The sequence below is a fragment of the Scyliorhinus canicula genome, chromosome 4 (assembly GCF_902713615.1).
Source record: "Scyliorhinus canicula chromosome 4, sScyCan1.1, whole genome shotgun sequence".
Lineage (NCBI taxonomy): Eukaryota > Metazoa > Chordata > Chondrichthyes > Carcharhiniformes > Scyliorhinidae > Scyliorhinus > Scyliorhinus canicula.
Window position 1 is genome coordinate 147773658 of NC_052149.1, and position 72089 is coordinate 147845746.

General features: G+C 45.9%; 1 protein-coding gene across 5 annotated transcripts; it reads right to left on the reverse strand.

Moving 5' to 3' along the window:
* Positions 1-973: 973 nt before the first annotated feature.
* Positions 974-45716, reverse strand: syce3 (synaptonemal complex central element protein 3). Of its 5 annotated transcripts, XR_005460424.1 has the most exons (4): positions 45463-45716; positions 13668-13961; positions 10261-10369; positions 974-1181 (listed from the first exon to the last, which is right to left on the reverse strand). XR_005460424.1 is itself a non-coding variant. In XM_038795326.1 (3 exons), the coding sequence occupies exons 1-3, from the start codon at positions 45499-45501 to the stop codon at positions 1054-1056; spliced, it is 276 nt and encodes a 91-aa protein (XP_038651254.1). In that variant the 5' UTR covers positions 45502-45695; the 3' UTR covers positions 974-1053. The 5 variants fall into 5 exon arrangements, 4 of the variants coding, with proteins under 4 accessions (XP_038651254.1, XP_038651255.1, XP_038651256.1 ...); XM_038795326.1 differs by lacking the exon at positions 13668-13961 and having other exon boundaries at positions 45463-45695; XM_038795327.1 differs by lacking the exons at positions 13668-13961; positions 45463-45716 and adding an exon at positions 26791-26867.
* Positions 45717-72089: the final 26373 nt, after the last annotated feature.

Sequence of the window (72089 nt, forward strand, 5' to 3'; positions counted from 1 at the left end):
TGAGTTTGGTAGGACAGACAGGCTGCAGGCTGTGGTTGCCCCTGCTATGAGTCGCCACATTATTTAAAGATGGCTTGATCTCACAGACACCAGTCCTCTCACACCCCCAGCCTGGGGCGACCGCCGACCTGGAATGCTCCAACTCCCCTCAAAAAACCAACTCCTCCTGAAGGGACCCCCTCACCCCCAAGCACTGGGGCAGCAGCTTTGGTGCTCCTGAGCTGCAAATGGAAAAATGGAAAGGGTTACTGACCTCCTCACTTCCCCTCGGTAGGCATTGCGGCAGCTTCATGTTTTTGTAAAGGAGTACTAACCAAGTACCGCTGGGGAGTCAGGTAAATCCCGGGAGGCCGCTGCATTTGACTTCAATCTCGTTAATGAGATTGAAATTAATGCAAATTAGGGTTGATGAATTTCTCGTCATTTTTGGGCGAGATCTGGAACTCACTATTGAGAGTGGGCCAGCTGAATCACAAAGTGGTTTGTGCCAGCCCGAATCTCGATTTTGTTCTCTCCCACTATTCACCCGGTCCGCCCAGAGCTGCGGGGGGCACAACGCAGTCTCTGAATCGCGTACGGCAGCTGAAACCTTAACCCATCTGTTATTTATGTTGACACTGCCTGAATTGTTCATACATTGTTTCAAAAATATTCGTTTTGGTTTAAAAGCAAAATAATGCAGATGCTGGAAATCTTAAATAAAAAAGTAAAATGCTGGAAATACTCAGTTTGCCTGACAGCATACATGGAGAGAGAAAGAGAGTTAACATTTCAATTTGATATGGCTTCCTCAGCACTTTGTGTTTTGTTTTAATCTTAGTGTCTTTTTTTTTAAAGGGAATTAGCATGTGAACACAGGACAATAATAAAAACAGTTAAAGGAAGATATGTTTCTTTTTTATTCTTGAATACCACCTGAATTGACAGCATTACGGTAGAAAGAACAAACAAAATACATTTTCACAAGGTTCCGAACACCATGAAAAGCAAAAATTGTTTAATGTTGTTTATAGTAAAAATTTAGGATGTGTACGATAACCACTTTTAACTGTTTTAATACTGTTGCTGGTCTGATATTTCTCTATAATGCTTGTAGCTCTCTTCATCATGTTTGGCTGCTTTCATCTTTGCTGGAGAATTGAAGCATATAGTCATGTCGCACAGGAGAAACTGTGTCTGCACTAAAATGCAAAGTGGATATCAAAAAACTAAATACTGGATTGTTACCAGTTTCAATATTCTACCACAAAGATTTGTTTGTTAGTTCTGATTGTGAAAAATATCAATGGTTATTTGCGTTAATAGTTATGATTTTTATAATTACTACTTTTAATACTTTCAGCAGCATTCTAGGAACTCTAAATTACAGTAACAATAAAAATTACAATTGTAATTATTTGTCTGAGAATCTGCTTTAGTTTTGCATTTTAATCAAAAATGTATTTAGGGTAGTGCATATTCAATCGTGACAATTTAGTGTAAACACAAGGTCATCCTTTGTCATCAGTGTCAAAGAAGTATGTACATCGTGTGATGGCACTGAAATAGTGCTGACTAGACTTTGTGACAGCAGGAGAACAATGGGCACTCAGTTAACTCTTTGTTTCACATTGCCCTGAAAATTACACTTACTGACTGTGATCTAATTTAACAGAAATGTTAAGTAATTTATGCTGGACAAGAGAAAAATAAGGCCGGGATTTTCTGGCCTGCCTGTGGCAGATGCAGTGAGTCATAGGCCGCTGGTAGGATCTTCTAGTCCTGCCAAAGTCTATGGGCGTTTGCATGGCTCAGCTGCCCTGTCACCGGGAACCCGGCATAGGGGATTGACTTCTGTGGGACCGGAAGATGCTCCTGGTGGGAAGGGCTGGAAAATCCTGCCCTTAAGCTTTTGTAGACTAATATTTTAAGAACCTGATATCCAGGTGCATGTTGATCTTAAAAGAATGTTACTTCTCTTTTTCATATCTTTCTTGTAAAAGATAATCAGTAAGAACAGCAAAACGTCAATGGACTTTAGGCTGGTCCACCTCAGCCCCCAAGGTGGGGCAGAAAGCTACATTATCAAAGAATTGCCGTTGCTGACCAAAACTACAGCAAAGGAAATACAATTTGGAGGCATTCCTTAACTTTTCAATGTAGTTTGTGCAGCAAGGCACTAAACTTACTTCAAAAGCAGATACAGGCTCATGAACCTTATCAATAAGAACATGGACAATAAATCATGGCAGCATTATCAACTCCAAGTCACATATTAAACAGATTTGCTTCATCAGGTAGAATTTTATCATAGCAGACCTGTATGCAGTAAAAACCTGCTTATTCTGTGAGTAGGCTTTGTCATGGCTCTTTAACTCAAAGCATTAGCATCCCACTTCCAAATTTCCTGACCAGTCTTTTTTTTTAATTTAGAGTACCCAATTCATTTTTTCCAATTAAGGGGCAATAAAGCGTGGCCAATCCACCTAGCCTGCACATCTTTGGGTTGTGGGGGCGAAACCCACACAAACACGGGGAGAATGTGCAAACTCCACATGGAGAGTGACCCAGAGCCGGGATCGAACCTGGGACCTCGGCGCCATGAGGCAGCAACGCTAACCACTGCACCACCGTGCTCCCCTTTTTCCTGACCAATCTGACAGAACAGGCGGATGACACATGGACTCCACCAAAGGAAGAGAACTAGGAATGAAATGAAAAGGTAGGGCCTCAAAGGGAGTATTATCTTGAGTATAAGAATAAGAGGATAGTGCAGGCGAATGCATGGTTGAAGAAATGGTGCAGGAGAGATGGTTTTCGACTATGGGGGCATTGGAACCAGTTTTGGGGCCTTGGAACTTATGCAAGCTGGATGGGGTACACTTTAGCTGGACTTGGACTGGTATCGCTGCAGGGAGGTGGAAACCTGAGCATGAAGTCAGGCAGAGGAAGAGACAAAGCTGGAAATCAAGGGCAGAAAGTTAATTGGTGAGTTTTTAAGATTGTGGAAACAAATGCTAGAAAACAAAAATGTTGTTCAGTAATTGGTACTATATACTTCAATGCAAGAAGTGCGAGTGAATAAGGCCAGGTGAGCTAAGGGCTCAGATATGGCATAGGAAGGGCAGGAAAAGAGTTCAACATTCATGATTATAGGTCTTTCAGAAAGGATACAGAGGGAAATTTAAAGAAAAAGAGTTGGGGGTGGGGTAGGTCGCAATATTTGTTTGAGAAATTATCACCAAGGTGAGTTGCAGGACAGCCTAACCAAGGAATTGTCCAGCAGGATCAGATCAGAGTCAGCCCAGACAGTGATTAGAGAATTGAGCCCTATTATTTATGAGGATAACCTATTAAACATCAATACCGGGTGGAAAACTCTAAAATGATTTCATACAGAGCTCCAAAAGAATGATCTATAAAGGTCCCACAGATAGGCATTGATAAGAGCATTATTGAGCTCCTTAGCCAAATGCAGCCTCCAGTGAAGAATATTATTTGTGCTTCTGTGCTCTTAAGGCATTGTCAAAATAGATGATGGATGGGTGTTTCCCATGTCTGGGGAATCTAGAATTAGAGGATCACAATGTTAATGGGTTTGAGAGAAGGACAAATTTCTCCACACAATGGGTTGTGAATCTTTGAAATTCTCTATCCCAAAGAGCTGTGGGTGGTCAGTAAGACAGAGAGTGGTAAATGTTTTGATTCTGAGGGAATCACGGGATTATGGGGATTGTATAGGAAGGTGAGGTTGAAGTGGAAGATCAGTCAAGATCTTATTAAATGGTGACACAGGCTGTATGACCTACTCATAGAACATAGAACAGTACAGCACAGAACAGGCCCTTCGTCCCTCGATGTTGTGCCGAGCATTGTCCGAAACCAAGATCAATCTATCCCACTCCCTGCCATTCTGGTGTGCTCCATGTGCCTATCCAATAACCGCTTGTAAGTTCCTAAAGTGTCCGACTCCACTATCCCAGCAGGCAGTCCATTCCACACCCGAACCACTCTCTGAGTAAAGAACCTACCTCGGATATCCCTCCTATATCTCCCACCCAGAATCTTATAGTTATGCCCCTTTGTAACAGCTACATCCACCCGAGGAAATAGTTTCTGAACGTCCACTCTATCTACCCCCCTCATCATCTTATAAACCTCTATTAAGTCGCCTCTCATCCTCCTCCGCTCCAAAGAGAAAAGCCCTAGCTCCCTCAACCTTTCCTCATAAGACCTATCCTGCAAACCAGGCAACATCCTGGCAAATCTCCTTTGCACCCTTTCCAATGCTTCCACATCCTTCCTTTGTGAGGTGACTAGAATTGCACACAGTACTCCAAATGTGGTCTCACCAGGGTCATGTATAGTTGCAGCATAACCCCACGGCTCTTAAACTCAAGCCCCCTGTTAATAAACGCTGACACACTATAAGCCTTCTTCACGGCTCTATCCACTTGGAACCCCAAGATCTGTCTGTTCCTCCACATTCCTCAGAACCCTGCCGTTGACCCTGTATTCCGCATTCAAATTTTTTCTACCGAAATGAATCACCTCGCACTTATGAGGGTTAAACTCCATCTGCATTTTTCGGCCCAGCTCTGCATCCTATCAATGTCTCTTTGCAGCCTACAACAGCCCTCCACCTCATCCACTACTCTACCAATCTTGGTGTCATCAGCAAATTTACTGACCCACCCTTGAGCCCCCAAGTCATTGATAAAAATCACAAATAGCAGAGGACCCAGCACTTATCCCTGTGGTACACCGCTGGTGACTGGTCTCCAGTCTGAAAATTTTCCATCCACCACCACCCTCTGTCTTCTATGTGATAGCCAGTTACTTATCCAATTGGCCAAATTTCCCTCTATCCCACACCTCCTTACTTTCTTCATGAGCCGACCATGGGGAACCTTATCAAACGCCTTACTAAAATCCATGTATACGACATCAACTGCTCTACCTTCATCGACACACTTGGTTACCTCCTCAAAGAATTTAATCAAATTTGTCAGGCAAAACATACCCTTCACGAATCCGTGTTGACTATCCCGGATTAAGCTGCATCTTTCCAAATGGTCATAAATCCTGGGCGCAATTCTCCGCACTCACGACGGTGCGGAGAATAGCGGGGTTCGTAAAATTTTACGGCCACACTAGTCTGATGCCCTCCCGCTATTCTCCCCCCCCCCCACGCCCGACTCCCGACACGAATCGCTGCCGCCATTTTTTTACGGCCAGCAGCGATTCTCAGCTGGCTGATGGGCCGAGTTCCAAGCCCTTTACGGCTGTTTTTACGAACGGCAAACACACCTGGTCTGGCCGTTCGTAAAAACGGCCGTAAAGTGCCGATTTTTAAAACCATGGCACCGATTGGCACGGCAGTACCACGGCCGTGCCAAGGGTACCATGGGCCCGCGATCGGTGGGCACCGATCGCGGGCAGCGGGTCCGATACCCGCGCACTCTTTGTCCTTCCGCCGCCCCGCTGTATCACTTCGCAGGGCGGCTGAGGGGCATCCCGGCCTGCGCATGCGCGGGTTTCGCGCAAATGCGCGATGACGTCATCCGCACACGAGTCTTCCAATCCGCGCATGCGCGGCTGACGTCATGTGACGCGTCAGCCGGCGCAAACTCTGGCAAGCGGGCTTAACGAAATTCGTTAAGCCCGAGATGCCGGAGTTTACGGCGGCGGCATGCTAGCCTCGACCGGGGACCAGAATCGGTTCCCGGTCGGGGAGGGGGAGGCTGGCGTCAAACCCGCCCGGATTTGACGCCAGCCTTACGATTTCTCCCTCTCTGGGAGAATCGCGCCCCCTATGCTTCAAGACCTTTTCCATTAACTTACCGACCTCCAAAGTAAGACTAAATGGCCTATAATTACCAGGGTCATTCCTATTCCCTTTCTTGAACAGAGGAAAAACATTCGCCACTCTCCAGTCCTCTGGCACTATCCTTTTTAACAGTGAGGACCCAAAGATCAAAGCCAAAGGCTCTGCAACCTCATCCCTTGCCTCCCAAAGAATCCTTGGATATATCCCATCTGGCCCATGGCCCATGGCCCAGGGGACTTGTCGACCCTCAGGTTTTTCAAAATTGCTAATACATCCTTCCTCAGAACATTTACCTCCTCCAGCCTACCCACCTGTATCACACTCTCATCCTCAAAGACATGGCCCCTCTCCTTGGTGAACACTGAAGAAATCTATTCATTCAACACCTCTCCTATTTCTTCTGACTCCATGCACAAATTCCCACTACTGTCCTTGACCGGCCCTGCACTCACCCTGGTCATTCTTTTATTTCTCACATAAGAGTAAAAAGCCTTGGGGTTTTCCTTGATCCGACCCACCAAGGAATTCTCATGCCCCCTCCTAGCTCTCCTAAGCCCTTTTTTAAGCTCATTCCTTGCTACCTTGTAACCCTCAAGCGACCTAACTGAACCTTGTTTTCTCATTATTACATACTCTTCCTTTTTCCTCTTGACAAGACATTCAACCTCTTTTGTGAACCATGGTCCCTCACACGGCCATTTTCTCCCTGCCTGACAGGGACATACCTATCAAGGACACGCAGTATTTCTTCCTTGAACAAGCTCCACTTTTCATTTGTGCCATTCCCTGACAGTTTCTGTTCCCATCTTATGCTCCCTAATTCTTGCCTAATCGTAATTACCCCTCACCCAATTATAAACCTTGCCCTGCCGTATGGTCCTATCCCTCTCCATTGCAATAGTGAAAGACACCGAATTGTGGTCACTATCTCCAAAGTGCTCTCCCACAAACAAATCTAACACCTGGCCCGGTTCATTACCCAGTACCAAATCCAATGTGGCCCCCCCTCTTGTCGGCCTATTCACGTATAGTGTCAGGAAACCCTCCTGAACACACTGTACAAAAACTGCCCCATCCAAACTGTTCGGCCTATCGAGGTTCCAATCAATATTTGGAAAGTTGAAGTCACCCATGACAACTACCCTGAGACCTCCACACCTATCCACGATCTGTTTAGCAATTTCTTCCTCCACATCTCTATTACTATTTGGGGGCCTAACAATGTGACCGCTCCTTTCCTATTTCTAACTTCGGCCCATATTATCTCAGTAGGCACATCCCCTTCGAACTGCCTTTCTGCAGTCGTTAAACAATCCTTGATTAACAATGCCACTCCTCCATCTCTTTTACCATCTTCCCGACTCTTACTGAAACATCTATACCCCGGAGCTTCCAACAACCATTCCTGTCCCTGTTCTAACCATGTCTCCGTAATGGCCACAACATTGTAGTCCCAAGTACCAATCCACGCTCCAAGTTCATAGATCATTTACAGTGCAGAAGGAAGCCATTTGGCCCATCGAGTCTGCACCGGCTCTTGGAAAGAGCACCCTACCCAAGGTCAACACCTCACCCTATCCCCATAACCCAGTAACCCCACCCAGCAATTTTGGACACTAAGGCCAATTTATCTTGGCCAATCCACCTAACCTGCACATCTTTGGACTGTGGGAGGAAACCGGAGCACCCGGAGGAAACCCACGCACACATGGGGAGGATGTGCAGACTCCGCACAGACAGTGAGCCAAGCCAGAATCGAACCTGGGACCCTGGAGCTGTGAAGCAATTGTGCTATCCACAATGCTACCGTGCTGCCCGTCCCCAAGTTCACCTACCTTATTCCGGATGCTCCTTGCATTGAAGTAGACACACTTCAACCCACCTTTCTGTCTGCCAGTACACGCCTGCGACCGTGATACCCTCCTCAGTACCTCACTACTTTCAACACTGGCTTCTGGACTACAGCTCGTTTTCCCAGCCCCCTGACAAATTAGTTTAAACCCCCCCAAAGAGCCGTAGCAAATTTCCCTCCCAGGATATTGTTGCCCCTCTGGTTCAGGTGCAAACCGTCCTGTCTGTACAGGTCCCATCTTCCCCAGAATGTGCTCCAATTATTCACGTATCTGAAACCTTCCCTCCTACACCATCCCTGCAGCCACTTGTTTATCTGCACTCTCTCCCTGTTCCTCAACTCACTAGCACGTGGCACCGGCAACAAAACAGAGATGACAACATGGTTTGTCCTGGCTCTCAGCTTCCACCGTAGCTCCCTAAATTCCTGTTTTAAATCCCCGTCCCTTCTCTTACCTATGTCGTTGGTACCGATGTGTACCATGACTTGTGACTGTTCCCCCTCCCCCTTAAGGATTCTGAAAACACGGTCCGAGACATCACGGACCCTGGCACCCGGGAGGCAACATACAATCCGTGAGTCTCTTTCGCTGCCACAGATCCGTTTATCTGTCCCTCTAACTATCGAGTCCCCAATAACTATTGCTCTCCTGCTCTCCCCCCTTTCCTTCTGAGGCACAGGGACGGACTCAGTGCTGGAGATCCGTTCACCGTGCCTTACCCCTGGTAGGTCGTCCCCCTCAACAATATCCTAAATGGTATACTTGTTACTGAGGGGAACAACCACAGAGGATCCTTGCACTGACTGCTTCCTCCCAGCCCCTCTCACAGTCACCCATCTACCTTGATTCTTCGGAGTAACTACATCCCTGAAGCTACTATTTATGACCACCTCTGCCTCCCGAATGATCCGAAGTGCATCCAGCTCCTGTTCCCTGATGTGGTTTCTGAGGAGCTGGAGAAGGGTGCACTTCCCACAGGTGAAATCAGCAGGGACACTGTCGGCGTCCCTCACCTCAAACATTCTGCAGGAGGAACATTGCACTGCCTTCCCTGCCATCCCCTCTAGATAAAAAAAAGAAAAAGAAAGAAAGAGCTTACCTGTTATTCACTCTACCCCTTAGGTTAAAGGAGATGGAAGGGTGGGGGACACTACAAGTGTCGTGTCTAGGGTTTAGGAACTGCCCAACTTAAATACAGGTAAAAATAAAATACTTAACCAGCAACCACTGCGCCCCACACAAGAACAGCAATCAGCTGTTATGGGCCTGCGCAAACAATTTAAATCTTTGCTACTTACCCAGGAGTCACTCTGTCCTCACTCCGACCGGATTCAGCTGGAAACTCCCAACAGTAAGTTTTTAAAAAATTTACTCCCCTTTCTCAGCAAGCACTCACTCAGCAACCACTGCGCCCCGCATGATAACACCTCAGGGAAAATAAAAACTACTTACCAATCACCAGCCAATCACTTACCTGCAGGCTGTGACATCACTGTTCAACTTCTTTCTACTTCTACCTGCCCTCGAGTCTCCCTCTTTATCTTTACTCGGGTGGGATCCTTACAGTGATTGTTTTTTTTGATGTGGAGGTGCCGGCGGTGGACTGGGGTGAGCACAGTAAGAAGTCTTACAACACCAGGTTAAAGTCCAACATGTTTGTTTCAAACACTAGCTTTCGGAGCACTGCTCCTTCCTCAGGTGAATCTGTCACTTGATAACAGCTCCTCCATAAACCACCTTCAAGATACGGTGACTGCAATGCACTGATGCAAATTTTCCCCACGACAGCCAATCAGCAGCTCCGCTCTCCTGCCCTCTGCTGGATGCTTGCCTTCACTTGAATACGGAGGGCGTCTTGCTCAGGTACACGTTCTGGATGCAGTGACTGCAATGCACTGATGCAAAGTTTCCCCGCAACAGCTAATCAGCAGCTCCGCTCTACTGCCCTCTGCTGGATCCCATTTCCTATTTCTTAAGTTCTTAAAAATAGTAATGACTTAAGATAGACAATTAAGACAATTGCTGTCCAGAAATCATATGACTGAAAGCAGTCAACAGCTTGAGGATAGGTGTAAAGAACGGTGGACTTTGAAAGAAAAAGAGAAATAGAAAAATGATTAAAACGAGATTCCGTCATTCCAAGCTGTAACATCTCCCTCAGTAATGTGTGCATAGGGTGGCATGGCAGCACAGTGGTTAGCACTGCTCTCACAGCGCCAGGGGCCTAGGTTTGATTCCGGCCTTCGGTGGCTGTCTGTGTGAAGTTTGCACTTTCTCTCCATGTCTGCATGGGTTTCCTCCGGCTGCTCCGGTTTCTTCTCAGTCTAAAGATGTGCAGGTTAGGTGGATTAACCATGCTAAATTGCCCCTTAGTGGCCAGGGATGTGCAGGTTAGGTTCCAGTGTTGCAGGGATTGGGCGAGGGAGTGGTCTTGGGTAGAGTTCTCTTTTGGAGGGTTGGTGCAGACTAGATGGGCTGAACGGCCTCCTTCCACACTGTAGGGATTTTGGGATTTGAGAATAATGATTCAATATCCAATATAATTTGGTAACTTAAATTCAATTTAAACATTCATTTTTCTGTTAAATATATCATTACCATATAGTTGGTCCACATCGTCTAACATTGTGCCCAAGTAGCTAATCATTTCCTCAAGAATTTTCTGGTGTTCAGCCATGCAAAGGTTATTCATTGGTTCCTTGTGCATCTAATTCAAAAAATAAATAGAAATTATTAACCTAAACATAGGGTTGAATCATTTTGTGGATGATCAAGTTTATAAATTTAGAGAGAAAAGTGAAACTGATTACAATGAACATGACCAAAGGAAGATTTTCAAATTTCCAACTGTACATCTGTGAGCCAGACTGGAGATCATGCACTTCAAGTAACAATAATCTGATTTAGGTGACATGTAACTTTAAGTAGCTTAACTTTGCACCATTAAAGTAATTTGTGTTATTTTGTAATTCAATTTACCATTCAAAATATGTCTGGAGGAAGGGTCTGGTTTTATGATGAAAAGAATCGGTGAGACACCAGCGCTGACGCTCCGATCGGTGATGGGCGATCAGCGTGTCAGATAAAACACAGGGCCTTCCCGATATGAATGCTGGGAGAGTTGCCGGGTCCGTGGCCGCGCATGGTGACGACCTGCAGCGGTCACGCCATACAACATGGCACGGCCGCGCGCAGACCCGACCTGCCAGATAGTGACCCCTGGACACCCCCTCATCACCCCCCACCAGTTCCCCCAGCCCTCACCAAAGCCCCCTGGCCAACAGCACAGCACCCCTCGGATTGTGGTGATGCTGGACACAGTCCACAGCCGCCATGCTGGGTTCACGAAAACTTGAGAGCACGTGTCTTGCTCTGTCGGGAACTCGGCCCATCGGGGGCGGAGCATCGGGGGAAGACCTTCAGGTAATGTACTGAGGCCGTCCAAATGGTGCGGCATATTCCTCGATGATGCAGTTTTGGAGGGGGCGGAACATCCAAAAAGGTGCTGCCCCGATTCGGTCGTAAACAAGGATTCTCCGCCTGATCGCAATTACAATATCGGCATCAGGCAATGGAGAATCTCGCCCAGGATCCTTTTTACAGCGCGTTCAGACTTCATGGGAGAATGTTAACTTACCTGGCCACCAAGAGTTGGGGGAGGTTGGCGGAGGGCAGTCAACACAGGAAATCCAAAAGTTGATGTTCCCCCACTTGTGGTAGAGTTTTCACGGAATGCATGTGGCTTTACCAATGTTCCTTGTCCGAAATGAGCCTGATGGTCAGACTTGGCCGTCAGTCAGTTGGACATCTCTGGAAAAGATCCCAGGACCATACTATGATAGGAATGTATGGGAAAAATTATCCCAGTGTTTTGGGGCCAATCTTCAGTATCTATTCTGCAGGAGCGGTTCTAAGCCTAAATTCTGGGGAGGTAAAAGGAATATAATCCCAGTGTCTTGGAGTACAAATGCCTTGGTGGAGCTGGGAAGAACTCAAAGGCATTTCGTGGTGAGGGAATTTTAAGGCTTTGTGAGAGGTTTCGGGAACTCAGCCAGTCAGAGTCAAATTTTAAATAATGCATGCAATAATAAAATGCATGCAGCCTTTTTGTATTTTTAAAGGCCACCCACTCCTTAAAGATTTGTCATCAACACCTCCATGAAAACTGGAAATGGGAGGTTGGGGTCGCGATTGAAACTTATAAAATTTTGGCACCCCCACCTGACGCAAAACGTTTGGAATTAGAATTTCACCCCCACCACCCACCCAACCTGCCACCCACCAAAGTATTTTGTGTAATAGGAACCTGTAAGTGGTTTGCACCAATCAGAACTTCACTATAAACCAAATGCAAAGGACCAAACTAACACAAAGTGGAACTGAACCACCTCATCTAATGCTTAATTAGGATGTTGTGAATGTCATTCCATGGATATCTATGTCACAGTCATTATAACTGATAACAGATACAGTATCAATTAAATAGGCTAAAGAAAGATTAGAATACTGAAATGTGTGGATGAAAGTGAATTGCCAAATATGCCATATTGCGATGATACAGTAAAGAACTGTAGAACAACCTAGGTAGGTTATCAGAGCTGCCAGAAAGTTATAGGCTTGGATAATGTAAAGAAATGTGAAGATCATTTTGGAAGTGGGTAGGCAAAGAAATAACACTTTAAATGTAAGGATACAGACTGAGTATAGGAGCATTTGGACCTAGTTGTAGAGATGAAGACTTGTATTTATCTGCGGGATGTGGATGTTGCTACTGAGGCCAGATTTATTGCCCCTCTTTAATTGCCCTTGAAGAAGTGGTAGTGAGCCACCACCTTGAACTGCTGTAATGAATTTGCTAAGGGTGCTGTGAGGGTGATAGTTCCAAGATTTTGACCCAGCAACTATGAAAGAATTCAACATATTTCCAAATCAGAGGGTGTGTGACTTGGAAAGGAACTTGGGAGATGAAGATGTTCATGTTGCCCTTGTCCTTTCAGGTGATAGAATTTACGGGTTGAGAGATGCTGCTGAAGAACCCTTGGCTAAATGCTGCTGTGCATCCTGAGAATGGTGCTCAATGCAGCCACAGTCCACTTTTGTGGAGGGAGAATTTATGTATGGCCAATCACAGTAGACCGTTTTGTTCTGGATGGTGTTCAGCTTCTTGAGTATTTGGGAATTCATTCAGGCAAGTTGAGAGTATTTCATCTTGACTTGTGCCTTGTACATAGTGGATGAGCTTTAGGAGTCAAGAGGTGTATCATTTGCTTTGGAATAATCAGCCACAGACCTGCTCTCGTACAGCATTTATATTGCTGGTCCGGTTAACTTTCAGATTAATGGTGTTAATGTGGTGGATTCAACTATTGTAGTTTTATTAAATGGCAATCTGACTGAATTGTCACTCCATCGGAAGTTGTAGCCCATTAATGGACATGTGACAAGTGGAAGAATGGAATCAGAAGCGAATCATAGAATCCCTACAGTGCAGAAGGAAGCCATTTGGCTCACCAAGTCTGCACCGACCCTCTGAAAGAGTGCTGTACCTCGGCCAACCCAGTCCACACATCGTTTGGACACTAAGGGGAAATTTTACAATGGCCATTCTACCTAACCTGCACATCTTTGGACTAGATAGCTCATTTGAACTAGATGGCTGATTTGGAGAAGATTTCAGCACAGTCTACTTTTGTATCATTAAAAGACCATTATTTTGTGATTAGCAATTTCAGATTGGCTGTGCATTTGTTTGACATTTTCTTGAATTTACCATTCCACAGATAGTATTACTTGTACTATGGAAATGCATGTAAACATGGGATAGTTTTTTCTGACACAGATAAAGACTTGATCAAAAGCAATTTCTACAGCTGTAAAATCTATAGGTTTGTTTGGAGATGAGTCAAGATCAGACTAACTCATTTCAGTAACATCAAAGAAGCTCTTGGGCCATGTCGTATGGTCTTATGGTAATGCCTGTATTATGTACAAACTATCTCACTCACCTTCCTGGAAGATGCATTTTACTTTCCTTCCTCTTCAATGTAGTTGCAAGACTCAAATCCATACATTCACTTATTCTGTTGCCTTCATATTATTTCTAATTTTCTTCCTTCGAGTATAAACATTTCTCCGTGCTTCTCTTCTTCTCGGACAAGATGGTAGATGAGCACTGACCAGGAGGACCATGCAACTCTTGGCCTTACTTGTTTTGAAGAGTTAAAACTCCTACTTAGAAGAGAAGCTGTTGGGTGAGCGAAGACGGCTTCTGATCTATTACTCACTCACCAATGCATGCACTGAAATACAAGACGAGCTAATTCTAATAACTCATTCCGCATGTAAATCAACCCCTCTATTGTCTATCAATATTTTCAAATTTAATTTACTTAGATTTATAACACGGGCAACCTCAGTAATCTACAATAGACAGCAACATTTAGTTTCACCACCCAAGTCCAGTTGAAATGCATTCAACCCAGAGAACAATGTTGTGACAATGATGAGGGTGTGTTAGGTAATTCAAAAATAACAGGTAAACTGATGATGTTCAAGGAGATAGATTAGTGCAGGAATCTACTGTCTGAAGAGCCAAACTAATTCCTCCATCATCTGGGTAGCTAAGTGATTCATACCTCATAGGAACTGTTTTAAAAAGGTTATTTTATGATTACAGTTGCATCATAAAGTCAGTGGACACTGTGGTTATCAATCTTGAACAGTTAAACAGCACTAAGGAAGAGGCCACATGCAGTTAATATACACGGATGCTAAAGACATTGCATTGTACCCTGGATTATGTGACAACGCCAAATAACTCTTTGTTGTAAACTTAGGCCCACCATCACATAACATGATCTCTTCTCTTGTTTATAGGTGCTGGCAGATCAGATTGGCAGGAACTTTGTAATTCACATAGGTGCCGTCAGTTGTGCTGTTCCATACCCCAAATTTCTCATCATCTCCTTCCACTGTATACACAACAGAAAACAGACATAACCAGATAATTGTGGCATCTGTGAATATGATGCAGTGAATAGCATCCACTTCAACACCCAGTTCAAGAAGGTAGAATCACCTCAATCCCAAGTAACTCTAACTGGCAATCTGAATAGTCTCTTCAGGCACTGGGGAAACTACAGAGCAACAGTTGTCAATTATATGCCAGAGCACATAAAATGCAGTTGCATTAAAGGAAAGTATGGTGATACACAAAGGAAGGAACACAAAAAGTACAGTGTACTTAGTTTATACTTATAGACAGTAGTCTAATAAAAGCTTATGCTCCTTCATGGACTCCCAGATGTGGTTGGGCAGTTTTAAATACGATACAAAATCGGCACTGCTGATTTCCTGTTGCACATCCAACCATCAATTTTCACTAAAGCAGTGATCCTTTGATGGTTATTTAAATCCTAGTGATTATTTTGAAGTTGCCCCATTCGTAGTTAAAATACACTTTTCCACACCTTAAAATGGTCCTGTCAAAGCACAACAGCAACAAATAAATAAATGTTAGTAAAGCTTTGCTTTTAATTTTGATCAAATAAATTAGAAGTGTAGGCACAATGCACAAATATCCAAGTATCAAAGCAACTGGCAGCTCCAATAAATAGAGTAAGGCTGGATACCCTGAGCAAGTAATAAACATAGGTGAATCAAACATTACAGACTATACAACCTAAAATTTAAAGTGTCACAATTATTTTTAGTATCAAGTTGTTTCTGACTCATTTTCTTTGGGCATGGTTAGTATTTCATTGTAGTCCTTTGCCAGTGACGCTTTGCAGTTCAGGTATGCTTCATTCAATCGTATCATTGATTCCACGACAGAGGGGTCTGTACGTAGAGTAACCATGTCATAGGTCATACAAGTTGCTTGCACTAGAAAATGTTAACAAATAATTTAATTAGAAAAGATGAAAAGAGAACCCTCACCTAATAATACAGCTTCCTTAACTTCTGCAACATAAATTATAATTATTGTTGCACATTTCACAGTAATGTTTACAATCTTCATTTCCTTGAGCATAATTATAAAAGGTCACAAACCAATGTTTTTCTTAGCATTGGGTTATTTGTGCGGATATCAATAATTTTCTCACTTAGTTATTTTTCTTCCTCTTCAGATCCTTGCCACACACCAATGTCTAGACAACATGCATGCTTTTAAGACTACACAGGAGTGAAACTAACTGTCTATTCTTATGGTGATGGTCAGGGATATCATTTGGTTAAATGCCAGACTCAGTGCTAAAAATCCTTGGATGTGGATTGAGATAAGATTTATCAGCCTGTTCAGTTTGCAATTTTTCAACAAGTCCTGGCATGCAGCAAAGATCTCTGGAGGGGTCTCCAGATATTGGACATGGAAACGGAGTTCATTTTGTTTTGATACCACTGCGGACAATAGCAGACGTGAAAATGAAGACATAGGTATTAGATGAAATCCAGTTTCTTGAAGCATGTTATGTCTTTACAAGTGTGCAAGGAATGTTCAAGGAATTTTGTAATATTTTAAGGGAAGAATGTTCCAAACTGCTTTTTAAAATTTACATCAAGGGACACCAGAATTTCAACTGCTGTGTGTCCATATTTAATGATATTCTCTTTACCAAAAACAAGGGCAGCATGGTGGCACAGTGGTTAGCACTGCTGCCTCACAGCTCCAGTTTCAATTCCGGCCTCGGGTGACTGTGTGGAATTTGCACTTTCTCCCTATGTCTGCGTGGGTTTCCTCCGGGTGCTCCAGATTCCTCCCACTGTCCAAAGAAGTGCAGGTTAGGTGGGGTTACAAGGTTAGGGTGCAGGCGTGGGCTTAAGTAGGGTGTTCTTTCCAAAGGACCGGTGCAGACTCGATAGGCCGAATGGCTTCTTTCTGCACTGTGAATTCTATGATATGAAGGCTGAGAAAAGATATAGGGCAGAATTTAGTGTTGGTACAAGAATCTCACCCGCTAGTTGCAGAACAGGTGGAAATCCCACATTGTTTCGCCCCATGAGGCTGGGAGCTACTATCGGGGAATCAAGTACATACCTGGACAATTTCAGGCCTCCCAGGCAATCAAACACCTAATTGGCGGAAATTACACCCCATTGGCTGTCAGCTCTCCAGTACTGGCAAAATCTGGGAGCGATAGCCACTCCTGGTACTACATTCAGGTCTACCTTGAGGATTGTCAGATAGAGGCGAGTGTAGATGGAGATTGCAGGGAGGGGGTTATCTGCGAGGCAGATCAGAAGATTACACAGGGGGGTGGGGTCCTGCAGGCTCCCCACTTTCCAATGTTGGGTCCTTTGATCAGGCAAAGTGCATGGGAAAGAGGAATTCACCCAGGAGAAGGACAAGGTTACTTAGTGGGGATAAAGGAGTCTTTTTCAGGATGGCAGCCGGTGACTAGTGGTGTGCCTCAGGGGTCGGTGCTGGGACCACAGCTTTTCACAATATGCATTAATGATCTGGAAGAAGGAACTGAAGGCACTGTTGCTAAGTTTGCAGATGATAAAAAGGTCTGTAGAGGGACAGGTAGCATTGAGGAAGCAGGTGGGCTGCAGAAGGACTTGGACAGACTAGGAGAGTGGGCAAGAAGGGGCAGATGGAATACAATGTGGAAAAGTGTGAGGTTATGCACTTTGGAAGGAGAAATGGAGGCATAGACTATTTTCCAAATGGGAAGATGCTTAGGAAATCAGAAGCACAAAGGGACTTGGGAGTCCCTGTTCACGATTCTCTTAAGGTTAACGTGCAGGTTCAGTCGGCAGTTGGGAAGGCATGTGCAATGTTAGCATTCATGTCGAGAAGGCTAGAATATAAGACCAGGGATGTACTTCTGAGGCTCTGGCCAGACCCCATTTGGAGTATTGTGAGCGGTTTTGGGCCCAGTATCTAAGGAACGATGTGCTGATCTTGGAAGAGTCCAGAGGAAGTTCACAAGAATGATCCCTGGAATGAAGAGCTTGTCGTATGAGGAATGGTTGAGGACTCTGGGTCTGTACTCGGAGTTTAGAAGGATGAGGGGAGATCTTATTGAAACTTACAGGATACTGCGAGGCCTGGATAGAGTGAACGTGGAGAGGATGTTTCCAGTTGTAGGAAAAACTAGAAGCAGAGGACACCATCTCAGACTAAAGGGACAATCCTTTAAAACAGAGATGAGGAGGAATTTCTTCAGCCAGAGGGTGGAGAATCTATGGAACTCTTTGCCGCAGAAGGCTGTGGAGGCCAAATCACTCAGTGTCTTTAAGACAGAGATAGATAGGTTTTTGATCATTAAGGGGATCAGGGGTTATGGGGAGAAGGCAGTATTATGGGGATGAGAAAAATATCAGCCATGATTGAATGGCGGAGCAGACTCGATGGGCCGAGTCGCCTAATTCTGTTTCTATGTCTTGCGGTCTTCCTGCAAAGAGTTCCCCACCCACTGCTAATTGACTACAGGCACTGGTGGGATGAAACTCTTAGGTGGCTGCTCAAGTGCCTCAACTGGCCCCACCCTTGCTGCCCAAAGGTTGATCACAGGTGGGGAGAAAGGTGGCGGGTCCTCGCCCGGCACCCTCCCACCTGATCAACGGTTCCCCCCACTTCCGAACTCACCTCTGACAGGGGAGGGATGGAGATTTTATCAAATTCTGTCCATAATCTAGATTTTGCAATAAACAAGTGGTTGTTCACTACTTGACCCAAGAGTGATTTTTGGTGCAGGTATATTTTTGACTTTTTTCCCTTTGCAGATGCTTCAAGAAAATTCTGAGATTCATTGTAACTGGATGGGGCTCCAATTGCTCAATATCCAGATGGGATTCGACCATATTCAGCACAGCATGCAGATCAATGTCCATTTTCATGTCTGCATTGTATGGTGGTCCATTGTACCATTTGTATTTGAGCCATTACAAGAATCCAAAAGGTAACTACTAGGCATCCAGGGCTTGCCACTCACAACCTGGCACATCATCCAGGAAGACATGGGGCCTGATTCTCCCCAAAAGTTTCTAAGTTCACTTGTGGTGAGTTCCCCACTGCTATTCAATGACACTTTGGGCTGGATTCTCAGATTCTATGGCTATGTCTGCAGGATCTGCCAGGTCTTATGACCAAAAAGTCGGAGCCACCCTTGCACAGACGCTCCGCCCGGTGGGGGGATAGCAGCCGCGCCACTTAACTTTACCTGCCGATACAGACGCAGAATTACCGGGTCCATGGCACGGTGGCGGCTGCGTGGTACAACATGGCGCACGCCGCGAGCGGCCTTACTTGCCAAAAACTGCCCCCTTGTAACCCCATCGCCACCCTCCACCAGTCTCTGCTGAAGCCCCCCTGCCAGTGGAACTGCTCCCTCCCCCCCCCACCCCCCCCCCCCCCCGGACTGTGGCGGCACTAGACACAGTGGACACAGTCCACAGCCGCCACCCGAGGTCCCCGAAAAATGAGACACTGCCCCACGCCGTGGGGATTTGGCCCATCGGGGGCGAGCATCGGGGGAGATCCTCAAGTTACGTCTTGAGGTCATCCCGATGGCATGGCGCGTACTCCTCGAGTATGCTGTTTTTGATGGGGTGGAGCATCGGAAAAACAGCGCCGCCCTCGATTTCGGCATAGAAATGGATTCTCCAGCAGTTTGCCGAACGCGATTTTGGCATCTCCGATTGGAGAATCCCGCCCATAGTCACTTTTTTGGGCCCTGGGGAGTTCCTAACTGGTTTGGCCCACATTTGGAGCACGATTTTCCAGAAAGATTTCTAAGGGAGTGATTCTTCGGCAACATTTCTACAGGCGCGATCTTCCGGCCTCATTACACTCGCACTCAAGCATAACGAGGCCAGTAATTAGCGGGAAAAGCCAAAAACGGAACCGGAGCCAGGCACCAAACAGTTTGCAATGCAACCAGCCCGCTCCCATTGGCAAATTCGGAATCTCGCCGTAGCAAGGCGAGAAACCAATTAACACCACATAAGCTCCATTTCCATACAATCAACGAGAGTCACCTGTCATCCAATGGCCTCCTGTCATTTTCCAGCCTCCCCAGCAAGTGCTCACACTGGTGCTGATTAGTATTCTTTTTTAAAAACGTGAACCTGACGGAAGGGCTACTGTGGGGAGCCGAGGAGCAATCTTTGCTCACAGGGAAGTTAGCCTAGCCACCCCAGTGCGCAGCGGGTGTGGTGGACCCTCTGCAGGGGTGGGCCACCATGGGAGGGGGGGGGGGGGAAGAGGCGCTGGGAGGGGCAATTGCTCACGGCACCGTCGTGCCAACACTTGAATCCCAACCTCATTCTGGGGGCAAACCCTGTCCGTGCCCGTCTGCCGCACTGATCACCCATAATCCCCACCGACTGCTGAGGCCTCTGGCCGCGCGGCTGAAGGTAATTGCTAATAGGGAATTGGCAGTCATGGTTAAGTGAGCACTTGACACATGCCAAGTGGGTTCCCGTGGGTAGGCGGCCATATAGCATGTGGGAGTCATTGCCTAGCATCCCAATCACACCTCGATGCCTGAACACTGTGTGGGAATCAACAGCACACTCGCAGCAGCCAACATCCAAACACACAGGGGATGGGACAAAGCTCCTGAGACACGACCACGGTTCGAGGCTGGGTGAGCACCACGAGGGATTGCCTGGAGAGACAGGCAAAGGGTCCGGGGGGCAGTCCGCATGGCGGAAGAAAGTGACAGAGGCATCATAATGATTTGCAAAAAGTTATTTATTGTGCTGTTCAATACCCCATTTCTGAGAGTGCCACCCCCCCAACCCCCGACCTAACCCCACCCCCACTGCCCTCAGTGATGCTCAATGTGCCTGGCCCTTCTAGCTCTACCACTACGTCTGGGTGTGTCCGCAGGATGCAATTTGACATGGAGGCAGACAGCTGCTTACCTCGTTCCGTGGCCTTTGATGCCTCTGGGGTATCTGGGGCCGGAGGGCCCGGCTCACTTGTTGACAGCACAGCCGTGCTGCCCTGTCCCGTGTGCTGACCCCGAGACACGGCCTCATCGGGAAATGGCACACAAGGGTGTTGTGGCCACTGTCGCTGCCCCATGGGATGGGCCCGGGTTGTCACTCAGCGCCCCCTCCTCCCGGTCCGTACCGATAAGGCCCTGGCATTCACCTTGGGATGGACAGCTGGTTCGAGCCCCGGCTGCCCCTGCATCATCTGGCACTACCAGCTCTGGTGGTTCTCCATAGTCCATATCAACGTGTCAGCGCCCTCGGCGATGCTCCTCGGTGACTGGGACACATCCCCAGCGATCGGGTCATGCTCTGCAGTGCATCAGCCATGCCCATCTCCAACTGGGACAAGCTCCGAAGCACTTCGATCATTCCCAACTGAGAACAGGACATGTCCTGCAGAACCTCCTCAAGGTCGGCCCAGAACTGGGTGACATCCCCCAGTGAGGCAGACATACTGCCGAAACCTTCAGCCATGGCCGTCACCGGCTGCACCACACCTTGGACACCTTCACTCATGGTGCCGACATCATGCACCTGGCTTTCCACTGCGGTCGCCACCCTAGCAGCCCCATCCAGCTCTGTTCCAGAGGCTCAACATCAGGCTGGGACCCAGCAAACCTCCAACTAGATGCAATACTGAAACAAAACTCACCTCAAACTGAGATTCTAGAGTCTGAGATCACATCCAACTATGTAAGCAGGCATCCTGTGCCAGTAGCACTGAAAGTGACTGTCGGCCTCAATTGTTATGCTTCAGGTTCCTTCCAGGGTCCTATTGATCATGTGAAATGTGTCACAATCCGTAGCACAATCCTGCATAAAATGTGTGACAAATTCTTCAGGAGGGTCAACTCATTTAAACATTTCAAAACAAATGAGTGTAGCCAGGCAGAGTGTGCAAGAGGATTTACAGCTAATGCAGATCTTCCCTCTTCCAGACATGCCTGCCATCCTGTCCAGGCCCAGGTAGCCTTCAAGGGCAGATGAATATGTGCCAGCTTTAGCTCACAGCTTTATACCCTCAAGCTCCATCATAAACAGTGATTCAAGTTGAAAAGAGGCTTCATTATTCACCATTGCAGAGCAAAGAAGGTCATTCACCCACCTGGCACTGCACCGAGGTCCTTTGTATGACGTCCCCAGCTGCTGACTAATGCTACCACCTCGGTCCAAGTTTTCTTGATCAGATTCTTGATTCTTGCTTCATCCTGCCGGCAGGTGTAGCAGTGTCTCCTGGTGATTATTCATTGCCTGGACGAGTGCCCACAGGCAGCCACTAGAGAAGCCAGGGGCGGCTTGGCTCTAGACACTTGGAAGCCTTCTTCCATGACTTGCAGCTCCAGATGATATTGCATCATTCCATAGCTATATTCCTCATTTGTTTCAATCTTGAAGGAAAAAATTAAATCCCAAGGTCCACAGCACTCGGTCCCCCCCACCCCAACTACATCACCATGGGAGTCAGTCTTGGCACGGAGTGAGTTCACATCCGCTTCCAGGCCCGCTTATCGCACATGCAGAAGTATTTCTTTCTTTATATTGCTGTGCTTCACATTTTTAACTTCGAGCAACATGTTGCTTTGCGTTTTATCACTTTTGGAAACTGCAGAAATATCCTCTGGAGAAACTAGATAAATTCCAGCAGGTTAAGACTAATTGGTAGATTTTACTGCTTGTTATCTTGGCCACATTACAGAAAGCTCACCTACATTTCAATTCAAAGATACACCCGCACAGTTATGGGAAGTTAGGACTCAACCATGAGAATAATTTAAGATAGCGAAGCTAAAAATAATCACGGTGCCGAGGACCCGGATTCAATCCCGGCACGGTTCACTGTGTGCAGTTTGCATATTCTCCCAGTGTCTGCGTATGTCTCACCCCCACAATCCAAAGATGTGCAGGCGGATTGGCCATGCTAATTTGCCCCTTAATCAGAAGAAAACTAATTGGATACTCAAAATTTATTTAAAGAAAGCTAAAAATAATTAAGAATAAGAAGGTTACAAAATGTTACAGAAGTGTTCTCCAGTATTTTGGTTGAAATGTTATGATCAGTGAATCATTGTGGTGTGTTTCATGTTTCATAATGCCACTCTTCAACAAGGAATCTACATGAAATAATTAGAGTAAGCCACAGAGCATCACCAACTATGTCACTAAAGAGCCATAGGATCCAGCTGCAGTACTCTGCCAGTCATGTCACTCTGTGCAACTGCACTTATATTTCTTGAAGACATACAAATGAAATTACCTGTGTACACATCAAGTGCTAAAATTGATCAAAATGAGGACCAGTTTTCTGGTGTGGTAAGCCCCCGTCGGCAGCGGGATTCTCCATCCCGCCAGCCAGCCATTGTGGTTTACCATTGTGGGCAGCCTCACATCGTCAGGGAATCCCTGAGCGTGAGCGTGCTGCCGGCGCAACAGAGAATCCCACCAGCGGGCAATTCAGCCTGTGATGTCCCTCTGACTTTAGTGCCTGACAGCACGTTGGTGTTCTTTCTGAACAGAGAGTGTGTGCTGTACAATTGTCCGAACAAAATACTGTGTGATTAATGTCAGTGGGCATACTCTCAGTAGGAGCGATTTTGAGCCCACACTAGCTGTCAGTGAGAAACACAGTGCAGGCTCAAAAGTTTGAGATAAGTTTTTTTTAAAAATGCGATTCTCCCCGGATTGGAATTTGCGATTTTCATGCATCCCCCACCCCCACTCCCAGGTTGACTGCTGCAAACCACACCGCAGGGGCCCAGGAATCTCATTTTAATTAGCGAACACTCACTCCAGACATTCCACCCTCATGGAATATTCACCGGACACTGGCATCATTAACGACATAAATGTGACCCTGCCAGCAGCACCTCAGAGAGGGGCATCGGAGGTGAGCACTCAGGTAGCCATGATTCGGTGGTGGTGGTGGTGGGGGGGCTGGTGGTAGTTGGGGAAAGGTGATTCTCGAGGATCCAGACTTCTCATCCTGGTGGAGTTGAGAGGGACCACTGTGGGGATTTGCCAATGTGAAAGGGGCTTGAGACTTAGTGGAGCAGCATTTACTGAGGGGTAAGTGCACAGGTGGAGGTCGCAGAGGATGGATGGCTGAGGGACAGTGTCAGGAACACTCGCCGCTCACTTTGGTATTCTCTTTATTCATTGCATGATGCTAGAGAATTATGGAATCTATTGAATTGGCTTTTCTACTCACAGAGATAGAGCAGCAGCAGAGACAGCAATGTGATGATGCATGAGGCCAGGGCCAATACCCTGAAAAGGAAGGGGAAGCTGGGCCCGTAGCAGATCAGGAAGCAGCACCATAGATGGTGGGGCGTCGTAGGAGACACTACTGGCGTAGGGTGTTACACAGTCAGACATTTTACCTGCAGATGTCAGAGCTTCAGTGCTGGAGAAGATCGTGTCTTTCCCAGGGACAGTGGACCACCCGTGTCATGTCCTATAGGAGCTGCTATCACATGGAATGGGAGGATACCCACACCCGTGACCCTTAAAGTTACCGCTGCTCTGAACTTCTCTGCGAGCGGGGTTGGAATGATAGCCCTTCAGGCTTTCCAGACCCTCCCCTGCAGCCTCCGGCTGGTCCTCAGGTTCCTCCCCGGCCTCGTCCTCCAGTCCCTGCTGGTCCGACGCCGCCTGATCAACCTCATCCTCTCACTCGGAGGTGGCCACATGTTCCTCATCACTAACCTCCAGCACGTCATCACGCTGCTGTGCGAGGTTGTGGAGGGCACAGCAGACCACCACAAAGCGGGCGACCCTCCGGGCAGTGTGTTGCGGAGCGGTCGAGGCATCGGAACCGCATCCTGAGGAGTCAGAAGCACAGCCCGGGCGGCCACATGGGCCTCGTTGTATCGGGTCTGCTTCGGTTACCGGCCTCCATAACAGCGTCATTAGCCAGGCCCTCAGCATGTACTCCTTATTCACCAAGAGCCAGCCGCCCATCCTGGGCGCTCCTCGAAGAGGCCAGGGATGACCGACTGCCTCAAGATGTAGCTATCATGCACCCTCCATGGGAAGTGGCACACACATGCATTATCTTCATCTGGTAGTCGCACACGAGCTGTATGTTCAGGGAGTGGAACCCCTTTCTGTTAACAAAGGGCACCCCCAGATGGCCCAGTGAGCAGAGGGCAACATGCGTGGCATCCAATACCCCCTGGACCTTGGACAACTCGGCAATGGTGGAGAAACCTGCTGCACGGTCATCTTGTTGGGTTTGGTTTATATCAAAGATGATGTAGTTTTGCGCTCGGTCTTACAGGGCATCCATGATCTGTCAGATGCACCTGTGGGCTGTGGCCTGTAAGATACCACACAGGTCCCCTCTGGAGCCGTGGAGTGATCCCGAGGCGTAAAGGTTCAGAGTTGCAGAGACGGCGCCAGCAGCGTCAAGAGATGCTGTAGGCGGCAACCCACGTACCGGGCCCTATCCCACACCCTGAGGACCCGGCCGCCCATCAGGCCAGGGAGGGACCCAGAGGGGAGTCGTGCGACGGCTTATGGTGTACAGGTATTGCTGGTAATTTGAACAGACCTTAACGGCTACCGGGTGCGGGTGTCCTCCTCTTCCACGTGGTGCCAGGTCCGCGAGGACATGGCACAGGTACCACACTGTCCCATGGGGATGCCCTATTTCTAGCCGCGCGTCCCCCACTCCCTGCCGACCACTGGGTTGGCAAGTCCAGCGCCCCTGGGCTCTTTGCCTGTGAGCAAAGATGGTTACTCACCTCCTCAGCTCCCCACAGAATCCCTTCTGCCAGGTTCATGTTTTTAAAAAGGAGCACTAATCGGCGCCAGCGCGACCACTTGCTGTGGAGGCTGATGAATGACGGGAGGCCGTATGATATGGGGTTGCTCCCAATAATTGTATATAAATGGGGCTCAAGTGGTGATATTTCCTTTCTTGCCACGCTATGGTGAAATCCCGATTTTACCTATGGGAGCGGGCTGGTTGCATCGTAAACTGTTTGGAGCCTGGCACAGTTTTCATTTTCTGCCTCTCCCGCTATTCACTGGTCTCATTTCGCTGGAGAGCATAAAGACAGAAAAAAAGAGTGCTGACTTCGAAGAATACTAAAATGGTGGTTGTCACACAAATGCTTCCTTCTGTTAAAAGATGTCAAGAGGACAGGAAAAGTTGGGGGAAATGCGAAGCATAGCCAGAAGGAAAATTATAGATTTTAAAAATACACCTGTTCAAGACAACAGAGGAATAGGTGAGTGACAAAATAAATTTGTCCATGAACTAATCAGCTACGAATGAAACACAGAATATTTTACAGGAGCTTTGTAACTGACTGTAGTAATGGTATGAGTTACCACATGCACAGTAGATGTATCCTTTTGTTACTGTAATACATACAGTTGTAAAATAAAAGTACAAAGTGTGAATATATTGCTGCAGTTCTTGACTTCCATCACTTGGTGGTGCTATTGCTAAACATAAGATTGGAATACATTTTACAGTTCAAACTAGTGTTGCTTTGCAGAAGTAAATAACTTCCACTTGCACATCCTTACGATCTCCAAAACTTATTTTGGAGTTATTACTCACAACTTATTAATTATTTTTTAAAGCTGTCATTGTTATGTGGGGAAAACAATGCAGCTAATTTGCTTGATGCAAGGTCCAACAATCAGTAAATAAGATGATCAGTTCATCTGTTTGAGGTGTCTGTTGCTCAAGAATGTTGCTCAATACATCAGATTGCAATTGGGGAGCAACAGTGTGCAACTTTGTTCTACTGAGTCGCAATTATAAGCAGAACGAGACTAGCAAGAAGACCAAACACAATCTACTTTCTGATCAGGAGCATGCACAGGCTAACCATTGAATGTTGTGGACTGTAAGACTTACAGTGGGCTTGTTTTAAGAATATTCATGGCTAAACATGTACTGTTAATGAAGAAGTTTGCCAACTAGTATCTCGAATTTCAGGATGGCTTCCAATGCTTCTAAACCTTGCAAACTCCCTTCTTAATACTGCTAACCAGATGAGCTCTTCCTTGGTGATTTCATGCCTTGGGTCCTGAACCTCTCATTCCAATGTTTCCAAAAATCTTTTATCAAACCCTGAAAACCGATCAAGATATGCATGTGGATCTCATTCTGTTTCTTGAAAGAAATTCTAAAATCTAATCATACGCAGTAACAAACTGCACCTGACAACATCTCCAACTCATTTAACTTTTCTTCCAATTCAACACGAGTATCTTCAAGAAATTTTATGATGTCTTCATGAGTGCACGGTAAACCTTCTGCCATCTACAAATAAATTAAAAGCACAATAATTTTCAGAAATAATTGAACAAGATTTTACATGTAACAACTTACCAATAGTAAAACAATGGTGGACTATTGTGATTTGTTCTTCAGAAATTGCAACAACTCTGATGGATACATCAACTCTAATTATTTCAGTTCTTAAGAATTTCAGTGTGCACAATTTTAATGTGGCCTCTAAATTATTGTCAAAGTTAAGTAAATATAAATAAACATCATAGGCCACTGAAATTTTTCTGACTGTAATAACTGCCCCAGCAAACATTTCTACGGCTGCTGGGTGCATCTCAATGTATTATTTTGTGCAAAGGGCACTGGCAGTCTATGGACAAACTATATAAAAGAGATATTAAAACACGAACACAAATCTATAGTATGAGGTTTCTCAAAAAGTGACTGGAGCACCCGAGAAGCACTCCAGTTTCGCACTTCTAAATTGGAATGGGCACACAAAGGAAAAATTCAATTAAAAACACCCTGCCCAGTGGTCTTTCGAATAGCTAATCATGCCTCGAATCTGGGAAATCCTTTGGGTTATCTTTTCAACAGGCTGAAGTTAAATAAGATGTACTCCTGGTTTCTAAAATTACATTGCTCAGTTTGACAAACAGTTCCTTTGATCTTTCCGACTGACGAGACTTCCTTTATTCAGGCAAAAATTAATTTGCTCCATCCAATTCCATTTATCAGTGGAACTGCTTGATTTCTATAAAGATTCAAACCTAAAAATAGGTTCTCCAAACATTCACAAGTTGAACATCCTCATTTACCATACTGATCTTGAAGGATGATTCCATTCCTCGCTACTTTCCGGCAATTGTTCTTGCCTCCCAGTATCTCCGGTCAGCCTGAAAATAGCAGTTCCTTCCCAGTGGTATATTTTGATCCTACCACTTTTTTTGAAAGCCCTTTTTAATAGACTTTGGCTCTTTAATAGACATTGCACTGCCAGGCGTGACCGCGCCACCCATCACCCACTATGTGGAGGACGATGTCAATCGGCACAGCCAACTACATTGTGTGGCTGCACCAAAAATTACGCCCATCCAAACCTCGCTCTAGGTGAACGGCCACATCAGTGGCGTGTAGAGGGAGGGGGGGGGGGGGGGGGGGCGACAGTGCATTGGTCCCGGGCATCCATTGGATGGGGGCATCCAATCAGAGAAGGAAACAAAATTTTTTTTTTAAATTAAAAAAAAAAAATTTTTTTAATTTAGATTACCCAATTATTTTTTTCAATTAAGGGGCAATTTAGCGTGGCCAATCCACCTACTCTGCACATTTTTTGGGTTGTGGGGGCGAAACCCACGCAGACACGGGGAGAATGTGCAAACTCCACACGGACAGTGATCCAGAGCCGGGATCGAACCTGGGACCTCAGTTCCGTGAGGCGGTTGTGCTAACCACTAGGCCACCGTGCTGCCCCAGAGAAGGAAATAAGATAGTAATTTTTAAATTTCAGCCGTGATAAATCAATTTTTGGAGGCTCACCACACTGCAGAGGCAGTTGTTAGCCCTTTATTCCTTTAACATGGTGTACCCTTTCTGGCTAGAGAAAATGGTGCTTCTCCCCATCCCCCCACACGCATGCGCATGATGTACGTGGTGCAACCATCAAAAGCAACAAGCAGAATTAGAACATAGAACATAGAATAGTACAGCACAGAACAGGCCCTTCCGTGGCTGTTCGTTCCTGCGTTTCCTCGAGTCATAACTCGTCTTTTCTTCAGCTTTTTGTGCATCTAGATTAGTTCTTTTACCTACTCAGGTCAGTGAATAGCTCTAGAACAGGTGCAACTACGTTTTTTATAGGTTTTTTGGTGATATTTAATGAAATATTTACGTGGGATGTAGTAAGAGTGAAGCCTGGATGATCAGAGGACTGCTATGGCATTTAATCTCGGAATAGGAGACATTTATTCCTTAACATGCTAATATTCGAATACAGATACCACTAATTTGCAAGTCTATGATATAAATTGCACAAAATTATCAGTGGAGAATCAGTGTGAAATAATTTGATACGAAGGAACAAAGAAATGAAATATGGTTTATCCGTCTGCAACTGACCGATTGATTATCATTTTCTTCCCATTTTCTCAGGCGTCTTACAGTTTTTGAGATAGAAAATGAAATGTTACAAGTATTTCGTGTACAACCGAGTGGAGCACAGAACAGGAAAAAAAAGAGGGCCAGAGTCGAAGAAGAGTCCCATCAAAGAGGGGCATTAGATGCATGGATAAAAAGAAGTAAAGAAGAAGTAGGAGAACCTGGAGAAGTAAAAGATGATGTGGGTGCAGAGAAGGATTTTTCTGATACGTATTCAGCTCGGTCAGAACATAATACTCTCTCTCCTCAGTCTCGTTGTCAGGATGATGATCCATGTGAAGAAAATAAAGAAGATTTTATTTTAGGGGCAGCATGGTAGCTTGGTGGTTAGCATAAATGCTTCACAGCTCCAGGGTCCCAGGTTCGATTCCCGCTTGGGTCACTGTCTGTGCGGAGTCTGCACGTTCTCCCCATGACTGCATGCGTTTCCTCTGGGTACTCCGGTTTCCTCCCACAGTCCAAGATGTGCAGGTTAGGTGGATTGGCCATGATAAATTGCCCTTTGTGTCCAAAAAGGTTAGGTGGGGTTACTTGGTTACGGGGATAGGGATGCGTGGGGTTCTCTTTCCAAGGGCCAGTGCTGACTCAATGGGCCAGATGGCCTCCTTCTGTATTGTAAATTCTACGACCACAGTTACCTATGGGCAGAAGATGGCCCGACTCCTGCTCATTGTTGTATGAGGATCAGGACCCAGTCTCTTTGACAGAGACTGGATCCTGATGGGTCACTGGTAGAGTGTGGATACGTTGACTTGAGTAGGGTGATCATTGCTCGGCACAACATCGAGGGCCGAAGGGCCTGTTCTGTGCTGTACTGTTCTAAATTCTAAAATTTTAGCATATTTTTGAAAAGAAGCGATTTTGGCTGTTTGAAGAAACCGATTCCAGATCATTTGAAGATGACAATATTACAACATGGCCCTGAAAGATATCAGAATAAAAGTGGTCCATTTGCTGAGAAGGATGGGAGATCATTTTCCAAACAGTGGTTTGATAAAGTTTCCACAAACGGAGAAATTGTGGAGAGAAAATGGTTGTTATACTCTCCATATCGGAAAGCATGCTACTGTTTTGTTTGCTTTTTGTTTTCAAAGGAGCATTTGTCGTCTGTGTCAAACTTTGGAAAGGAAGACGGTTGGAGAAAATTCTCCACTTGGAGAAAATTAAATCCAACAATACTTGACCATGAGAAAAGCCCTTCTCATAGAGCTCACATGAGGGAATACCTGAACCTCGTAGTTCGACTCCATCATTCAACTAGGATAGATGCTGAACTTCAACAGCAAATGTCTGCTGAAAAGAAAAGATGGAAAGCTATAACTGAACGGATTGTCGAGGTTATATCCTTTCTGGCAAAACAGAATCTGGCCTATCGTGGACATCGAGGAGAAGGAATATCTGGGTTATCAGAGCCAGGGGAGACAGTCAGTGAAAATACAGGAAACTTTCTAGCAACAATTAGACTTTTGGCCAAATATGATGACATCTTAGCAAAACACTTGCAGAGAGGAAAGAGAAACCAAAAAGTGTCACCTACTTGTCCAACAGAATTCAAAACGAAATAATCAATCTTCTTGGTGAAACTGTCAAGAAAAATATAATTTCCGAAATTAAGGACTCAAAATATTTTAGCATAATGCTGGATTCAACTCCAGATATTGCCCATGAAGATCAGGTTTCTGAAATTCTGCGTTACGTTCATATTGATGAAAACAGAAAAATAGAAATAAAGGAGACATTTCTGGGATTTTTTCAAGTCAACAAGAAAGATGCAGTCAGCCTGGTAAATAAAATTCAGGAAAAATTGGAAGACAAAATTTCCATGAATGACTGTCGTGGTCAAGCATATGATAACGCAGCAGTTATGGCTGGAGTGAGAGGAGGTGTTCAACAAAAAATTCTTGAAGTGAACCCAAAAGCTGTGTTTGAACTGCGAGAACCACAGCCTCAATTTGGCCTGTGTCCATGCAAGTGAGGTGCAACCTGTTGTTGTTACATTTTTTGGCATTCTAGAAAAACTCTTTACTTTTTTTTCTTCATCTACTTCTCGTTGGGAAGTGTTAAAATCATTTGTCACTCGGACTGTGAAAAGACAGTGTGACAAAAATTGGAGTTCCAGCCATGATGCTGTGCAAGTAATCCATGAAGAGTGTGACAACATTATTGCAAGCCTTCAACACCTGCTGGAAGGAGAATTTTCAAGGGAAACTAAATCTGATGCAGGATCGCTACTGAACTTTATTCAACAGTTCCCGTTTATAGCTTTATTCAATTTTTGGTACTCAGTTTTATCATCAGTGGAGAAAGTCTCAAAACGTTTGCAGGATCCGAAAATGGGGTTCCATGAAGCTTCTTGTGATCTGAGAGGACTTATTCATATCTTGAATTTGAAGAATGACGAAATTATCCACAATGCACTAGATTTAGCCAATGAATATTGTGAAAATTGGGGAATACCAATTGCACGAACAAGGAGAAGAAGAATAATGCCTGGAGAGTCAGCAAGAGATAGTGGACTGACGGCACAAGAAGAAATGAATAGAGTAATGGTAGAGATTGTGAACAGATTAAAAACTGAAATTGAAGACCGCAGTGTCCGTCTTCAAAGACTCAGTGACCGATTTTCTTTTCTTCTGAACTTAAATTCAGTAGTGATTGAAGATTGAAGATGAACAAGAAAGAGAGAAATTAAAAAAGGAATGTTCAGACTTTGCAAATTATTATGACAATGATGTGGTTGCAATTCAGTTATATGACAAAATTATTGATTTTGTGATGCTCCTTCGAGCTGGAGGGAATAGAGTTCCCCCTGATCCTAAAGATGCTCTGGAGTCTTTACTGCAGTATGGGAGGGATGTGTGCTTCATACAGATTACTGCTTACAATCGCATTTTCAGTCGCAAGCTGTGAAAGGTCATTTTCAAAACTGAAATTAATAAAAACATATCTGAGGTCTTCTATGTCACAGGAGTGACTGACCAACCTGGCTTTAATAAGCATTGAAAAATAATTTCTCACAGCTGATGTAAAAAGTGAAGTAGTTCAGGTGTTTTGTGACAGGAGGTATCATTTGGGGAAAATAACTTAATAAATTTGATTGATTTATATTAAAATCGAATAAAGCGTTTATTTCATGTTTCATCTGTGTTTATATATTCAAATGTTTTCCTTTCTCATAATATTTCTCAGTATATTAAGCCTTATACTTGAGTCTTTGGGGCATACACTCAAGATTTGCCCCGGGCATCACCAGACCTCTGCACGCCACTGGGCCACATGACCCGCATGGAACTTGATACGGGACCTGCAGTGTCTGTCATTAGTCGACACACCTTCAACCGCATACTATCCTGGATTCGTCCACTGACTCTCCAGGTTAGCATCCTACATAGGGGAGCCTCTCACAATTGCGGGCACAACCATCCCCGTTGATTACGGCAGCCAGTCAGCAAAGTTACCATTGGTCATTGTGCATAATAATAATAAATCGCTTATTGTCACAAGTAGGCTTCAATGAAGTTACTGTGAAAAGCCCCTAGTCGCCACATTCCGGCGCCTGTTTGGGGAGGCCGGTACGGGAATTGAACCCGCGCTTCTGGCCTTGTTTTGCGTGACAAGCCGGCTGTTTAGCCTACTGTGCTAAACCAGCCCCTTTTACCCCATGGTGTGCAGACCATACATGGAAGTGACCTGGTCCTATCGTGGCACACTGGTTCTGGTACCTTCACTTAGACTGACAGAGTTTGCCAAATGCACCCACATGGCCCCAAAGGCATATTGGCCAGATTTCTGATTGGACCATCGGGGGGGTGGGGCTAAAGCCCGAATAAGCATGGACCCCATGGTCCAGACACGCTATTTCCATGATCGCCCATTTCATATGCCTTGTGTCCAAAAGTAGGTGCGAAGTGCGACCGCATGGAGAAACTGGAGATCACAAGACCAGTACAATTCTTCATTGGGCGACGCCGCTTGTACCGGTAATGAAGCCCGACAGGTCGGTGCATCTCTGCGGGGATTATAAAATGAGAGTAAACCGGGTATCACGCTTAGACCATTAACCAATCCCTAGGATCAAGGATCTGTATGCCAAACTCAGCAATAGGCTTGCAGTCACCAAGCTAGATATAAACCATGCGTGTCTCCAGCTGGTCCTCGCTCCTGAATCAAGATCTATTTGTCACCATTAACATGCATCGTGGACTCTTTGAGTATACCTGGCTACCATTTGGGGTCTCCTCGGTGTGTGCAATATTTCAGAGGATCATGAAGAACATATTTCAGGGGTTACCATGCCTGGTGGTCTACTTAGATGATGTATTAATAACTGGTTCATCAGCAACTTGGCATAAGTGCAACAAGGCTTTGAGGCGGGTGGCGTCCATCTCTGTTGAGAGGAGTGCGTTTTCATCACAGCCAAGGTGGTGTATCTTGGCTACTGCGTGGACCACAATGGTCTGCACACCATGGGGTAGAAGGTTCAGGTCATCCACCAGGCCCCGGTGCCAAGGGGGCCAATGGAACTTCGGGCTTTCCTGGAGCTGGTCAAATATTGTGGAAAGTTCCTCCCAGGATTAGCCATGACATTGACTCCCTTCCATAAACTACTAAAGAAAAGACAACTCTGGACGTGGGCGCCGAGCAACAAGCAGTGCTTGCCAGAGTGAAACAGCAGCTTTCCTCTTCATGGCTGCTTACTCATTTTGACTCCTCCAGGCCATTCTTACAGACCTGCAACACATTCCTTATGGTGTCAGGACTGTGCTAGCCATGTAATGGAAGATGGTTCAAAGCAACCTATCGCATTTGCATCTATGATATGGCTGACATGGAGAAATGGTTGTGCAAATGGAGAAAGAAGGCCTGCCGTGGTATTCGGTGCACATAAATTCCACTGGTACGTCCACAGGCACTATTTCATTGTCCTGGACCACAAGCCACTTCTGGAGCTCTTCAAGAAGGACTGTGTGATTGCTCCCTTAGGCTTCATCCGCTTCCAGCACTGGGCACCATTACTGGCAGCTTATGACTAAATATTGTATACATTATAACAGCGTTCCAGGCCCACATTGCCCAAGCTTTGAGCCATCTACCGCTGCCTACTCAGGCCACAGCCAATGCAGCAATAGCTTCACTCCATTTCATGGACTCACTACGAGTCACGGCATCTCGCATCCGCGCTGGACCCAGACCCACCCAGCTCTCCAGTGTCAGGCACATGGTGCAGTATGGGGCTCAGCACCAGGCTCTGCCCAAGGATCTGAAGGCTTACATGCGGAAGATGCAAGACCTGAGCATCGAAGACGGTGTGTTCTTATGGGGCACGCGCATGGTGGTCCCCGAGCATGGACGTGCAGTGCTCTTACTAGACTTCTATAATGGACACCCGGGAGTGTCTAAAATGAAGATGCTTGCCCAGAGCTATGTCTGGTGGCCTGTCACGATGCGGAAGTTCAATGAGTAGCCCAGCATGCCCCCAATGTCAGGCGCACCGATGATTACCCCCGGCAGCCCGATTTCAGTAATCACGGAATACCTGAGGTACTGGTGTCCGATAACGGCACGGCATGGAATTCACAAGTATAGAGTTCACCTCCATCAATGGGATTGCTCCCTATCACCCAGCTTCGAACAGACTGGCCCAGAAGAGCGGTCCAAAAATTTAAGCTGGGCATGAAGCTGGCAGTTGGATTCTGGGACACATGCCTGGCCCGTTTCTATTTTTTCCATCGCATGACACCGCATGCCTTGATGGGCATCGCACCAGCAGAGCTCTTGATGGGCCATTGTCTCTGCATCCGCCTAAATTTGGTCATCCCCAATCTGGGTGGGAGGGTCCACCAGAATCAGGACCAGTCCGAGATCAACGCCAGTCGCTGTCCGCACATTCACCCCCGGCAATGCCGTGAATTTCAGAAACTTGGGAGATGGGGCCACTTGAGTCCCAGGTGTATTCTTGGCGGCCACCGACCTGTATTCTGCAAGGTCAGGGCACAAGGGCGGGCATCCAATCGCCATGTGGATCATGTTTGGAGTTTTGTGACAAACATCCGTTTCCGATGTTCCAGCTGACTTTGAGATTGAGGTTAACAGAGTTAAGTGTTGTCAATTGCTAGCTGACCACTTCAACCATGAAGGAAGATGATTGGTGTGCACTTAATTCTGTATGAAGTGGTCCAGGAGCTGTCAATCAAAGCTGTCAAACAGCTCACCACTTCAAAGTTACTCAACCATGGAGGGAGATGAATGGAACAATGCTGACAGCTGGGGGTGTGTGGAAGCTGTTAATCACAACCTAGTAAAATCAGTATCAAGAGAAATTAATGAATGACTTGCAGATCAAAGGTCTGAGGGGGTTTAAACACAGCTGACTGGTTTTCTCTTTCCAGCAATTGACAGGTGCTACCCCCTGTGTCTTCAACAGCAGGTGACTGTTAAAGTGATTTTTTTTTCACTGCCTATGTCTGGACTCTCTATCGCTTCCAGACAGGGGTCTCGTTTCCGGGGGTGGGGGTTTCCAGACAGGCCTCTCTCTTCTGGAGGTTTCCTTATTAAGTCTCTGTGAGGAAGGGTGGGGGGGTGTCTTTCAATAGAGGGGTCTCTGTGGGAGGTCTCGATATAGGGGATCTTCTCATTTGGGGGTCTTTGTGGTGGGTCTCTTTATTTATGGAGTCACTGTGGGACGTTTCTTAATTTAGTGGGTCTCTTGAAGGGTTTCCTTATTTAGGGTGCCTCAGTTGAGATTGGGTTGGGTCACCCTTGTACTTGGGGGGGGGGGGGGGGGGGGGGGTGAGGATAGGGAACCCAGAAAATCCAGGGAAATGTCTGCATTGCGCTGGGGGGGTGCCGCTGGCCAGCTGCAGGACTTCGCGACTGGGCTGCCATTACTTCTCGCCATGCAAAAAATTTGCATGGCTACGGATTGGAAATTGCTTCCTGATGGGAGCGCAAATTGGGTGCAAACCAGCTCCGGCCAGAGGACATAGGACTGGATTCTCTCATTTTCAGGTTATGTCCTGATGCCGGTGTGGGAATCCGGCCTTTCACGACCGAAATATCGGCGCAAAATGGCAACCGATCCCCCATCTGGTGGGGGGCTAGCAGGCAGGCAGCTTAGAGCACCCGGCTCAAGCTGCCGATATGGCCGGAAAATTGCCGGGTCGGTGGTCATGTAACATGGCGCCGGCCGCACGCCATGTTACAGGTTCGCGACCCCAGGACGACCACCCAACAGTGCCCCCAGCCCCTGCCAAAGTCCCCCTTGCCCACGGATCGGCTTTCCCCCTGACTGTGGTGGCGCTGGACAGAGTCCGCAGCCGCCACGCCAGGTTCCCAACAAAACAAAGCATGAGAGACGCACGCCGTCGGGAATCGGCCGGTCGGGGGCGGAGCATTGGAGGGAGGGCCTCAGATAATGTTCTGAGGCAGTCGATATGGCGTATGGCGTACTCCTAGACTACGCCACTTTGGAGGGGGCAGAGCATTGCGAAACGGCACCACCCCCGATTTTGTTGCAAAGGGGGATTCTCCGGCCGATCGACGAACGCGATTTCGGCATCAGAGGCCGGAGAATACCGCCCATAGGCTCCCAAATGGAGAATTACAACTAATGTACGTATTCAATGTACTGCCAGGCAGGGGTGCTACCTCCATGCTGGCTCCTTTCAGTCTCTACTACACACAGTCTACTATTATGTGACTCTCTACAACACATTGTAGATGGCATGGTTTGCCAATGCAACATTAGCCCTTGCTCCGCTGTGTTCTTGAAAATACAGAAAAATGTGTCATTTGAAACATGGAAGTCTGGCAATATCTGGTTTGAGAGGGTACAGGGAAAGATCCCACAAAAGTTTCATAGCAGCTTCAAAGAGCAGGGTTGTAAAATGCAGATTCTTGCTCACAAGCAGGCTAATCAAACACACCAGTCTCATGTGGTAAGCTAAAACAATGGCTCACACCTTCATGGAATGTAACTATCTCAGGAAGCATCTGAAAAAGCATGGATGAGAGTTTCAATTGCATTAAGTGACGAATGTTTAAAACAGGCAAGTCTTTCAAGTCATAACCAAGTTAAATTTTAGCATGCAGCTAAAAGCAAAATTTCACACCTTAATTGAAATAAACTCTCTTAGTAAACAGCTGGAAAGGATGGAAGATACTCAGTCAAATTTGCTGTCAATTTTAAAGTGTAAAATTCTATGAACATCAAACAATTAAAAGAAAATTGGAGACGACCTGTCTACGAGAAACATCATGTAAGTCAAAATCAAAGGCAAAGTTATGAGCTGGGGACAATTGGAAAATTAAACGATTCAAAATTACAGAAATAAAAGTTAACTATTGAAACCAAAGCATTTTTTAATCAGATCTGAGAGGAGACGATATGCCCAAAATGAATAATTAGTTGTAGTAAGATGTTTACATCAAAGATACTTTTAAACTATCAAAGTGAAACAAGCCCATTTACAATAAAGTCGTTAAAACTTAATAACTCTCAGAAAGAGAATATAAACCCAGGGAACAGAGGACAGAAAAACAGCAACAGCAACAGGAGAGAAGGGGAGGAGAACTCAGAGAAAGAGAGAGAGAGAGAGAGAGCTCGGTCATGGGAAAGACAAGGCAAGCAGCCGAGTTTAAACAGTTATACATCTAAGGAAGACTAGAATTTAAACAGGAGTCAGAGTCAGCTTAGAGATAGCTAGCAGAGCCAGCTCTCACAGCTCGGTGCATGGGAAGAACAGGACACAGCAACCGAGTTCACCAGCGAATACAACTCAAGAAGACCAGATTTTAAGAAGATCGATTGCCAAGGTGGGCCTGAAGCAGCCAGAAGCAAGATCTTTTTTCCTTTCTGTAAAGAAAGTGTTTGCAGCTTTTAAAAGAAAAAATATAATAATAAAAATAACTTAACCTTAAAAAGTGGTTATTAGCTTACTTCACTTCCTTAATAACGCAGGACCCAGGACATCGATGCTATTAAGGGGTAAGTAGGTAAAATTCTTCGGTGAAGGTATGGGTTATACCGGGGGATAACTTGAAAAGATAGTTTGACCTGAATAGCACCCACAGAAGCCTGCACTGGAGTCAGGGAGTGAGAATCCCTGTTCACCATTTAGAATATCAACCTTTTTTTGGTATAGGGGGAATTCTAAGAATAGTGGTGAGTTTTAACTTCATGGCGCCCAGCGTGGAGGCCTAGAATATTAGAAGTTTCTAGGTAAAGTGAGCCTAGAATATTAGAAGTTTCTAGGTAAAGCGAGGCTAGAATATTAGAAGTTTCTAGTTAAGCAGAGTAGGGGCTAGAATATTAGAAGTTTCTAGTTCCCAAGAAACGGTTGGAATATTAGAAGTTTCTAACCGGCACAAAGGCTAGAATATTAGAAGTTTCTAGTCTATGTGTGAGTCAGACTTTACCTGCCGAGTTTAGTCTGGAAAGTCATGTGTGATTGGCTTTGTAAGGATATTCTGTGGATCGAGGGGACTGAAGCTCAGGTTGGGTGTGAAAATCAGTAGACTAGAAGATACTGACCCTGAGAAAAAGTCTGCAAGACATTTTGGTGATAGCACTAAAATCTTGCATCCGTTACTGGTAAAAGAGGCCAAAGAATAAATCATCCTCAGAGTAAGGCAGATTGTGCGGACATTTTCTGGAAAATAGGGACGCTTAGAATCTTCAGAAACCAATAACCAATCGACCCTTAACTAAAACAGGAAGATAGTGCCTTAGTCAGCCTTGGATAGGGCCCAGAAAGGGTACTTATCCTTAATTTCAGAGTGCACCTGAAAGGGACAACCAGGAACAGAAAAAAAATCCAAAAAATGGCAATTAGGGTAATTCTCTTGCCCTGGAATACAGTCAAGAGAGTTGAAACAATGAAACAAGAGTAGAAAAGCTTAACAGAGGCAAAAAAACTCCTGCAGAAGTGAAACTTACCAGCATGGAGGGGTCTCAAATTTTGTTAAGAGTAACTAAAACCCTACTGAATAGAGGTCCAAGATCTCAGTGGATAAATGAGTGTTTAATAAGGATTTGTGAAATCCTGCAGAGTAAAGATCCAAGATCTGAGTGGATGAATGAGTGTGTGTATGTCTAATAAGGAATTGTGAATTTCTTTAAATGTTTGTACTTTTAAAAAATGTTGTGTTTTGTAAAGCCGATTTTCACATAAATTGGAAGTTATAAATGGCAGGCAGAAATGTGATCAGTATTATGGGATAGTGAATCAGTATGTTCAGAACTAAATTGGTCTCAGAATAAACAGATAAAGAGTTTGTGCTGGGCAGCAGGCAGCAGTCAGCTGCTGCAGACTTTGAAATTGCTGCGTTGAAATTGACACTGCATGGCTCCGCAGGGTCCTAGTGCCCGGTGATCACAAACAGACACTAGCAGAGATAATGATGTTTAGAATGTTAAATACATTGAAGAAGGAGCTTTAGAGAATAAAGATATTGGACCAGAAGTTAGTTTGGAGAATTAATTGCAGTATCAGGAAATTAGTATCTGATTGCCGGAAAAGATTTAATACAAATTGATGCAGAAAAATTAAAATATTAAAACCAATTGACAATGACAGAAGGAGGCTTAACAGGCTTTAATGGTATGATGTACATCAATGATAAGGAAAATAAACCAGTTCAAAAAGAAATGGTGGCAAAAGAAATCCGGAAGTCCTGGAGGGGGCACTTCTGGGTTAACCAAATTAAAATAGAAAGTACAAATTAAAGAATAGGGCCCTCTCCACCCTTGATCTGTTCATTTGATTTTTCAGATGGAAAAAATAAATAACAAACCAGTTCACAAGAAGGAAGAGAACTACGCTCCAGAGAAGAATCTTTTAGACAGGATTGGGGGGAAATTAATGATACAATTGGCTACATATTTGAGGGAATTAAATGACAGAACCCGGAGGAAAACTTTACGGGTTAGAAACAAATCAAAATATCAAATTATTATTGGACAGTGAAACCTCCGGTCAGACATCTCTAACCTGACATTAGCTGATGGATGATCTGTGGTTTCCGTGGGGTATGTACTACACGGTGGAGTTATTAAGGGTCTCGGCAGACAGCAGCGACTGACGAGGAACCCCAACATGATAAATGACAATCATTTAAGAATTTTTGTAGCTTGATACCACGGCGGGAAAATTGTTATCAATGCGGCAAAACAATATTGCATTGAAGAGCTGTAATCGTTATTAAAAAAAGAAATTTCATGTAAATTGATAGGGACTGCTATATATGATAAGGGGGGTAGGTGTGCCATTAAAGAACTTGATCCGCATTTCTAAACTGTGAATGTTTTAATAGAGGGGTAGTTTAGTGTGTTTTCTTGATTTAACTACATAGAACATTACAAATAATATTGCTGTTGTTTATATGCCATATTTAGTATGTAATGACTATTGGTCCCAAAGCCAAGAAGGGATGTTTCGATATTGTAATTTATTACTAGCATTTAAATTGTGATAACAGTTGCAAATAGGTAAAGTTGTAGCACAGTCTATTTGTGTGGTTAGGTAATGAGTAATATGTTAAGATAAGACTTAATTTTTTTTTACTCTGTATTTAACAATAGGAAGAATTTATTTGGAAAAGTGACAGTTCAATGTGGGTTTACAAATGCTGTAATGGAAAATATACACTTTCATGTTGTAAGGGAAACGATGACAGATGAAAGGGATTTGAAGGAAATTTGTCAGAAAGATATTCTCTCATGTAAACCAGAGGTTGGCAGACATACATGGTTCACGACAATGTTAGACATTAATGGGGAAGTTAGGAATACAAGCAGGATCAATTGAACCTTTTAAATTAATGAAACAAGGGAATCAGTGGGTGGTACGTGATATCATAATTTACCATTCCAATCAGCAATGGAAAAGCAATTTGGATGACGGAAAAATGAGACACGTAACAGCCAGTGATGGACAAAAGACCTTTGTGGTTACTGATGGACTGAGTTGTGTGCTGTTTCTAAGGGACATGAGGAAGCTTCTACGGTGCTGCTATCCCAAGGAAGTAAAATGCTTTGGAGGTAGTGGAACACACGGAAAGCGATTGTTACCTTCCTGAGCAACAACGGCTATGGTTCACGGTAATTGGACTTGAGGAAAAGAAAAGACTCTTATCGACACTGGTCTGAGATAGGGATGCATTTACGTGTTGATTTTGGTGCACAATTTGAAATTCCAACACATGCATACAAATGACAAAGATCGGGGATATATGTTAGTACAATTGGATGGGGGGACAATTAACCAAATTATATAGTTATGTTTCAAATGTCAAGACGGGGTGTTCTTGAAAATACAGAAAAATGTGTCATTTGAAACATGGAGGTCTGGCAATATCTGGTTTAAGAGGGTACAGGGAAAGATCCCACAAAAGTTTCATAGCAGCTTCAAAGAGCAGGGTTGTAAAATGCAGATTCTTGCTCACAAGCAGGCTAATCAAACACACCAGTCTCATGTGGTAAGCTAAAACAATGGCTCACACCTTCATGGAATGTAACTATCTCAGGAAGCATCTGAAAAAGCATGGATGAGAGTTTCAATTGCATTAAGTGACGAATGTTTAAAACAGGCAAGTCTTTCAAGTCATAACCAAGTTAAATTTTAGCATGCAGCTAAAAGCAAAATTTCACACCTTAATTGAAATAAACTCTCTTAGTAAACAGCTGGAAAGGATGGAAGATACTCAGTCAAATTTGCTGTCAATTTTAAAGTGTAAAATTCTATGAACATCAAACAATTAAAAGAAAATTGGAGACGACCTGTCTACGAGAAACATCATGTAAGTCAAAATCAAAGGCAAAGTTATGAGCTGGGGACAATTGGAAAATTAAACGATTCAAAATTACAGAAATAAAAGTTAACTATTGAAACCAAAGCATTTTTTAATCAGATCTGAGAGGAGACGATATGCCCAAAATGAATAATTAGTTGTAGTAAGATATTTACATCAAAGATACTTTTAAACTATCAAAGTGAAACAAGCCCATTTACAATAAAGTCGTTAAAACTTAATAACTCTCAGAAAGAGAATATAAACCCAGGGAAAAGAGGACAGAAAAACAGCAACAGCAACAGGAGAGAAGGGGAGGAGAACTCAGAGAAAGAGAGAGAGAGAGAGAGAGCTCGGTCATGGGAAAGACAAGGCAAGCAGCCGAGTTTAAACAGTTATACATCTAAGGAAGACTAGAATTTAAACAGGAGTCAGAGTCAGCTTAGAGATAGCTAGCAGAGCCAGCTCTCACAGCTCGGTGCATGGGAAGAACAGGACACAGCAACCGAGTTCACCAGCGAATACAACTCAAGAAGACCAGATTTTAAGAAGATCGATTGCCAAGGTGGGCCTGAAGCAGCCAGAAGCAAGATCTTTTTTCCTTTCTGTAAAGAAAGTGTTTGCAGCTTTTAAAAGAAAAAATATAATAATAAAAATAACTTAACCTGAAAAAGTGGTTATTAGCTTACTTCACTTCCTTAATAACGCAGGACCCAGGACATCGATGCTATTAAGGGGTAAGTAGGTAAAATTCTTCGGTGAAGGTATGGGTTATACCGGGGGATAACTTGAAAAGATAGTTTGACCTGAATAGCACCCACAGAAGCCTGCACTGGAGTCAGGGAGTGAGAATCCCTGTTCACCATTTAGAATATCAACCTTTTTTTGGTATGGGGGAATTCTAAGAATAGTGGTGAGTTTTAACTTCAGCTGAACACCCTTACACTGCAACTCCCCCAAGTCCTTACCCAAATACATTTACAATACAATCATTATTTTAATTGCTTATGAATCATTTCGTTCAGCTCAGCAGCCAATCTGGTGAGTTCAGCTGTCTTTGTTATAGAGTTATTCGTGAAATCCTTATAGAAGCTTAAAACATCAGTTGGGTATTCAGTTCCTTTCTGAGTCTTCCTTCTATGATCACCAATTATTTCTTAGTTTTTCAATTCACGGTTTAGATCCTTACTCTGTTCCCCAAAATTTTCCCTTTCTGCTTTTGAAGCCTAGATTTGGTCTTCCACGCTGCACATCTTGTTGTTCTTCTTCAAGGTTCAACTTCTGGTGAGTGACATTCCAGCATTCTCCTCAGTTCTCATCAGCAAACTCATCTTGAAAGTTGGTTCTTCATACGGAGTCGTTTTTCCTTAGCAGAGCCTACTTACTGCGTGTTATCTTTCAAGGATCCCGCTGCCGGCAGGGGTGCACCGCACCAGAAAATGTGTGCGATAGGACAGAGAATCCCACCCCCAGTGTTTTTCTTTTGAGCTCCTTGAGCTTCAGCGTCAGATTTGATCTTATGTTTCTATTCAGCTGGTTCTTCAGCTCTTCAGTCTCTTTTTTGTATCTCTTGGCTTCTACCTGGAACATAGAGCATTTCTGCGCTTTCTCTGCTAACTGGTGCTGCAGTTTGTTCAGAGCGAAGTTAAATTCATTTTGCTTCCCTTTATCATTTTCCGCTTTGACCTAAGGGATTCTAGTAGCCTATGAAGGTCCTTAAACAGGTTTTCCTTTTCTTTGCAAAGTTCAACTGATTCGTCTTGAGTTTTCTTGCAATTCAACAGTTTTCTTGAGTTTCTTCCTGTTTCTTCCATTTTGCAATTTAAGGCCATCTTCACTTTTTCATGCTATTTTTAGTGTCCATTATGTGCTATTTTTCATTTGATCTTGAAGGACAATCAGCTCTTTTCAACTGTTCATCTTCTTGTTGACATTCTGCCAACTCACACTGTTCTTCCGTGAATTGCTTTGTGTGTTTGATAATTTGAATGCAGCTTTTTCTGAAGTAGTATATAACATTTTTTTAGTTCATGTTTTCCCATGGCAACATGTTGATTCTTCAGTCTTTCAGGGCAGCAACTCCTTTGAGTACCTTTTCTGCCTGCTGCTGTGCGTGGCTGTGGTTCTGGTTGAGTTCCTTCAATTCAGGTTTGATACAAACATTTTCGAATGGAATTGTTTCATTTTACTTTTGCAGGTTGCTTCTTTTAGGTTATCTCAGGTAACCTTCCTTCATTCACAGCTATGTGTTCTCTTCACTGCTGCCCGCTGTCGCACATTGTATAATGATTCAGAGTTTTCAAAAAGCCCTATTTTAAAGCCTTTCGGCTGCTTCTTTCTTCTGCACTAAACTCTTTGACTCATGCACTTCATTGCAATGGCATGGTCTGTGGCCATCTGTGGTTTGCTTAGGCATTGTCTCCCTCAGTCTGGGGTCTTCAGTCTCCTTCACTCTGGGTGTCTAACTCCCTTAGCCGAGGAATTTCTGTCTCCTTCACCCTGGGGTCTTCTGTTACCCTCACTTGAGGGTTTAACCTCACTCTAGGGTCATCATGCCCTGACAGAAAATGCGGTCAGACAAAGCCTGTGTGTTATTGTTAGTTAATGGAAAATAAACACTGTACTATCAACTCCTGGACACAAAGGTTTGAGGAGATGCAAGCCTTCTGGATTACATGGGATGAGAGAGGGCAGCTGGAAATGGCATTAATATCCAGCAACTTTAGGAAGATCCAAGTCCCCAAATATCACATTTCAGGATTTTGACTAGGTTGTAAAGCTTAATAATACAGCTGGCAGATGCAGATGAAGATAGAGAGGGAGAGTTTGAATGAGATAGAGTGCTTCAACAAATTAATATTATTTCTAGTAAACCTGATCTAAGAGATATTTTAGTTGATTTGTGCACAGCCTGAGGTGTGAGCATAATCTTGGGAAGGAGAGTAGGGTAGTTACTTTGACAAGAAGGTTTTCACCAAGAAGCAAATTAACATGCACAGTTCACTTCTTCAGATCAAGAAGAGAGCTACTGAGTTATGTATCTCAAATGCTGGTTGAGTGCAGGTATAGTTTGATGACTGAATCATGCAAGCAGTTTGGCGGGCGGGTTGAAGGTGCAGCTGAGTGATAAAGTTGAGAATGTCATTTGGTGGTTGAGTGTTGGTGTAGTTTGGTGACTGAGTTGAGAATGTCATTTGGCTATTGCATGTAGGTGTTGTTTGGTGGTTGAGGGTGTAGTTTGGTTGTTGAGTTGAGGGTGTAGTTTGATGATTGAGTTGAGGGTGTAGTTTGGTTGTTGAGTTGAGGGTGTAGTTTGGTGATTGAGTTGAGGATGTAGTTTGATGATTTGAGTTGAGGGTGTAGTTTGGTGATTGAGTTGAGGGTGTAGTTTGGTGATTGAGTTGAGGGTGTAGTTTGGTGATTGAGTTGAGGATGTAGTTTGATGATTTGAGTTGAGGGTGTAGTTTGGTGATTGAGTTGAGGGTGTAGTTTGGTTGTTCAGTTGAGGGTTATATTGACGGTTTGGTCATTGAATTGAGGGTGTAGTTTGGTTGTTGCATTGAGGGTCACATTGACGGTGTGCTTTGGTGATTGAGTTGAGGGTGCAGTTTGGGTGTTGTGTTGCGGGTGTAGTTTGGTCGTTGTCAGAGTACCTGCGGCCTGATGATTGCTGTATCCTGGCTGTAAGCCATGGCCAGAAATCTTGCCGCCTGTTCCAGAGTCCCGCCAAAATTAACCGCCGACCGGATGGGGTGGTACTTGCACGAGGGCGATGAGCGCGCCAGCAAGGCGGCAGGAACGCGCCGCAATTTAGAGTTTGGGACCGCGCGAGCAGGCGAGGGATCCCGCGCGCGCTGGTCGGCTCAGATGCTCCGCCCCTCCCCTTCAGTGTGGAGTCCACAAAAAACGGAAGTGCAGCTCCGATCAACGGAAGGGTGGGTAAAGATGGTCATTGACATTTGGTCAGTTGAACTGTTAACATGTAACTGGAAATATTCCCAAATGTCACTCATTATTTCATTGATTAATGTACTGCTTGTATTTTGCTTCGTGATTATTTTTATTTGTCCCTCAGAATTGAGTTGATGGATTGTCAAAACAAGCAAAGGGATTTCAACACTTTCATTGCAAAATTTGCATGCAACCTACAATGCTGCAAAAAAAGTTCAAATCGGTTATCGTAGCCCAGACGAAAAGTCTGTGATTAAGGTCATTGCTTTTCTACAACAACTTGAATTTGTGTAGTACGCGCACCATTACAAAACGCATTAAGTTAAGGGATAAAGTTAAATTTGTCTTAATTCCATTGTATTTCACGATTTTTATTGCCGTTTTTCCTTGTATCCTGCAATTCTAGGAACTTGAATCTTCCCTTGTAATAATCTTTATTGTCACAAGTAGGTTTACATTAACACTGCAGTGAAGTTACTGTGAAAAGCCCCGAGTTGCCACATTATGGTGCCTGTCCAGGTACACCGAGGGAGAATTCAGAATGTCCAAAATACCGAACAGCATGCCTTTCGGGAGTTGTGGGAGGAAACCAGAGCCCCCGGAGGAAACCCACGCAGACATAGGGTGAACGTGCAGACTCCACACAGACAGTGACCCAAGTCGGGAATCGAACCTGGGATCCTGAAGCTGTGAAGCAACAGTGCTAATTACTGTGCGGCCCAGGGCACAACCAGGAAGTTCGACCCAAAATGCATTAATTCCACCAATTCCCAGTTACCCACCGATCCAGTTAAAAAATGCCTGAATATGTAAATTGGCATAATTCATTGAAAACTTCTGAGCCTGAGGAAAGCAGTGATATTACACCATATATTGCTTCATTAAGAATTAAAGTTAAAGTTTGAATCCATGTAACTATCAATCATGCACAGCATTTTTGGGAACCGCAATTACTTTCAATGCTTCTTTTAAAAAATAATCCTGATTGTTCAAACGGTAAACTGGTTCCAAAATTTTGAAAATGAAGACGTCGCAATTTTAAGCAGAAAGATGCTTATCTGTACTGACAGGATATTTTAATTTCTAGATAAACAACTTTACCAGGTTTGTCCCTGTGGTTAAGATACCATTGGCCTGGATTTTGCAGTCACTGTCGAAGCAATGTCGCTACTGCTGACCTCAAAGAAATCTGCCTCAATCTCTGTGGCGTGGTTTCCCCATTCCCCAAGTTACCATCAGTTTTATTGGAGTAATCAGGGTGAACAATTAGATTTTATATTTATAATAACAATAATAATCTTTATTGTCACAAGTAGGCTTACATTAACAATGCAATGAAGTTACTGTGAAAAGCCCCTAGTCGCCACATTCCTGTTCGGGTACACAGAGGGAAAATTCAGAATGTCCAATTCACCTAACAAGCATGTCTTAGGTGAATTGGACATTCTGAATTTTCCCTCTGTGTACCCGATCCAATAATTTAAATTTATTGTCACGTGTACCAAGGTACAGTGAAAAGTATTGTTCTGTGGACAGTCCAGGCAGAAAGCTCCATACATGTAAAACATAGGACATACAGTGTAAATACATAAACATTGGGTGAAGCATACCGAATATAGTGCTACAACTGTAGAGACGATGCATAGAAAGATCAGTTCAGTCCATAAGAGGGTCATTCAGGAGTCTGGTAACAGTGGGAAAGAAGTTGTTTTTGAATCTGTTGGTGCGTGTTCTCAAACTTTTGTATCTTCTGCCCAATAGAAGAGGTTGGAAGAGTGAATAACCCGGGGGGGGGGGGAGGGAGTCTTTAATTATGCTGCCCGCTTTCCCAAAGCAGCAGGAGGTGTAGATAGAGTCAATGGATGGGAGGCGGGTTTGCATGATGGATTGGGCATTGTTCACGACTCTCTGTAGTTTCTTATGGTCTTGGGAAAAGCAGTTCCCATACCAAGTTGTGATGCAGCCAGATAGAATGCTTTCTATGGTATCTATAAAAGTTGGCAAGAGTCATTACAGACATGCCGAGTTTCCTTAATTTCTGAGGAAGTATAGGTGCTTTCTTGGTTGTAGAATCGACGTGCACAGGGCATCCACATCCATAGATATCTTTGCCCTTGCTCTCTTTATCTCACCAAGGCATTTTCAAAATACCTCGGGGTACTTGCCAATGGCCTCATAAAGTCCACCGGTCCCTAGTTTAAAAATTTATAACCAGCCCAGACGGATCTTCAGGATCCAGTCTCTGTCAAAGAGACTGGGTCCTGATCCTCATACAACAATGAGCAGGAGTCGGGCCATCTTCTGCCCATAGGTAACTGTGGTCGTAGAATTTACAATACAGAAGGAGGCCATCTGGCCCATTGAGTCAGCACTGGCCCTTGGAAAGAGAACCCCACGCATCCCTATCCCCGTAACCAAGTAACCCCACCTAACCTTTTTGGACACAAAGGGCAATTTATCATGGCCAATCCACCTAACCTGCACATCTTGGACTGTGGGAGGAAACCGGAGTACCCGGAGGAAACGCATGCAGACATGGGGAGAACGTGCGGACTCCGCACAGACAGTGACCCAAGCGGGAATCGAACCTGGGATCCTGGAGCTGTGAATCAACTGTGCTAACCACTGTGCTACCATGCTGCCCCTAGGGCCTGACGTGGCTTTGGTTTCTGGCCTGGGTGGCATTTGTACTGCTGATTCAGGCAGCCTTGCCTGGGTCATGTCCTTTGGCCACACTTGGAGCAGCCTTGTGGCTGATATTTGCAGTCTTCCAGGAAGCTTCTCTGTTAATCTAGGCCAGGGGTGGGCAAACTACGGCCCGCGGGCCGCATGCGGCCCGCCAAAGGTATTTCTGCGGCCCACCAAGTCATTAAAAAAAAAAAAAAAAAATTTTTTTTTAAAAATTTTTTTTTTTTTTTTTTTTAAATTTTTTTTTTAAAGGTTAATGGGTGGGGGGGGCTGTTGGGTTACTTACTGGTATAGGGTGGATACGTTGACTTGAGTAGGGTGATCATTGCTTGGCACAACGTCGAGGGCCGAAGGGCCTGTTCTGTGCTGTACTGTTCTATGTTCTATATGAGGCGCCCACAATCATAACCGGGTGAAGTAATTATTTTACTTAATATACTATGCGGCCCTTTGTGAATTGTGAATTTCTGAATGCGGCCCTTGCACGGAAAAGTTTGCCCACCCCTGATCTAGGCTATCTGGCCATCCTTTGAGATTCCAGAATGTCCTGGCTGAATGTTGAGTTGGTGGATGAGATATATGGGAGCGTTCACTGGGAATGCTGGCTTTTCTGTATGAGAGCGCCCCTCCCCCCACCTCCCCTGGTGTTCTTCAAAGATAATGCTAATTCTAAAGTCCTTTTGAAGCCTATGGTGGGTTTTTCCAACAATGTTTTTTGTGTCGCGATATTATTGACCCCACACACTAGCCAGTCATGTAGCATCTCAGTCAGTATATCTCGGCCAAAAGCACAGATTTCGGCCAGCTTCCTTAATCTAGCTACGAATTCTGTCACTGGTTCCCCATGGGTCCTCTTAGCTGTGTCTAGTCAGTAACGCTGGAGGATTACTGACATCTTGGGTCATAATGGTTCTTCACGAGATCCACAAGCTCGTTAAATTTTTTAGTGTCAGTCGCTGCAGGATAAGTTAAACTCTTAATGAAGCTGAATGCCAGAATTACTTTCTGTCTGTCATCCCCTTCTATGTTGTTGGCACAGAAGAAGTGGCGCATGCATTCAGCATACTAAGGCCAGTCCCCATGTCTGCATCAAAAATAAGGGCTTCCGAAACAAGGGCATTTCCGGGTATTTCCTTTACTTTGCTTCTCACCAGAATTGTCTTCGGGGAGTTTTGAAAAAGCTGCTCAGAATCCTGTGCTTGACCCTCGTTGCCAATGTAATAATTCCAGGAGGTGCGGAGTGAAAGGCCAAACTGGTTTATTTTAAACTGAAAATCAAATGTTACCGTGGTACACAAAACAAACGTCCGAGCCCAGGACTATCGGGAACAGCCGGTCCACGTCTGGGAACTACATTTAAAGGCACCACTGACAAGCCACAGCTGGGTGGGCCTCTATCCGCTCACCACGGGAACTCATATTCCACGAGGGTCACGGGAAGTCACAACTTCTCGGACCACTAACAATGGAGAGTCTTGAAACAGTAAACAATGTAATTAACACCGTCTCCTTACAGAGCTGCGGAAGGGGTCATAAAATTCTGTTAAAAGATGGTTCTGGCCTGGTCATAAGATTGGAAAAGCCCCCCCCCCCCCCCCCCCCCCCCCCCCCCAGGGCTTTTTGTTTTTAACTGTCACTGTCCTTGTAACATCTGACTTTTAAAAAATTTGTGTTCATCGTTGTTATATTTCTTCCTTGTTTTTAAATATGTTATTTATTTATAATGATCTCATAATTAAATGTTATCTTTTGATGTTTTAATAAATCATTTGTAGAAGTTTGTAAAGTTTAATGGAAAACTTTTATTAAAAATAACGTTATGAGCACAAAACTTTGAAACCATGTTCAAATTTAATTGAATGTTTAACTTTAGCAGCTGCAGTATGACATTTTGTTTAATAACTACCTCAACTTTTCCAAATTTCTTGCAATAAAATATATTTTTTCATTTTAAAAGAACGATCAATAAAATATTGTTTTTACTTGAACCCAACAATTCTGTTGTCTTTCTGTAAATAGGGGAGGGAGGGGAGGGAAGGAGGGAGGGGCCAATGTCCAAAAGCAGGAGCTGCTGGCGATCTCAAACTGCCCTTGTGTCACATGGTGCCTGGGCTCCTTCACCTGCACAAGGAGGTATGTCTGCATCAGGCTTTCTATACGATCCTCCAGTTCCTCAATTTCTGGTGGCAAGTCATCTTCTGGATGAATGTTCAGTCCATGCTGAAGGACAAAGTTATGCAATGCACAACACACTGCAAGAATCTTTGGGACTATCCCCAGTGTATACTGTAACCTGCCTCCTGACCTGTCCAGACATCGAAAACATGATTGCAATCCATCAATTGTTTTTTCCACCACCTGATATGTTGCTACATGTGCACATGTATTGTTCCTGTGCTTCATTGTCAGTCCTTCAGAATGATGTCATAAGCCATGTTCTCAATGGGTATCCCTTATCTCCCAGTAACCATCCTGTAATTCCTCGTAATGTTGTCATGGTCTGGCGTAACATTGAGTTGGCAAGGATGAATGAGTCATGGGCATTTCCCGGTTATTTGCATTTACGCTGCGGATCCTCATTTGTGCATTACACACTATCATGGCATTTAAAGAATGGAACCCCTTCCAGTTGATGAATGAAAGAGTGTAATTACTTGGCGCCTTCAATGCATTTTGTGTTCCAACAACAGCCCTGGTTACATTTGGGAAACCATCAATCCTTTAGAATGTGATAAACCTCTCCTCATCTTCACCAGGGATGCGTCAAAGATAATAAACCTGGAAGCCTTATGATAAATTGCATTCATTACCTGGTGAATGCAAGTCCGAACAGCATTCTGTGAAATGTTACATATGCCATTAATGCCATGTTTAAAGGACCCAGACACAAAGAAATACAGTTCTGTTGTGAGTTTCAATTGACTGTTAAGGCACTGTAGAAGTTAGAATTTGGATTCAGGTCTTCCTTCAACATTTCACAAAGGTGTCCCATTGTTTCCTTTCTTAAGCGCAGCCCCCTGGCACACATCACCTCTGACATAATTTCATGTCATGTCCTTTGCCTGTACATTCTCAGGGTTGGGTAATCGACTTGTTTCTTCACTAGATAAGCATGTTGCCTGACTCTTCTCTCATGATCCTTGCGACTATGATAAAGCCTCAAAAGAACTTCGGTGATATTAAGAAGCAAAGCTAAAAGTGTGATGCCCTTGCGATGATGCCAGATTTTGTATTTGCACTGAATTCTGCAATACCTGTCTGAGAGATAGTTCACATCAACTTACAGGAGGCTTGCATACGTCAACTAAAGTATTAAACTTTCCTAAAGTTTTTGAAGTAATAACTGAGGCTTGTAAGGATCAATATTACACCAGGGAGGCTCTTAAACAACACAGCTTAAAATACATTGCAAAATCCAAATGTATTTTAGCTGAAGTTTATTATATATATTCCAAACTCACATTATACATTAAAGCACTTTTTAATGGAACTAACAGTCTCATTACAAGCCAAAGTTTAAAACATTATGGGCTCAATTCTCCATCTGGGCATTTTCTGGTGCAGCATGTCCCTGCCGGCAGCGGGATTCTCCGTCCTGGCAGCCGGTCAATGGGGTTTCCCATTGTGGGCACCCACGTGCCTTCGGGAAACCTACAGACGTGAGTGTGTCGCCAGCGAAACAGAGGATCCCACTGACGGAGATTCCAGCCCCAGATCTCTCTTTCACTTTATGTGCGTTTCAAACATCTTATGAACACTATTACAAAAGATTAACCCACCTAAAAAGTCCTCTCCGATATATCTCCTGCCTCTGCTCACTGATCCTGCAAGAAGAAAATGCACTATTAATCAGGCATAAATACTTACCTAATATCGGGGCAAGCAGGCCAAGTTAGTGCTGTCCCTTGATTTCACATTCAGCTGCTTCAGCACAGCTCATGCAGGGAAAGACTTTCAAAGAACAGGACTGGAAGTTTGAACTTGGCACACTTTGAGCACGCATGTCCGTGCACCAGATCTTCCTCATAGTCCCGATACTCACGTGCGGTGTGCACTCTCTTTGCACCAGTTATGGGCCAATATCAAATCTGTAAATAAAGAGTCTCCATTATCAGTTATGTAAGATCGCATAACTAAAGAGTAGGCTGAGAGATATGAAGCCCTATGCTAAGCCTTTGTAGAATGTTCTCGAAAAGGTAAAGTTAACCAAAAGCCTAGCCTCCAGCAGTCGCTATCATTCCTGACCACGGCCAACCTCATCTAAGACTCATGATGAAGAAATGAGATGGTTATGCACAAAAATGGCATTTTGACTGTTAATTCAAAATGCGAGTTTGTCACATGTGAATTCAGAAAGTGGGTTTGAGAGTGGAATTTGCCGACAAGTGACAAAAAGTGCAATTGCACTGTAAACTTGAATTAAACATTCTTTTCTGAGTCGAAAACTGGAAACCAGAAGAAAAAGACACATGAGACTTGAGTTATAGAACATAGAACAGTACAGCACAGAACAGGCCCTTCGGCCCTCGATGTTGTGCCGAACAATGATCACCCTACTTAAACCCACGTAACCCGTATACCCGTAACCCAACAATCCCCCCATTAACCTTACACTACGGGCAATTTAGCATGGCCAATCCACCTAACCCGCACATCTTTGGACTGTGGGAGGAAACCGGAGCACCCGGAGGAAACCCACGCGCACACGGGGAGGACGTGCAGACTCCACACAGACAGTGACCCAGCCGGGAATCGAACCTGGGACCCTGGAGCTGTGAAGCATTGATGCTAACCACCATGCTACCGTGAGGCCCCTAATGTTATGATAATGTTACATGTTGTTTTGGGTAAATTATTATCATAATATAATATGACATGTGCAGTTGTGAAATAAAGTAAGTTTACTTCAGTGATGTAATATGTAATTTTGTTCGATATTTATAATGTTTGTGGGAAGTGGATAATTATGAAGATTTCTTTCTTTCAAATGGGGAGGTGTCAGGAAAACACAGGTAGTTTTAGATTATCTATATTTGTATTATTGATTTTAGATATAAGGTATAGATTAAAGTGGGTTTAATTTAGAGGGTCTGTGTAAAAAGAGTAAAAATCTAGATAGATTCATCTTAGATAAATATGTTTGCATCTGTAGCGTTTTGGCCAGTTCAAATTGTGCTTCTATTGTGCTCAGAGATGTTTCCAGTGTGAAAAGTAAATAAAAACTTGGAGAAGGAAAGAGTGGTTGCTTAGCAACCAAGGACACCCTTTAGGCTAGAAAGGATCTCTGTTTTTAACTGACTTCATAGCAGTTGGTGACAAGCAACTAGAGCGGGAACATCTCTCTCTCTCAGTTATAATAGAAGAAAAGCTGTACAATCGTTACGAAAGCCAGTGCTAGAAGTCTAAAGGACAGCTAGTTAGGGAAACTAGAGAAATGTTGAGGAGTTTCCAAGAAGCCTGAAATTAAAGGAACACCACAAATGGGGATGAGTACACAATACTGTTAGGTGAAGACAGACAGAGTTGAGAAGGAGTTGGCTAGTGAGGAGCCTGAAAGAGACCTGGAGGGTGGGATTTTTTGGCCCACCCACCCGGAGACTGGAAATTCCTGTTCAAGGTAAACGGACATTTACATGGTCCCCATCCCGTCCATGGCGATCTTGCAGTGGGCGCGACCAAAAAATCCCGCCAGGAGTAGTTTTAAAGTTTGTCATATCTTACTCCAGTTTGTGAGACATTAAGTAATTGTGAAGCAATTGATTACTTTATCTTGGGGTTTGTTAAAAAGCAATCAAGACAAAGGAATCCTGAAAGTAGGGTTGGAAAACCTGGAGGCGGATACTTATTAAAACAGGAGAGAGGAAGCTTTCTTCGAAAACCTGGAGGTGGATTATTAATGAAAATAGCTGATGGAAAGAATTATATAAAGGAGGATTTTAAAATGTGTTTAATATGAGTTTGGTAATACGTAAAAAGCATACGGAGGAATTTGAATAGAAGTCCACAAAAGATCGATTGAGTGGCATCTGCCATTTGGTTTCAGAGTAGGGATTTATCCTTCAAATCTGTGTACATTTATGAAGCTAAAGAGGGAGTGAAGGAATATTGTATTATTTTTAAAAATAAATTTAGAGTAAACATTATTTTATTACCAATTAGGGGGCAATTTAGCATGGCCAATCCACCTAACCTGCACATCGTTGGGTTGTGGGGGTGAAACCCACGCAGGCATGGGGAGAACGTGCGAACTCCACACAGACAGTGACCCAGGGCCGGGATTCAAACCCCAGTCCTCATCACCGCAGTCCCAGTGCTAACTACTGCACCACATACCGCCCGTGAATATTGTATTATAATCAAACGTTTGATGTTTGATAAATGTTTTCTTCTTGTTGTTAAAAGCTAATCATCATTCCTGTGACTGCACCTGTACAGTTTCTAAATAAAGTAAAAGTTACCATCTTTTTGAGCCAGGGTTCCATTCTGTGATTTTCCTGTCCAGTGGTAACATCAACTGGGATTGTAACAAGGCGTACAGAATCCTTAGCTTTAGAAATAGAGGCATAGGTTCTGACATTTACTTAGAGCAGGGTAGAGAGTGTGGGTGGGAGGGGTGGAATTGGTGCGGCTTTGTGGACAAGAGGTCCAACTAAATTGAACAGTATGGGTGCTATCTAAAGCCCTTGTTGCTTCTCGTGAGATTTAGCCGGCTCGCCAATGGGCAGGACCTAAATTTGTAATGTTTAAGTGTGCAGTTAGGCGCACTAAAATATGTCTCCGCCAGAGCTGTCAAGCCCCTGGGATCTAATGGTCTCGCCGAGGAACCCCCAAGAGGGCGCCATTTAGCATTGGTCTTCACAACAGGGACCAGGTGGAATAGCATTTGGGGGAGTTCTCCCAGGCTTTAGGAGGGCCCTGGGTGGTTAGCTTCTGGCAGAATAGTACACTGACACCCCTGATGCCACTTGGGCATTGCTAGCCTGGCACCCTGGCAGTGCCACCCAGGAAATCTGGCAGTGCCATCTGGGTGCCAGCCTGCCACTGCCAGGATGTCCAGGTGGCACTGCCAGACAGAAAGCGACACTGTCAAGGTGCCAGGCTGACAATGCCAAGGTGGCATTTTACCCAAGCTGAGGATCAGGCCAGGGGTGCCTTGTATTGCCCGGAGGTGGGGTGTGGGGTGGCTCGAAGACACCCGAACAGGTAGGTTGGGGGATGGGGGAGTTGCTACGAAGTGCAGGAAATGAAACTGTGTGTGGCCTGGGTGAGGTCTTCCCTACCAAGGCCCAAAGGAATAGCAGTCTCGTTTAATTGCTAATCCCATTCAACCCGCCCACAATGGGGCTCTTTTTAAAAATTAAATCACGCCCTAGGATCTGTTTGGAACTTTTCAGAAGAGTTACCCAGCTGGCAGGTAAATCGAACACTGCAGGGCTGGAGAGTGTGGAGATTCATTGCAAAGACAATCAGGCATTGTAGAAGGGGGAGAGGTTAGTGCTGGTGAAGATCGATAAGGTGGTCAGAGCCAATTGGTAGTCTCAGGGATGATGGCCCAGAGATTGCAGATTTAGCTGGAGAGTATGGCAAGCAGCCAAAGATTACAAGGCGGCAGGTGAGCACCTAGATATCGCGGGGGTTGGGAAGGAATTGTGGTGGCAGTGAGCAATGGCTAGCTTGGGGAACTCCGAAGAGCTTCTTCGCCACCTGTCTTCCCCACCCAAAACTGTAAAAATTGTAAATTTGCAGGTTGAAGGAGGGTTGCGGTCGGTTTGAGAAATTTAAATTATTACCTCCTGGTCGCCCACAATCCACGCTTGCCAGTCAGATTTTCCTTAGAGTGTACAAAAGCAAGGACATTATGCTAAACCTTAAAATAAAAATGGTTAGACCTCAGCAGAAGTGTTGGTCAATTCTCGGCACCACACCTTAGGAAGGATGTCAGGGCCTCAGAGAAAGTGCAGCAGAAATTTACTGGGATGGTGCTGGAACTGAAAGGTTAATTACATGGACAGTGGGATTGTTCTGCTTAGAACAAGGAAAGTTAAAGATAAATTTGTTCAAAGCAGGTGCCATATAGTTAAATAAGGAGCACTGTCTCAAAGGGCAGAATGGTTCTAAAAAATACAGAGTGAATTGCCATGATCTGGAATACACTGTCTGAAACAGTGCTGGAAACAGATTCAATCATAGATTTCAAAAGAAAATTGGATAAATACTAGAAGTGGAAACCCGTACCAGCCTCCCCGGACAGGCGCCGGAATGTGGCGACTAGGGGCTTTTCACAGTAACGTAATTGAAGCCTACTCGTGACAATAAGCGATTTTCATTTCATTTAATTTCAAATGTTAGACTATGAAGAAGGAACAGGGGAATGGGACTAATCGGAAAATTCTTTCAAAGGGCTAGAACATGTACAATGTGCTGAAATGTTTCCTTTGGTGCTGTATCATTCTATGATTTGTAACTCGGACTCTGAAACAATGGTAAGCATTCCTTAGCCCATTTATTCATCACACTTTGAAATCATCTCAGCTCCAAGGTCTGATCTAGTGCCTGATAACACTAACGCTTGCAATTACTTTACATGGCAACCATATGAATACAATGGAAAATGTATGTTGAGATTTCATCAAGTGTGCAGAAAAACTGGAAAGGTATTGGCAGGAGGTATTTCGCACTATCTCGGGGGTTCTACATATGGATGTGGAGCCTGGTCTCCTGGTAGCCATTTTCGGTGTGTTGGACTGGCCTGAGTTGCAGTCGGATGCATGGGCAGGCGATTTAGCCTTTGCCTTGCCGATTGCTCGTAAGCGGGTCTGGTTCGGGTAGATGTCAGTTTCTCCACCCTGTACTGTGGTGGTGGACCTGATGAAGTTTTTGGGGTTGTTCCGTTTTTATTTTCTTTCTTTGTATGGTGAAATGATGAAAATATGGTGAATAAAAACATATTTTTAAAAAACGTGAGGAACTACCAGGCTCCACTCGGAGGACCTGTCAAACGCGAGTTGTTATTGCCTTACTGACAGACCCATCCCTCCCACTGACCACATGCCCATTCCCATGCAGGACCTCCAGCTGATGGTGCTGGCCCAGCCTGGGCGGCCCCTTCCCCTGACTCTGAGAAGAGCTCCGAGGATGCAGTTGTTATAGTCGCGGCACAGCTGTCATCCCCCGCAGTGCAGATACACGCACCTTGGTGAAACATGTTATTGGACAGGCTTCGGGGCACAATTTGGTGAGCATCACACCACTGATGATGCACATCTGGTGGAGGCAGGAACCCCCAGGCGAGACAGCAGTTGGAGGACTGCTGGATCCCAGGACCCAGCTGGGTCCCAGCCTGATGCTTAACCTGTGTTAATCGGAGATGATGGAGATTATAGGAAGGGGCCGGGACATTCAGACAGAGATGTCAGCATCACTCCAGCAGATCCATAGCTGACAGGAGATGACGCCGGCAATGAGTGGCATCAAGGCCAACACTGCTACGGTGGCGACCGCAGTGGAGAGCCTGGTGCACGACATTGCCATCATGAGTGAAGGAGTCCGAGGTGTCGCGCAGTCGGTGACGGCCATGGCTGAGGGTCTCGGCAGAATGGGGTATGCGACGCAGTAACAAGCTGACCTTGATGAGGTTCTTCGGGGCATGTCCCGCTCTCAGATGAGCATGGCCGAGGTGATGTGGAGCTTGTCCCAGTCACAGGTGGGCATTGCAGAGGTGCTGCAGAGCATGTCCCAGTTACTGGGGGGCATCGCTGAGTGCCTCAACACAATGGTGCAGATCATGGGGAATCACCAGGGCTGGCAAAGCCAGATGACACAGGGTCAGATGGGGCTCGAACCAGCTGCCCCTCCATTCCAAGGTTAACCCGAGGGCCGATGGGCAGTGGCCGGGAGGAGGGGGTGCTGAGTGTCAACCCAGACGTGTCCCATGGAGTGGCAACGGTGGCCACCAGCTCCCCCGAGTTCCACCTCTCTGATGAGACCATGTCTCTGGGTCAGCACACGGGACTGCGTGACACAGCTATGCATGTGCCACGGACAAGTGAGCTGTGTCCCATCCTCTAGGTGTTCGGATGTGATGTGTGTGGTTTTGCGCCCTGCATGGTTCAAGCATGGTGTGCAGGCATCGAGGTGTGATTGGGATGCTAGGCAATGACTCCCACATGCTACATGGCCCGCCCAGCCATGGGAATCCATTTGGAATGTGTGAAATGTGCACTTAACCACGACTGCTAATTCCCTATTCGCAATATCCTTCAGCCGCACAGCCAGAGACCTCAGCAGTCAGTGGGGGTCATGGGTGATCAGGGGGGGCAGATGGGCAGGGACAGGGTTTGCCCCCGAAATTATGTTGGGACTCATGGTTGGCATGGCGGTGCCGCAAGCGATTGCCCCCCCCCCCCGTGCTTTCCCCCCACTGTCCCATGGCGGTCCACACCTGCGGATGGTCCCCCACACCGCAACGAGCACTGGGCTGGCAAGGCCATTGCCCCTGGGCTCATTGCCTGTGAGCAAAGATGGCTACTCACCTCCTCGGCTCCCCACAGAAGCCCTTCTGCCAGGTTCACGTTTTTCAAAAGAAATACTAATCGACACCAGCGTGAGCATTTACTGGGGCGGCCGCTGAATGACGGGAGGCCATTGGATATGGGGTGGCTCTCGTTAATGGTATGGAAATTGGGCTTAAGTGCTGATAATTGATTTCTCGCCGCGCCACGGTGAGATTCCGATTTTGCGTATGGGAGCGGGTCGGTTGCATCGCAAACTGTTTGGAGCCTGGCAGAGATCTCATTTTTGGCTTCTTCCACTATTCACTGACCTCATTTCGCTTGAACGAGAGCGCAACGAGGCCGGAGAATCGCGCCCATAGAGTTATTGTGGTCTATAGCACAAAAAAGACCCTTCAACCCATCGTATCTGCACTGGTCAAAACAATCACCAAACTATTCTATTCCCATTTTCCACTACTAAGCCCATAGACTTGCATGCGTTGGCATCGCAAGTGCACATCTAAACGAGTTATGAGGGTCTCTGCCCCCATCACCCTTTCAGGCAGTAAAATCCAGACTCCCACCACCCTCTGGGTGAAAACGATTTTCCTCTAAACATCCAGCCCCTTACCTTAAATCTATGCCCTCTGGTCACTGATCCCTCCACCAAAGTTTCTCCCTGTCTACTCTATCAATCCCCTCATGATTGTATACATCTCAATCATGTCCCCCCTCAATCTCCTCTGCTCCAAGGAAAGTAACCCCTGTCTATCCAATCTCTCTTCATAGCTAAGACTCTCCAGCCTAGGCCATATCCTGGTGAATCTCCTCTGCACCCTTTCCAGTGCTATCACAACTGTCCTAGAATGTAGATTCCAGAACAGCACACAATACTCTAGCTGTGGCCTAACCAATGTTTTATACAGTTCTAGCATAACCTCCTTGCTCTTAAACTCTATGCCTCGGCTAATAAGGCAAGTATATCATATGGCTTCTTAACTACTGTATATACTTGCCCTGCTACCTTAAGGGACCGATGTACATGCAACTCGATGCTTTTTAGGGTCCTGTCGTTCATCATGTATTCCCTTGCCTTGTTTGTCCTGCTCAAATGCATCACCTCACACTTATCTGGATTGAATTCTATTTGCCACTGACCAGCCCATCTGACCACCCCGTCTATATCCTCATGTAATCTAAGACTATCCTCCTCACTATTTACCACCCCACAAATTTTAAACATAACAAGACGTTTCCTTTTCAACAATCTACAATCTAAGATGATGAAAAATAAAAATAGAATTATAAATGTCATCATATTACACTGCAAGATTATTCCAGATTGTTCTTTGTAAATAAGTGGCAAATCATTTTTTTTTTAAAATCTGTTGCTTTTATATTACATTATGTGTAGTATCAGAATGCAAAACCAGCAGGGCCGGGATTCTCCTTTCGTGGGACTATGTCCCCACGCCGGCGGGAAAACCGTCGCGAACCACTCTGGCGTCAACAGCCTCCGAAAGTGCGGAATTCTCCGCACTTCTGGGGGCCAGGTGGGCGCCGGAGGGGTTGGCGGCGCGCCAGCCGGCGCCGAAGGGACTGCGCATGTTTGCGCATGCGCCGAAGGGCCAGTGATATCTCGCGCATGCGCGGAACCGCCGGCATGGTTCCACGCATGCGCAGACCGGCCGGCGTATTCTGGCGCTTGCGCAGGGGGTTGTCTTCTCCACGCCAGCCATGGCGGAGCCCTCCAGGGGCCTGCGCAGAAGGAAGGAGTGCCCCCATGGCACAGGCCCGCCCGCAGATCAGTGGCCTGGCCACCGTGGGGGCGCCCCCCGTGATCGATTTTTCCCACGATTCCCCGAGGACTGCCCCAGCCGACGTACCTGCCAGGTCCCACCGTGTGGGACCATGCGTAAGCCAAGCCGGCGGGACTGGCCAAAATTGGACGGCCACTCACCCTATCGGGGCCCAGAGAATTGCCGGGAGGGGCTGCTGCCATCGGGCCCCGACTGGCGTGGTGTGAACCCCGCCCGAAAACCAGCGCCGGAGAATAAGGCAGACGGCATCGGGACGGCGGGGCGGGATTTGATTTTTTTCAGCAAACTAATTCTATACAAATAGTTCCCACCTTTGAGCTTGTGGATATGATTGAATATATGTTGATAAATCATTGCCTCCTATATTTGGATTTGGATTTGTTGTCAAGTTGTTAAGAAGGCGTACGGTGTGTTAGCTTTTATTGGTTGAGGAATTGAGTTTCGGAGCCATGAGGTCATGTTGCAGTTGTACAAAACTCTGGTGCAGCCGCATTTGGAGTATTGCGTGCAGTTCTGGTCGCCACATTATAGGAAGGATGTGGAAGCATTGGAAAGGGTACAGAGGAGATTTACAAGAATGTTGCCTGGTATGGAGGAAAGATCATATGAGGAAAGGCTGAAGGACTTGAGGCTGTTTTCGTTAGAGAGAAGAAGGTTAAGAGGTGACTTAATTGAGGCATATAAGATGATCAGAGGATTAGATAGGGTGGACATCTAGAGCCTTTTTCCTCGGATGGTGATGTCCAGCACAAGGGGACATAGCTTTAAATTGAGGGGAGATAGATATAGGACAGATGTCAGAGGTAGGTTCTTTACTCAGAGAGTAGTAAGGGTGTGGAATGCCCTGCCTGCAACAGTAGTGGACTCGCTAACACTAAACGCATTCAAATGGTCATTGGATAGGCATATGGACGATAAGGGAATAGTGTAGACAGAGTCAATAGATGGGAGGCAGATTCACATGATGGACTGGCCTGTGTTTGTGACTCTCCATAGTTTATTATGGTCTTGGGCTGAGCAGTTGCCATCCCAAGTTTTGATGCAGCCAGACAGGATGCTTTCTATGGTGCATTTGTAAAAATTGGTGAGAGTCAATGTAGACATGCCGAATTTCCTTAGTTTCCAGAAGAAGTATAGGTGCTGTGTGCTTTCTTCGTCATAGCATCGACGTGGGTGGACCAGGACAAATTGTTGGTGATGTGCACACCTAGGAATTTGAAGCTGTCAACTGTCATAGTATACATCCATGTATATGATGGAGTACAGCCAGGCAGTGAGTGACACACAGGATGACTAGTGAGAACACAGAACACAGCAGCCAATCACCAGACAGGACACGACCACTATAAAGCCAGAGGGCACCAGTTGTCACATGCTCTCGGGATCCAGCCTCTGAGACAGTCAGAGCTCGTGAGCAGCAGCTAGAACAAACACCATGTGGTCGTCAGTTAGTCTGGTCAGGTTAGCCTCAGGTCTCCAGTCAAGTCAGCATAGTATCAACCCACAGTTAAGCATGCATTATAGTTAGTTGTTCAATAAAATTGTGTTGCATCTCTTCAAGTGTTGGAAGCCTGTGTCTCTCTACACTGCATCAAACGCAGTCCACATAGACCCAGCTTACCCAACATATCATCAACCACCTCCAACTCAGCACCATTGATGCAGACAGGTTGAAGATGTCCGTGAACACACCCGCCAGTTTGTCTGCACAGGATCTGAGTGCACAACCAGGGGCTCCATCAGGACCCTTGCTTTCCAAGGGTTCACTTTCAAGAAGCACAATCTGAGTTTGGAGGTTGTGACAGTAGGTATGGGTGTGTCCGAGGCTGCTGGGGCAGTTTACAACAGTTTGTTGGTTTACTGCTCGAAACGAGAATAGAATGCATTGAGTTCATCAGGGAAAGGTGCGCTGTTGCCAGAGATCCTATTCGGCTTTTCTTTGTAGCCCATTATGTTGTTTGAGCCTTGCCATAATTGACAAGCGTCCATGTCGTTAGTCTGTGACTCAAGTTTAGTCTGGTATTGTCTCTTGGCATCTCTAAAGGCTTTGCGAAGGTCATACCTAGATTTCATGTAGAGGTCAGGGTCGCCTGTCTTCAACACCGCAGACCTGGCCTTAATTAGGGAATGAATCTCCTGGTTAAACCATGGTTGGGGAACGCATGTACCACCTTCTTTGGCACTCAACCTTCTACAAACCTACTGATGAAGTCTGTGGCGGTGGGGGGGCATACTTGTTTAGGTTGGTCGCTGAGTTCTTGAATATGGACCAGTCCATTTATACTTCGGGGCTGGTTTAGCACAGGGCTACATCACTGGCTTTGAAAGCAGACCAAGGCAGGCCCGCAGCACGGTTCAATTCCTGTACCAGCCTCCCCAAACAGGCGCCGGAATGTGGCGACTCGAGGCTTTTCACAGGAACTTCATTTGAAGCCTACTTGTGACAATAAGCGATTTTCATTTCATTTACATGGCATAATGATTCCTATTTTATACTTGTTTAGGTTGGTCGCTGAGTTCTTGAATATGGACCAGTCCATGTATACTCTACATGGCATAATGATTCCTATTTTATACTCGTCCTCTGCCTTACAGTAAACAATTCCATGAGAGATTCATGGGTGTTGTCTTGGCTGTTTAAATATCCTGACAACTTAAAAACGCTTTATCTGTTCGCTGAACAACATTTTTGATTTTAAAAAACATACTCTATAGTTGGAAGATAAATGAGAATTATAATATGAGAAAAACAAACTGCCAATTAAATCAGTGAAGCCAGTTCATAGTTATGAGGGCAAGAAACAACTGTGACAAAGATAGGAACTAGGTGCTAATGTACTATTTTGCTAGCATGCGTGCTGTGAACTCTTTAGTCCACTGATGGCCTATTAGTTTATTCATAAACTATGCCACGAACATATCAATTTATTTTATTTATTGTTTGGTTGCCACTCCATTCATTTACTGGCTTCTCAGTGTGTTCACTGGTCTATGAATTTATGGATTTACTGTTGAATATGTATCCATTAGATAATTAATTAACTGATGCTAAAGTGCAATTAAATTATTTGTTTGTGTGCCTGCTGCCTCATCCATTTATTGATGTCCCACTCCAGAACTTCACATTTGGAGACATGGTTGAAATTAGGAGCATACTTATGAAATTAGGCTTACCACAATAATTCCAATGGTTCAATCCTCTCTCTTTCTGTACTATTGACTCATCCATTCTCAAAATGGATATTGAACCATGTCATGTTTTACTTTATGAACAAAAGTTTAATTTATAAGGAGATACGTGATTGAATGTCAAATTTTGGGTTTGTTGAATGAGGTATTGGAAAATTATAATTGCATCGTCCATGGCTATTGTGAACTTATCCTTCAAGTAGCTGACTAATACAGCCCATGCAGATCCCAGCCTTGAACTCGGTCTGTGATATTTTAGAAGATGTCAGCCAGAAAAATGCTCAAATTGCTAATGTTAGATGCCAGAAGAGGAAGGTCAGGTAGTATTCACATTCCTGACTTCTAACCAGGCTTTTGACTATAGGGCTAAGTATAGTATTGTCCTTACTTGACATCCAAACTAGTGCGCTACCAAAGGATTTGCACTTGTGTTATTGTTATGAAAGGGCATCACGGCTCAGACCCTATTGTTAAAGGTCTGTTGATAATCAGTGTCAATTTCACCCATGAATTTGTGCCAGGGTGAATGAAAGGTTTTAGGTCATGACTGACTTTCTCTTCATTAATATCACAAGTATGAAGTTTCACCTCTTGAAAGTTGTATTAGTAACCAATTGATATCTGCTTGCTCCATATTCCAGCAAAAGCACTCAAATAATTTTTGGTGAAAACTGGTGAAAACATGTGCGATCATATTTTAATCCTGAAAATCTATACAAGTAAAACTATTTGGTTATTTCATTTCTAAAGTTTGTTGGAGACAAGATGGCAGGCACACCAAGCTCAATTTAAAAAAGATTATGGCCAGCTGGAGGTTTTATAATTAATTGAATAAATGTATTAGTTACTTTATCAAACCATTTATCAAAGGTACACAAAGTCTGCATGTTTGCTTGCGATATTACTGTAGGGAAAGTCAGTCATTATCTAAAACTCTCCATTCACCCTGGAACAATGAAAATATCTCATGAAGCTACAGACAGCCAAGTTCATCAAGCTGAACCATTAATCTTGCATCTATTTTAAATTCAAGACTAGTAAAAACAATACAGCAGTCACAAAATAGTTTTCAAATGCAGTAGTCTTTGGGTTTCAGGGTTCAGATATCCCTCTGAAAATACATGCATCGAATTAGTTAATTAGGTGAACAATTAACTTAATAATTACTTATGTTGAGTTCAGCTTGAACAGTTTTCAGTAGTACTCATTATAATTTTTTAATAATTACATAGAGTATACAGCTATTATTTTTGTATAGCCTGCCCAGGTTACATTATTCTATTACCACAACAGTGTTATATTGTAGATGTGCTTAAATATGTTGTGATGAAATCACTTCCAGAATAATTTATTAGGTAGTTGCCATTAAAAGTTTGGCAAAAAAAAACAATTAATTGCAATCCTGAATAAATGGTCTTGTTCTACATACAGAATGTTAACAGAATTTACTTTGTCTTCAGCATGAAACCTAAAGTAATGGGGAACAAATGAGTCATGCATTTCGCCTCTGTTGATTGGAGAGGGAAGGGGGTGTTGGGGATATGTGCTTGTGTCAAGTGCATGCAAATCAGTGAGTAAAGAGACACTCAAAGGGATAATATTTGTACTCTTACAGGAGTGAATTTTAATTATATAAAAGCAAACTACTGTGGATGCTGGAATCTGAAACAAAAACAGAAAACGCTGAAAAATCTCAGCAGAGAGAAATGAGCTAAAGTTTCCAGTATGATGACTCTTCATCAGAGCTAGACAGAACTAGAAATAGGATGAGCTTTATACTGTGGTTGATGGGGAAAGGGGGGTGCAGGGTTGTGGAGCAGTACTGGCTAGATTGTGGGCAGCAACAGGTGGAAGCTAGAGAGAGATTGTCAAAGATGTCATCGACAAATAGACACAGGGAATGTGAATGGGGGTGATCATGTCTAAGAAGAAGCTGATGGTGGAACATTAAGACATCAGAATGTGCTCACGGCAGAACAATGGTAATAATAATAATCTTTATTAGTGTCACAAATAGGTTTACATTAACACTGCAATGACGTTACTGTGAAAAGCCCCGAGTCACCACACTCTGGTACACTGAAGAAGAATTCAGGATGTCCAATTCACCTAACAAGCACGTCTTTCGGGACTTGTGGGAGGAAACCGGAGCACCCAGAGGAAACGCACACGGATACAGGGAGTACGTTCAGACTACGCACAGTGATCCAAGTCGGAAATCGAACCCAAGTCCCTGGAGCTGTGAAGCAACAGTGCTAACCACTGTGCCATTGTGCCACCGTAAGAAGTGTATCAAAGGACAACCTGGAACAGGAAACAGATGGCACTAATGGGGTGGGGTGGGGGAGGGGAGACAGTGGTAAGGGAAAACCTTTAACATCTTCGTTTTCAATAATGAAGCTGATAAAAAAACTTTGATGAAGTCATGAAACAGTTCAATCGACTCTGCACACCGAAAAAAATTCAAAACGTTCGAGCGCTATGTATTTTGCACGCGTATGCAGCAGGTGAATCGTTCAACAGCTTTTTAACAGTCTTGCGGTTAAAAGCTCTGACATGTAATTTTGCGACCTTGCAAGCATCGATGATCCTCAATCAAATCATGTTCGGGATTAGTAATGACAAAGTTCAGGAGAGATTGTTGAGGGAGAATGAACTCCAGCTCGAAGATGCCATTAAGATCTGCCATGCCAGCGAGCTAGCTGTGCAGCAGGTGAGCACTCTAAACCTAAAGAATTTTGGTGCGAAGTTCGGAGAAGCAACCGGCACCCTTAGTGTTGAAACACAGCCTCAGGCAAAATGTGGTTCCAGTAGTGGCAGCCTTCAAGCGAGCGTCCAAAGCCACCATTTTATAAAAGTGATGCGGCAACGAGTGTTTGCAATGGCAATGTTCACCATTTGCAAAAACTTGGGGCGGGATTCTCCAACCCCGCGCAGGGTCGGAGAATTGCCGGGGGGCGCGGAGCGAATCACGCGACGCCGCTCCGATGCCGGTCTGCCGATTCTCCGGTCGACGGCAATGGCACCAGCGCATTCAGCGTGGCACCGGTCGGGTTCCACTCGATGTGGCCCCCCCCCCCCCGGCGATTCTTCCCGCACGATGGGCCAAGTGCCAGCTGAGTTCGGCTGAGTCCTGTGGTGATCCACTGTGTTAACTGTGTGCACCTGTATTAGGGGATGTACAGTAGGACCTACACTACAGGTTCGCCGGTAGCCCCTGCCGGCTAGCTCCGCCCACAAGAAGCCATATAAATAGGCATGACTCTTCCTGATCAGCCATTCTGCCAGCTGCAGTAGGACGCCACGCATCTGACTGTAATAAAGCCACAGTTGTACCAATCTGAGTCTCTCGTGCAATTGATAGTGCATCAATTTATTATAGTCAGATTTTCCACATTATGGACATCAGGATCAAACCTGATCGCCTGCAGCTGGAGCCGCACTCGCCAGGTGCCAGAAAGGACTTTAATCACTGGCTGGCTTGCTTTGAGGCCTATATCAACGCTGCGACCCCCGCGCCGACGGGAGCTCAGAAGATCCAAGTGCTTTACTCCAGGTTGAGCTCCAGCGTGTTCCCACTAATCCAGGACACCCCGAATTACGCAGAGGCTATGGCTCTCCTTAAAGAGAACTACATTCAGAAGACGAACACACTCTTTACTAGGCACGTTCTCGCCACTCGCTTACAGCTACCTGGTGAGTCGATCGAAGACTTCTGGCGGGCTCTTATACCACTCGTACGGGACTGTGACTGTCAGGCCGTCACGGCCACGGAACATTCCAATCTCCTCATGCGAGATGCATTCGTGACGGGGATTGCGTCAGACCCCATCCGACAATGACTGCTGGAAGGGGCCACGCTCGATCTAGCGGAGACGAAAGCTTTAGCGCTCTCCATGACGGTCGCATCTCGCAACGTCCAATCCTACCCCGCTCGCCGCGCGGCCCACCCCTCCTACTCCTCTTGGACCCCGCAAACGACCCCCCCCCGGCTGGGGCCACTCCTGCTCAATATGCCTGGGTGTCCCCGCTGTTACTCCTGCGGCCAGCCGAAGCACTCCCGCCAGCACTGCCCAGCCCACGCCGCCACTTGCAAATCCTGTGGTAAGAAGGGCCACTTTGCGGCGGTGTGCAGGCCCGCGCAGTCGCCGCTATTGCGTCTGAATTCGCTCACTTCCCCCAGCCGATCGCACAATGGGCACTGTCATCCTCTGCTCCCGGGGCCACGTGCGACCAGTGGGCGCCGCCATCTTCTCCCTCCAGGTCCACGTGCAGACCGTGGGCAGCGCCATCTTGCCCCGCCCCCACAACGTGCGCTCAGTGGACGCCGCCACCTTGCCCCGTCCCTACAACGTGCGCTGCATGGGCGCCTCCATCTTCTCCCCCCCAGGTCCACGTGTGGCCTGTGCTTGCTGCCATTTTGTCCCCACAACGTGTGCTCCATGGACGCCGCCATCTTGCCCCGCCCCTACAACTTGCGCTGCGTGGGCGCAGCCATCTTCTCTCCCCAGGTTCACGTGTGGCCCGTGGGCGCCGCCATCTTGCTCCGCCCCCACAACGTGCGTTCCATGGGCACCGTCATCTTGCCCCGCGCCCGCAACGTGCGCTCAGTGGACGCCGCCATCTTTCCCCACTCCTACAACGTGCGCTGCGTGGGCGCCGCCATCTTCTCCTCCACAGGTCCTCCGGACGCCGCCATCACCACTATTTGGTCTTCCCCACGGGACTGGAACGCTGGATCCGGGTCGCCGACGCTCCACATCTGAATCCTCAGACGACCACCCGCTGCTTGCCTCTATGACACTGGACCAGTTCCGTCCTCACAACCTGGCTACCGCTTCGACGACAGTGGAAATCAACGGCCATGCGACCTCATGCCTACTGGACTCCGGGAGCACCGAAAGCTTCATCCACCCGGACACGGTAAGCAGCGCCGGCCCTAGGGTTGCTGGCGCCCCGGGCAAGCTGAACTTCGGCGCCCTTGGGGAGGGGGGGCGGGGCCTGGGAGGGGGGGTGGGGCCTGGGAGGGGGGACAGGGCCTGGGTGGGGGGGGCGGACCCGCGGGGGGGGGGGGAGCGGACCGGGGGGGGGGGGAAGCGGACCGAGGGGGGGGGGGAGCGGACCGGGGGGGGAGCGGACCGGGGGGGGGGGCCAGGGGGGAGCGGACCGGGGGGGGGGGGGGGGGAGCGGACCGGGGGGGGGGAGCGGACCGGGGGGGGGGGGGGGAGCGGACCGGGGGGGGGGGGGGGGCAGCGGACCGGGGGGGGGAGGGGGAGCGGACCGGGGGGGGGAGCGGACCGGGGGGGGGGGGGGGAGCGGACCGAGGGGGGGGGGGGGGGGGACCGGGGGGGGGGGCGCCCTGGGGGAGGGGTGCGGTACGTTTCAGCGCCGCCGCTTCAGCGACAGGACTTTTCAGCACCAGAAAAAAAAAATCATACAGCAGGAAAAACAAGACCTTGGGGAACTGCCCCTCATAAGCATCCTCCAGAAGGAACATCCCAAGTACCCAGGGACAACAGGATACTGGCCATATCATTGGACCTGCACCCCATCCAAATCCAAACCTCTTCCGTCCCAGCAGGGAAAATGTACTGTCCCCATTCATATTAAGAGGAAAAGGATAATCACTCCAGCCCCAGCCAGGGGGGCCCCGGGAAACTAACCCGACCAACAGAGTGCACCATGATTAGAAATAACACCCTCAAGAGAGACGAAAAGAATGAAAGGAGCGGGATGCAGTCATAATAACAGTCCTTGGGGGGAGTGATAATTGATTATTGATTATTGAAACCGCATGAGCAGATGGTAAATTGTTTTCTAACCTACACCAGATGACATGTAGTTCAACGGAGGGTTTTTCAAAACTCTCACTGACAGTTTCAGCTTTTTCTCCCCTATTTTTAAAGAGCATGGGATTTTTATCCCCATGTTTAAAGATAAGTAAATTTTAAAAGCTTCAGACATGACATTTAAGCAGACCTTGGGGGTGAGGCTTCTGTATCTGGGTTCTGCACACCACTTAGCACACAGTAATAAAACTCCAAAAAAAGGCCAAATAACTAAGTGTTATAACTAAGTATACCTGTGTCACCACCTTTGCACTGCAGCTTTTTGGCTCCCCTGTTAATCTCGTTGCGCTTGTAAAGTGACCTGTGAATGAATGAGCGCTGGCCAGCTGAAATTTTTGGCGCTGAAACGGCAGCGCTGAAATTTTTGACGCTGAAACGTCCAGGCGCTGAAACGGCAGCGCTGAAACGTCTGCGCTGAACTGTCCCATTCCCCTGGGGGAGGGCGGCCACAGCGGGGGAGGGCGGCCACCGCGCATGCGCTGGTTGGCACCGGCCCAACTGCGCATGCGCGGGACCCGAGTCTGGCGCTCCCTAGCACATGGCGCCCCGGGCGACTGCCCGAGTTGCCGGTGCCTTGTGCCGGCCCTGACGGTAAGGCGCTGCTCCCTCGCGGTCCACCCCGCCAACCAACGGATCTCCCTGGCCTCCGGATCCCACTCTGTCCCGATCCGAGGGTTCTGTATGGTCAATCTCATTGTCCAAGGCATGGAATTCAGCCGTTTCCGCCTGTACGTTCTCCCCAACCTCTGTGCTGCACTATTGCTGGGTCTGGATTTTCAGTGTAATCTCCAGAGTCACGCCCTCGAAGCGAACCCCCTCCCTCGCATTTCTGATATGGTCAATCAGATTGCACAGTACCGGGCCTTCTCAACGATTGACCTTAAATCCACCTACCACCAGCTCCCCATCCGTAAATTGGACCGTCCATACACTGCCTTCGAGGCGGATGGTCGCCTCTATCAATTTCTTAGGGTTCCCTAACGGGGTCTCGGTATTCCAAAGAGAAATGGACCGAATGGTTGACCGGTACGGACTGCGGGCCACGTTTCCGTACCTGGACAACATCACCATCTGCGGCCATGACCAGCAGGACCATGACGCAACCATGCCAAATTTCTCCACACCGCCACTGTCCTCAACCTCACCTACAATAAGGGGAAGTGCGTGTTCAGTACCAATCGCTTAGCCATCCTCGGCTACGTAGTCCAAAACAGACTCCTGGGGCCGATCCTGACCGCATGCGCCCCCTCATGGAGCTCCCCCTACCCCACTGCCCCAAGGCCCTCAAATGCTGCCTTGGGTTCTTCTCCTACTACGCCCAGTGGGTCCCAAACTACGCGGACAAGGCCCGCCCACTTATATTTCCATATTTATATACGTCCACTCAATTTCCCCTCACGGCCGAGGCACAACATGCCTTCGTCCGTATTAGAGCAGACATAGCCAAGGCTGGGATGCACGCAGTAGACGAGACACTGCACTTCCAAGTAGAGAGCGACGCTTCAGATGTCGCCCTTGCCGCCACTCTAAATCAGGCGGGCAGACCCGTGGCATTCTTTTCCCGCACCCTTCATGCCTCTGAAATTCGACATTCGTCCATTGAAAAGGAGGCCCAGGCTATCGTTGAAGCGGTGCGGCATTGGAGGCATTACTTGGCCGGCAGGAGATTCACCCTCCTCACTGACCAATGGTCGGTAGCTTTCATGTTCAGCAACACGCAGCGGGGCAAGATCAAAAATGATAAAATCTTGCGGTGGAGATTCGAGCTCTCCACCTACAATTACGAGATTTTGTATCGCCCCGGCAAGCTCAACGAGTCCCCAGACGTCCTCTCCCGAGGTGCATGTGCCAGCGCACAAGTGGACCAACTCCAGGCCCAGCACGACAGCCTTTGTCACCCGGGGGTCACTCAATTATACCACCTCATCAAAGCCCGCAATCTGCCCTACTCCGTCGAGGAAGTACGGACAGTCACCAGAGACTGCCAGGTCTGTGCGGAGTGCAAGCCGCACTTCTACCGGCCGGACCGTGCGCACCAGGTGCGCACGTCATCAAGGCCCTCAACTCCATCTTCGCTCTGTTCGGTTTCCCCGACTACATCCACAGCGGCTGGGGATCCTCATTCATGAGCGATGAGCTGCGTCAGTTCCTGCTCAGCAGGGGTATCGCCTCCAGCAGGACGACCAGCTGTAACCCCCGGGGAAACGGGCAGGTAAAGAGGGAGAACGGGATGGTTTGGAGGGCCGTCCAGCTGGCCCTACGGTCCAGAAACCTCCCAGCCGCTCGCTGG

Excerpts from the sequence above, each read along its gene's own strand:
- syce3 (XM_038795325.1), bottom strand. The coding sequence starts at position 45,501 with ATGGCTTACAGCCAGGATACAGCAATCATCAGGCCGCAG. Across the intron at positions 26,894-45,462 it reads CAGCAATCATCAGGCCGCAG|ATGGCAGAAGGTTTACCGTG; the intron begins GTACTCTGACAA and ends ATTTATTTGTAG. Across the intron at positions 15,547-26,790 it reads TGAGTTGGAGATGTTGTCAG|TGCAAGCAACTTGTATGACC; the intron begins GTGCAGTTTGTT and ends AACATTTTCTAG.